Consider the following 72,089-nt stretch of genomic DNA (forward strand, 5'->3'; position numbering starts at 1 on the left):
TGTCATTTTTGTCAGTTACTATGAGTTTGATGCGCACTTCTGTCCTTATTTCTTGTCAAACTGTTCATCTCTACATAAGCAGCACCTAAATCATATACAATTCTTTTGCTATGATCTAATCTTCACCTCCGCTTTCTGCCACTCCTTCCAGTACGAGGATGCTTATGGTACGTCTCGTTAATCTGTATCTTGTCATGATAAATAAACTCCGTGGACTAGTTCACCCTTGCCTTCTAGAGTCTCTTCTACGCTATGGCATGAATTTTTCATCTGCTCTTGAGACAAACATGTTTTTTTTTATTTATTTTTCTCAGGACATACAGATACTTCCGTCCGTCTGCATACCCAATTGCTACAGTATATGTATTCTCCACAAAATAAACACAGCCTTTGTATGAATTTGTGTACCATACTGCCTTGATAACGTGATTTGACTTGAGCTGTTCATTTAGTTTTGTACTGGACTGAAGAATAAATCAGCTTTAGTGCGATCACAAGAAAAATCTTGAAATAAACAAGTGAGAAAAACGATAATGGACAGTATTCTGTAATGAGATGGTGACTTTTCTAACAAAATCTACTTATCTGAAGACTGCCATTCGATAGTTCTTATGACAAACACAAATTTATTGGTCGCTAATGTAGAACTAGAGAACTAGAGAAACTGAAATTAAATATCAGACGACAAAAAAATAATTGTAAGCTTCCTGTTTCTCACTTCATTTACGAGTGCATCTCCGGATGATTCGTGACAGTATCTCAAGTGCCTTCTTACTGCTACGCCTTCCCTTTTTGAATCCCACAGAAGGGTCTTTCCTTGCGTCCTGTATGGTCCCTTAATTCCACGTCACAGCATTGTAGTAGTTACTGTGGGTCACAAATTCGTGTGATAATTCTATGACAACAACTGTGATTAATTTAGCAAAGAAAACTATTGTAGGTAAATGTAATTCTAAGCAGTTCAATGACAAAAATCGAAAACCTCAAGATTCAGTCCGATTAAACTCGAGACTGCAATCCACCCACTCTCCCCTTGCTGGGACAATTTTATTGTAACAGACACACCGTTAAAATGAGTGCTAATATACTGCACTCCTTACCATTCACTAACACCACTGATCCAGACTGAATGAAATATAACTCTTTATTTGAATTACTTATCAGCTACATTGATGTAAGTAACCTTTACATTAATTACGAAATTAGATTAACAGAGAATGGAGCCAGAATATTAATCTGGCTGTTCACGCTTCGTATCGCCTTTCTTTGCATCGCCGCGGGTGGAGTGGTCGGTACGTAAAAGTCTGTGTAATTAATTTGCCTGCAGATAAGAGGCGCTCGATTAGCAGGGAGTCTGCATCGACGGCGTTTCTCCAGCGGTGACAGCCTCTGCGGCGATCGGCGATTACTTGCCCACCAGCGCGGCGCAGAATACACTTTGTAATCGGCCGGTGCATCGGCAGCGGAGTTGGCCAGGCGCCGCCACGTAACATATGGAACGTTAAATGAGCGCCGCGGCCCGGCCGGACCGGTTTGCAGCGTTCGATTCTATTACGAGGTGCTTAAACGGTGTTGCAACGGCCGCTGTCATTGCGCAAATGCGGTCGGTAATGTGTGTGACAAAGTGCGTCAGCCGGTGCAAAGCCGATTACCGGCCTTTTCGATCTTAGTACCTAGTGCGTCAGTAAGTGTCAAGCATAAGTCGCCATACGAGAAGACATTATTAGATCCAAAATGTGTACTGCTGGCGACATCATTGAACCACCAAAAGCTCTTGTATGGTAATGGATATCACAGACTACCAGTTTCGGTTAAGCGACCGTCTTCAAATCACGGATTAATAGTGCGTTGACCTCTTAGTTCCCTCGGCCCACACACGTGGACCTCCATTCACAATTTTTTTTTCCAGTAATTACACGTATTTTTCCTCTTATAGCCCGATTGACTACCAGTGTATGCCTCCTTAGTTTTAAAAACGGGGTGCAGTACCATGCAAAGAACGGTTTGTGTGTTAGTTTACAACTGGTCATATGCAGAAAAAGGTTACTTCTACAAATCAAAAACGTATGTAAATAATTGTATTGAGGATCTGAATTTTTTATCTAAACTTGCCTAACGCTCGCTAAATATTCTAGAGGTTGAGAATTTGTTCAGATGTTGTTCGTTACTATGAAATTATACATTTTCTGAAGGTCCCCGCACAGGACCTCGGGCCATAAAGCGTATCTGATAATTTTAATTTGGTCTTCGATAGTGGATTACTCAAATAACCGTTACTTCTAGAATCTATAACAGTGCATGAAATATTAACCGATGAACAATTACAAGCTCTTCTTCATGATAACAATGCGTCATTATTTGATTGTAAAGACGACGAATTCTAGTTTTTGACTGAAGATTATCCTACTGAGCTTGACGAAACTGACTGATAAACAATAAGGACGTTAAAATGTCGTTCCGGTACGTTCGAGAAGAAAACGTCATTGTGTGGCGAATTTCTGTGACAGGGAAGGTATACGATATAGAAAATGTTAATCAAAAGCCAAGAAAAGCTGTTTTGCAACCTATAACAGAAGTAATGTCTCACCATTTTGGGCAGGTACCACAATATGCTGAGGCAAGGAGTGCCTCAGAATGCAGAAAACCTGGCAACAATGGTAAGATAAGAAACATGTGCATCAGACATGAAATGTATTTATGTATTCTGAACGATAATTGTTTTGAAGCTTCTCGTAAAACGTATTTATTTACTGGGAGTAGCACATTATTATTTGCCAGAATTTATCATATGATTATTATTTTCTTGTATTAATGAAGCTGTTTTACAGAATCAGCAAAAATTAGTGTTGGAAACAAATATTTAAAAAAATATTAACGGTAAGAATCCTATTTTCTGTGTACATTAGCGTATACAGTTTAATGTTCCAAATTATATATGTAATCTTTCTATTACGCAGAGGAGAAAGAAAATACAAAACACAGACTAGTACATTTTCACGATAAGTGAAACTTTAGGTCTGCATATGTGGATCTCCATTTATGCCTTAGTGATTCAGCAAAAAAATATTTAATTTCCATTTGTGTCATGTTTGTTTATTAGTTTCCCGAAAAATATGAAAAGAAAAATTCCTGCGATTTTTTTATGTCAAGAGTGAAGAGGTTAAGAATGAGGAAGGTTCCTAAGCAACAAATACACAACTGCTTCGTCAGTCCATTTTATTTTAACCACACTACCTGGGCAACCAGAAGCGTAGCATTAACTCCCGCCACTACACAAAACCAGTCTATGATAGTATCTGGCCGAACAGCACAGTGAACACTATAATGGAGTGTCGATATCTGTACTTCGTAAGTGACGAAAACGTGTAAGATGTGGAATGCTGCATCAAAAAGCAATTCCTTTTTGTTTTATTCGCCAGGGAATCTTCCTTAAACTTCATGTAGTGTTGATCACTAAGTTGAAGATGGTGTCTTTACCAAAAACTCCCAGTGAATAAATATTCGTTACAGCAATACTGGTGCAGTCACGAAGCCGGTTCTTCAGAACATCGTTGGATAATATAATTGAAGTGTCGTTGGTACGCCGTATGTGCTGACATTCACTGATTACTATTCTTTTATTGCATTCCGTTTTCAATACAGTGTCGATACTCTGCTACTTGCCTCTGGGGAACGCACTGGAACTATATTTCGGCCAAAATAGTTTATGTGTTTTCCATGGTCTCGGCATTATTGCGGCGTCATATACGCAGAAAATTTTGTACTTGTGTTAACCGAGATTTTGCAAAGTCGACTAAGGAGAATGCCGGGATAACTCATTTTTGGAAAGGTCACATCTCATTTCCTTTCAACAGCTATCCCGTCCGAATTTCTGCTGTGCGACTGACCTCGTCGCCAGTGGAGCGCTAAATCGTAACCTCACTGTCTTGTTTTTCATTGTATCAGGTGGTTAATGAGATTATTCGTAAACATAGCTTTGTGGAATTTTGAAATGATTCGTAAACGAATATAAGTGTGTGAGAAGAGAAAATGCCTGCACTCGCTCGTTGAGGTATCGTTCGTATGGGTTCCTGGACACCTCGGTGTGACAGGAAATGAGGCTGCTGGCACTGCTAGTGCTGCTACGAAGGCAAATCTCTACGGCCCAGGTCTTTTAACAATTCCGCCCTGTCGATGTTCTCAGCGTTGCTATTCATAGGAACATGCTATCGCTTTGTCACACACTGGTCGTCACTCTCGCCCTCAGAGCGATTAATCTCTTCCCTACGACTTGGGCGATTGCCACGCGAGAAGATAATTTTATCTTTGTTGGACACTGTCTTTTCAGCCATCGTCATCTGTTATGCGGAGCGAATTCCAAGTCCTCTATGCATAGAAAATGGCTGTACCTTTTAAAATATATTCCTAAGATAGAGCGGTTCTAGGTGCTTCAGTCCGGAACCGCGCGACTGCTAGGGTCGCAGGTTCGAATCCTGCCTCGGGCATGGATATTCGTGGTGTCCTTAGGTTAGTTAGGTTTAAGTAGTTCTAGTTTCTAGCGGACCGATGACCTCAGATGTTAAGTCCCATAGTGCTCAGAGCCATTTGAACCATTCCTAAGATACTGATTTCGAACATTCTTGAAAATTTTCGTGGTATATTTACCCATTTCCGAGATGCAGTGTTTCGAATTTACCCAACTTGTACGCATAAAACATGGACGTTAAATCCTGTGTAAGACGAAAACATACTTTATAAAGTGACCTATCAAGGAGAAATACGCTCTGAAGTTTCTCCATTGTCATCAGAAGGATTCTGGGAACCCTGTGTTGTAGCACTGAAGCACGTGCAAAATTTTTGTGCATTTAAAGTTCAATATGAGGAGCAAAATTATATATTTTTGCATTATTTCAATTTCACATAAGTAAACTGTCAAAAAGTCATAAAGTACGAGTGACATGCCCTTCTGTGGTAGGGAAAAGAAGGGAATTAGCGAAAATGTGCTGCGCTAGGAGCTAATACACCCCAGTTCTAAACGACTCTGACTGATAAGTTGGGTACTAGCCGCCTAAATCCACCTTCCTGAGCACTTTTGGAATTTTCTCAGAAATTTTAGCATGCAAACATGTTCGACCATTTTTATGCTGAGAGAGAGAAGGAGATAGCGGAAGTAGGAAAGAGAGAGGAAAGTAATAAACACTGGAAGGTAGTAGACAGTGGTTATGGAATAGAAAGAGCGAGGGAGACAGTGCCAGTGTGAGAAAAGAGGGACACACTGGCAATGGAACATAGTTGCCAGTGACAAAATTGTGCTAGCAAAACAGGGTAGAAGACAGTGCCAGTGGGAGAGGAATAAAGAGAAGGAGAAAGTGGAAGTGCATGGCATCCAGTGATAATGAGAGACAGAATCTACGACAATTACAGACAAGGGCATTCAGTAAGAGAGTGAGTAGATACAACAGCAGTGGAAAGGTATGACGGATCGTAGCAGTAAGAGAGAGCAAGAGGGAGAAGGTGAAAGTGGGAGCGAGAGGTGAGTTGCATATTATGAAGAGCCTGAATATGTTTGCATGCCAAATTTTTTGGGGAAATTTTAAAGGTGCTGAGGAAGGTAGACGGAGGCAGCTGGGACCCCACTTTTCAAGTCGGAGTCTTCAGGACCATATTCGCCTGTCTTGTGGTTCCACAGGAGAGTTTTTCTGCTGGTGCTGCAACTTTGATTACAATTCATAGGGATAGCGATAAATTCAGAATTCATAGAACAATCAGACAAGGAGGAGGTACGTCACAAAAAATGTTCTCAGTAGTCACAAGTAAAGTTTTCAGATCCTTGCATTGTGAGGATTATAGTTTTGTGCGTGCTAATGGAAAACATTTAATCTTGAACTTGATGATGAAAAACAGCAATTAATAGAAAAAAACCTTAATAGAGCAATATTAAAGTAGGCATGAAGACCAACTGTTAGTCAAAAACAGCCAGAAGCAATTATATCGAAAAGGAATTAGTCTATATTAATAATGAATTCATAGAGTCTGGTTCAAATGGCTCTGAGCACTATGGGACTCAACTGCTGAGGTCATTAGTCCCCTAGAACTTAGAACTAGTTAAACCTAACTAACCTAAGGACATCACAAACATCCATGCCCGAGGCAGGATTCGAACCTGCGACCGTAGCGGTCTTGCGGTTCCAGACTGCAGCGCCTTTAACCGCACGGCCGGCTCATAGAGTCTGAACTGCTTATTTAAACAAAATAGAGTTTTCAAAACTAAACTTCTGATCTTCCTGTAAAGGAAACTTTAGCATGAGTGGGCCTTGTCTCTTTTTCCATCTGTGGACTTTTAATGCAAAATTCAATGAAAATGTGGAGGATCTTCGGTGACCAGTGGAGTGGTATGTGTTTGGAGTTTCTGGGAGAGACAGGAAACCAAGAACTGGATCAATAATAGGAATGCTAAATGTAATTTTGACGGTATTGAAAATTAACTGCAAATGATGAGGCATGTGGCTCGGAGAATGGATGGTAGATTGGCCAAGCAAATTGAGTAATTGGAAGAGATACCAAGCGACCGAGGCGGTGACCCAATAAATGGTTAGTAAACGATATCAGAAAACATGCAGGAGCAATGTTAATATGCGTATAGTTGAAGACCGTAAAGAATGGAAAGGACCAGAGATGGCCTTCTGTATGCCAATGGATGTCAGGTTCCCGATGATCGTGCTGATTAAATTGGATAAACAGTAGCTTGTTTAACTGAACTACAGGAAATGGAATAAATATCTTAGAAAATGCCATGGTCATCAATCCTCCATCTGGATTGTAGAGATAGAACAGGCTGCCTGCGGAACTGCTAGCGCACCAGAAATTTTCCAACCTTTTTTGGAGCTGCTGATTCAGAAATTTCTGAACACAGTCAGTCATCAGTACAATATATTACGAAATGGCGCTAAAAGAGAGCAACATCTAGTCCTCTGTTCTGAACACTGTAACAAGTGGCCTAAAGTGAAACCTAAAGTGCGAATTCTTTCAAGAAGTGGAGAACTTAGGCCACATATTGCGTAGTAAAGAACTTCAAACGATCCATCAAAACGTTGAATCCATAGCAAAAAATGGTTCAAATGGCTCTAAGCAAAATCCCGTACCGATTGCCAGAGCCCTTAATGATCCACGCAAGAAAGGTGCGAAATATGAATGATCACAGCAGTAGCAAGAAGCTTTTCAGAAGTTATAACGTTATTGGTTGTCAGCTCCCTGTCTGGTAACCTACGACCCATCAGAATTCCTTATCCTCTGCACTATCGCATCTCAACACCCCATCGAGGCCGTTCTTTCTCAAGGAAACGATAAGGGATATGAAAAACCCATTGCATATGTTTCTAAAGCGCTCACTTCTGTCCACTTCAGTTACAAGTCGGAAAAGAAGCAGTGGCTATCATTTCTGGCATCCAAATATTCCTTATGCTTCTTAACGGCACTAAGTTTCACCTCATAACGGACCGAATCAATTAATTTCCTTGTCGGTCCTAAGAACCATTTCCCAAAAAGAAACGGCACAACGACTACAACGCCGGGGCCTCTTCCGCACCAACAGTAATTATTAATTATTAAATGCAGTATCAGAATAACATACTAGCATCGATGCCGTATCCAGACTACATATGAGACCAGATCCCACATTTGATTCTCGAGAAACATTGTGCTTCCAAAACAGACGAATCCTTACAAACCACCCGCAAAACTTGTCTGTCACTGCCTCTGTAATTGCGAAGGATACAGCGTAGGCCAACACCATGAAACAAGTTATGAAATAAATCCACTAAGATTGGCTTGAGCGACCCCACTCCACTCCCTTCCTGAAATAGTATTTTTTTTAAAAAAAAGTATCCAGATAATGTAGGGATTACTGATGGCGACATCGGACGACAACGACTGTCGGCTGTTCATCCCGCCGCCACTGCGCCACCATGTCATAATCCTCCCGTTCTTCGATCACTGGGGATGATACGCGTGAAGGCGGTTGCAAGACGGCACGCCTACCTGCCCGGCATCACGCAGGACATCTAAGCGGACAGCCCGCGTCTGCGAAACCTGCGCCTCAACCCGGTCAGCCGGCACGCCTCCAAACGTTGCACGTCTGGCCAGTACTTCAGCACCCATTCGAGCGCATCTTTGTGGACTTCGTCTGTCCCTTTCTCAAAGAAGAGTGGCACATTGACACAGTCTCTTTTTCTAAGTCTACTTGTGTAGTTCTAATGTCAAATACCACATGAAGGGAGAAAATAAACTCCTTATTGAAAATGTTCGCCGTTTCGGACAATAGCCCTCTGTTTTCATTCAATATGTTTCGGGATTACTGCTCTTGAAACGGCACCGTTTCGCCCAACGTCTAATGGAGAAACGAGGATATCGTCCGCATCTTTAACGTGCAAATTGAGAAGATGCTGCTCTCTGCACCCAAAGCCTAGGACTTGATTGCTTCAGGACAACGCCGATTTAGTACCGCCCTCGAGCGGAACTGCTGGTGACCACCAACACTGTGCTCTCTAGGACCGCCTAAGGCCGAACCATTGCACCCCAGTATTCGCCGTGCACGGACGTTTGGCTGCACACCTTTAAAAGGGACACAGGATAGATACCAGGCATCATCAGAGGCGCTCACGGTATTAACTAACATCCAAAAAAGTAAAGTTGAGGTAATTACTAGCAAATTAGCACATTAATGTATTTTCATCTAAGTGTGTGAAGGTAAATTTTAATTGTTTCAAGAACATGTTTTTAAGAGGTAATTGCAGTCAATCCAGCTGTAATCCAAAACAAATATTTTTATGCAAAGTACACATGTTGTGCTGTGAGAAGATCTGCATGACTGGAAATGAGTAACACACGCAGTGCGCTGCGATCGCAATGTAGAAACTTTTGTTCTTCCAAGATGAATCGTTTAGACTGGCTTATGCTGCCATCATCTGATCTTATGAAACTTGTTACAAGAGTGTCATGTTACATTACACGCAATCAAAGCACAGAAGGCGTAAGATGTATATGTATTGAGCAGTGCCTTTTGTGCTTCGACTTCATGTAATGTAACATGGCGTTCTTATAACGAGTTCCGTAAGATCAGATGATGGCAGCATAAGCCTGTTGATATTGGTCACCTTCGAACAATAAAAGTTTCTCTACATCGATCGCGGCGTACAATGTATGTTATTTATTTCCACTAAATATTTGTGTGACAATAAAACAATTATAACTTACCTTAAATACAAACCAGTAGCTGGCAAACTCAGTAGTGTTATCTGGCATTGATTCCGTGCGCTGCACGCAAGTACATTGTTTGACATCAATAATTGTATGTAATAAATCAGTCACCATTTAGTTAGCTTCGTGAAGTAAGCGTAACAAACTGATCATGTAAAATACCTGACGAATACGTGGCTAATGCAAACTATCACTTCAAACATATTACTGTGCAGATATGGGCTCCCGTGGAATGTCGTTGGTAGTGAACACCTTCATAACCGATTTTATTACTTCCTACACAGCTGGTCTTCTATCGACTAAATTTTATTTATTTCGTACTATTATTCTTATTATCCTATGCATCAATTACAACATAAATTTAAATAGAAATACACATCTGTGCAACTAATTACACTATACAAACATCAAATGGTCCAGACTACACAGCCCGCATCTCGAGGTCGTGCGGTAGCGTTCTCGCTTCCCACGCCCGGGTTCCCGGGTTCGATTCCCGGCGGGGTCAGGGATTTTCTCTGCCTCGTGATGGCTGGGTGTTGTGTGTTGTCCTTAGGTTAGTTAGGTTTAAGTAGTTCTAAGTTCTAGGGGACTTATGACCACTGCAGTTGAGTCCCATAGTGCTCAGAGCCATTTTGAACCAGACTAAACACGAATGCCGGAAGACTCAGTCCAGTGAAACTCTTCGTCGGATGCATCATACAGACTCTTGATGCAACCAATCAAACGTCTGTTACGGTGCTCATTCACAATGTGGCTCATTTGTCTGAATATCACCACTCTCTCACGTACTGTTAGCGGATAGTGCGTATTATACTTTCACGTCTTCTCCAGTTCGGTATGCTTTTCCCACACCTCTTTCGGACGATGAAAGCTCAGAAATTTGACGGTTGGGTTGTCAAGAAGTTCGTGACGTGTCACGTTTCCATTCAGCGTCATGGTTGAATCCAACGGGGGACATTTGGTCTCGTTCTTCATACGCATGTATTCTGGATTCAGGAGTTTCCTAGGCAGCGAGAGTAAATCTTCGTGAATAGGGACTGATACATTTTTGGAAACTTGCTAGCAAATATAGAGAGCTGTCTTTCGAAAAAAATGAGCTCGCTAAATGTTCGATATTATAGGCAGGATTTGAAGGTGTACGTCTTGCTGTGGCAATGGTAATAATGATATAATGACGAGACAAAAATAATACTCAACACACTCAATAAAGGCACAAAACGTAGAAACAGTAACACACAGATACGGTAGAATGGAAACCTGTCAAGAGATTAAGTAGGATAGATCGTGGCCGGTCATTGTATCAGACACAGCGTTAAACCTGTAATTAGGTTACATCAGCGCAGAAAAACTGTAACACAAGGTAAAGAGGTAATTAACGCATATACAGCATAAAAACTCTAACAAAAATTAGGTAGTAGAGTAGTTATGCAAGAGAAGAATCGACTCGCGACCTCCGAGACGTGATTTATCTCGTGTAATAAATAAACTGCCAACTGGATGCGCCGCCCATGGACGTCGGTCATGAGAACACATTCCGACGCCACCTCCATGAGCAGCTATCCCCAATACTAATCGTTCCTCTCTCCTTTCTTTCTGTTCTTAAAAGTTAAGATTTTATGATTTCCAATTTGAAATTTCATGTATTACAATTTTAAGAAGTAGTCACAGCTGTATCTTATACAAAAAGGACAAAAAATTTCCACTCGGCCACACCTCCAGGTGGTGCTGCACGGCCAACGGTGCCCATGCCCTCAACTGCGTTGTCAAAATTCGTTGTGCTGTGGGGGCCATCGAAAGCGGCTAAGTGCTCTAAGTGGAGCGCTATGGCTCGCACAAAATTTACCAGATGGCGGGCCGTAGTTGTATAAATGCAGCCTAAAAGTAACAAAAATTCAGTCTTCCAGCCTTGTGACACAAATAGTTCTCATACAGACACAAATGAACGCCACTTTCTTCACATGAGCGCTGCAGAGCCGAACAGGTGAGGAATATTCTGCTGCAGTTGATAACCAATACAAGGAATGTTCCGGAAATAAGTGATATATTTGCGCCCCATGTACTGCCCCGCCAGGTTCGCTAGCGTTTGTACCTGCTTAACTGTGCTGAAAACGCATTTATGATATGCTGACGTTCTGTCTAATGCGACGCTAATATAATAACTTTCACCAGAAAGTTGTGCTCGAAGATGATAGAGTGAAACGCTCCACGGCGGGGACTGTACTTCGGAGTAGGAAGCGTTGGCGAAATCGTGCCGCTACGACGGCTGGCCCTGTAGAGTGCTGGCTGTATTTCAGCAGAGGCAGAGGAGGACACGTCGTGAGAGAAAGTCACGCACGCGGCTGGTGAAACAGTGTGCCACGAGGTTTCAGGTGCGGTGCCGCCAGACCAGCAATTAAGAGGGAGGGAGTGCCTCGAACGCAGGTGGAGAGGAAGGCGCGGGGCTCTTTTGCCAGATGATGGATTCGTGCGCAAACGAATAGTATCCCGGAAAGCACTCGAAATTTAGGATGGAGAAATTCTCTTGCGAAAGTCAGAGGTACTAAATAGGGACAGCGGAGTCACAACGACTTTTTGTGCACTATTAATAAGTCTTTCATTTCACGTAAGAGAAAGCGTGATTTGGTGTTCACTAACTTCAGACGTTGGATCATAGTTCACCAAACTCTGAAATAGTAGGTTCTCAGTCTAGTTCAGTTTATTTTATTAGGGTCCCTGGTATCAATGTTACTTCATCATTGAAAGGGACAGTACACCGTTTAAAGAAACCTGATTATAAAATATGTAAATGGAAAAATAATTAAGGAAACTAAAAAAGAGTTGTCAGAGTGTATACTTATAAATGACTGAAGGGTAGATGGCCCCGCTTAATACGTCACGAGTGCACTACTCAATGTAGGTGGATACTCCAGTAGCAGAGGACGTGTGAAGTGAACAAGGTACCTTTTCTTAGTTTAGAGAAACCCCATCCTTAATGAGTTACGAAATGCCTGCCGATATCGAAGATAGATCAGCTACATAGCTCTCACACGAGGGAAATGTTAATGCGCGAGAAAATTGGGCAACGACAGAATATATGCCAGTGGTTTGTTGGCGTATGGAATTCTATACTGTCTGGTGAGATTATTACAGATTCTGAATTTGAAACAGTCAGGGGAAAGGTAGCATCAAAAGGTTGGTCAAACATTTTAATCAGATGATTTTATAAGCGACCTGCTTCACCAGTTTTAGTTGCACAGCACCTCATAGTAAGTTTCCTCATCATGCAATTCTAACAGGAGACGTTAACTTCCCATCTACGAAATGGAAGAGTCACGCAATTAAAAAGGTGCCAAAGACAGGTATTGGTAAAAGGTAGTTCGGAATCTCTTGCCAGAAAATTACTTCGAGTTCTCCAGGGCATCTCGGCTTCACGAGGCTCGTTGTCTCCTTCATGTGCTTCCAGTCTTCTCCGGCACTTTTCTAACTATTGACAACTGAAGCCTCAATCTCTTTCTCTCCAGAGAAAGCCAGACTCTCTGGTTGTGTTAAGCTGTGAGGAGCAGTGTTTAAGACGCAGAATTCACATTCTGAAAGGGCGGCTTTCAGGTACACATTTTACGGTGACGCTTTACTGTTTCATTAGGCCAAACTTAATGTGTAGAGGTTGTCATTATTTTCATCATGGCAGCGACAACAACAACCGTCACGAAATTGTCTAGAATGAAAAACAGCCCACAGTTGCACTAAATTATGTTTATTTTAAACCTTGACCATGGTTTCTGCTGTAATAATATAGCATTCTTCAGAAGTCATACACATAAATGAAAATTGTCTTAGCCTGGTGGCTGCGTCAAGACCAATAAAATAACTTCAACAGAGATAAGCCTGTTTCGACCATAAGTAAAGCTACATATGGCACCGTATGTCCTCCGCCACAACAGGTTTATGTCTTCTGAAGTTATTTTATTGGTCTTGACGCAGCCGCTGGGCTAAGACATTTTTCATTTATTAGTGTGTATGACTTCTGAAGATGGCTATATTATTATAGCAGAAACTATGGTCAATGTTTAAAATAAACATAATTTAGTGCAACTGTGGGCTGTTTTTCATTGTAGAGGTTGAAGCAGAAAATGTTTTCGGACCCACGAAGTTGATGTGTAAAAGGTTGCTCTCTTTCTCCAGCTTTCAAAGACTTTGTTGCAGAATTGTTTATTCTGAACTGTGTTGACCTTATTCTAGTATCACATGTCGACATCGTATTAGTAAGTGAAATTCTCTAAGAAATATATAAAATTAAGAAAGCAAAATATTAAATTTTTAATGATGCAAAAAGTTGTGGGTCGTGTGTCTCTTTGTTGTCATATTAGAGAATTCAGTTCAAAAGTAAGCTACATACGTTAGGAAATTTTTCATCGTTGGCATGTCTCCTCTTCAGCCTTGTACAATCCGAGCCTTTATTTTAGCCTCTAATGGCTTCGACGTCGACTGGACTTCAAACCCTTGTCTTCCTTCGCGATGTGTCAAACGCACAATGTATATTCGATTACTATTGGTCGACATCTGAACACGTATGTGCGTGAAAAACGACTGAAAACGTATAATTTGATGCGTGTGATATCTTAGACGGTGTGCAAAAGCAGTGTTCTAGATGCACGATACGTCCCAAGATTACAGACGGCCGATGCATGTTGTAGTTGCCACCAGCCATCATAGAAGTCAGGGATGCCACAATAGCGCAATGAAGCAGCCAGCCGCCGCTCGAGCTCACCGAAGGCCGCTGCCGATTGTGTACTAATTGTCAAAAGTTGAGATGGCGTTAAGTGTTTGTCGGTTTCTAATGGTTTTCACATGATTTTCATGAGAGAAAGAGATAGATCACGTATAGGCCTCGGACAGTCCAGATGTAGGTCTTTGTCTGTATACAGACATTGTACGAGATGGATCGTCGCAAGCCGATCAGGTTTAGCAAGGCGTCGGTGGAAAAACGATCTGGCGTGACCAGATTATTTGTATACCACGCTTGCGCGTGCGGTAAGAAAAATTTTTGAGAAGAGACAACCGTGAATTTCCGTAGCTGCGAGGGTTTTGTACATCCCCCCCCCCCCCCCTCCCCCCTAAGCACATCTTGGATTATGCAGGTTCTTATGAGTGTTCGTAGTAGCAGTTAAGACACTGAGCTGGCGAAAAACTGGCTAGGGTAATCTTTTCCTGCATTTTAGTGATGTGGGCACTTGTAGTGAACTGTGGCCTATTTAGGTTATGAAAGGCACAGCCGGAGCAAAGTGTTGATACGATAATAGAAATTGATTTTTGTGGAGATATCGGAGGCATCCGATGTTTTGGTGCACTTACAGCTCGCTGAGCAGTAACAGAGTTGTTTGCTCGTCTGCTAGTGATGGATTAGGTTTTCTGAAAGTGCATCGAAAGAGGTAACGATTCGAGTGCGTTTTGGTGGAATTTTGGGTCTTAATATATATGGCGAATATCATTTGGCTCGTTACTTGTAATTAGCCCTAAAACAGTTAAATAGATCGTATCCTTAGCCGATGTTTGGTGCGCAACGTAGTAAATTGGAAACGTTCACGGACTGCGCCTAATTAAGACTTGCAAAGTGAAAAGCGACGAGTGGTCTATTTTCAAATTGAGAATTGCAGGCGGTCGCGCCGCGCCTCCGCCTGAAGAGGCAGAGCTTTACTTTGACCGTTAATTGTCACGGTCAAAGAGGCGGCGACATTTAGGTTTTTTGTTTTATTTTTGTTCGGTTTATTATTAACAGTTTGTGGCGTATTAGTTTCTTGCTGGAGCTCTATCACTTGCGCCGAGAAAATTGTATTGAAATACATTAAAAGGTTCAAATATGATGACACTACGTGACTGACACATAAAAGGAATATTGTGATCTAAATTATGGGTATTGTAGGTAGACGTAGAGGTTCCGAAATCAGTATATAGAATGTGATAGGCTGACGTAGACAAAGTCATCTAGAAAGAGAGCTGATGTTTATAGGATTTTCCCAAATCGGGCATTGTAGTTAGAATCAGAAGTAGAATTTTCTAAAAGATGAAAGTGCCCTTAAAGAATACCGTAACCTGCAAGAGCTACAGAAAACAGCGCTAAGAGTTTCACTCTGAACGTAAAAAAGCTGATGCTAGATGGTCGCAAATTCGGGTTTTGATGAAACTAAATACATAATTTGGAATCTGCTCGAAATTTTCGGCTAGTTAATGTAGAAGACAGAGGAGAAAATGATGGAAAGTAAACTAGATTGATAATTTGGGAGTTTCTTTTGAATAAATAAGTTGGAAATGAAGTTTAATAGTAGTTATACATTATCGTTGACATTCTCAGATCGTATTATCTTTGCTATATATTACGACCAACTGAAAAGCTATCTAGAGTTATAATTACGACGTAATATCTAAATGGGAAAGGGGTTAGAAAGCAATATATATATATATATATATATATATATATATATATATATATATATATGACGTGTAGCTATTACTCCGAAAAGAAAGAAGAAAGAGATTTGTTGATAGCTCGTAACTACTGCTATACTTAATTACAGACAACTAATATCTCGGTATCAGCAGTCAAAGATATTACTATCTGACGCGAGGAAATTTATATCGTGAACCATTGATAGTGATTTATTATACTACATCAGAAGAATTGTTAAAGGTACGGTTTTAGAGTTAATTTTCGCTTAAGCTAATCTGAAGTTAAGATATCTTACGAGTTAATTAGAAGTTTTCGGGACTAATATTCATTGAAAGTAGGATTTTTGTGTCAGTTGAGATTCCAGTACGAGATATTAAACTGTAATATGTCTTCCTGAGTGATGTAAGACTTTGAATGTCCAAAAGTCTACTTCTTGCTGTACACTGCACAGAAACGGAACTTAGCCTATTTGTGAAGTTAAGTAAAAATGTTTGTTGTCGTGTATTTTGGTGTCGTACCTTGTTCCACTTATACGACTTTGGATAATAATTAGGCTCAAAACACCACTGGAACTTTCTGAGACTAGTTTTGTGATACCAGTAAATAACAGCCGCTCCAATATAAACACTGCACGTTTAATCATTTCTAGTGTAGTGGACGCCAAGTGTAGTCGGATGTTAGCATAGCAGGAAGTCCAGTGCAACGTATGGTAACTTTAGTAGAGCGATTCGCTCTGCCTTAGCTATCCGAGAGTAAAGAGTACTCGCTCTAACACGCCGCAACAGTTCACGTTGTCCACTGGTACTGCGGGAACCAACGCAATGCGTTAGATGTGCTGTTTCGCAGCAGCGTTAAATATGGCTGAGTTAGCAGAGGAGGGCGTCACGGAGCGGCGTGGGAAGACTAGCGCGACGGCACGCCCCTCCCCGGAGAAAGCGGGACCACCTGCTAGCCGGAGCACAATGGCACTGCGCCGAACACAACGCGGCCAGCATCCACTGCAGCACTCCTCCCTCACAGGGGGCCCCTTTCTCCCACTGGCCGTTAACGCCGGTAGCGAGCAGCGTGGAAACCGTCCGTCTCACACGAGCCTCTGTTGCTGCGACTAGGTGGCCTTACGAGAGAAAAAAAAAGAGCATTCCCGTGTCGTAATTTGATTACCACGTAGTATTTGAACGGGAAAGGGGGTTAGAAAGCAAGAGGTATTCATATGTATCTGTTACGTGTAATTACTTCTCACAAAAGAAGGAAAGGGAGAGACTTGTTGATACCTCATAATTATTGCTATACTTGTGTAGGTTACAGTCATAACTCACGTGCTCCAAAATAATGAAAATTGAGATGCCGACATATTCTCATACAGCTTTATACATAGAACATAATTCACGAAACAGTTATTCACATTTGGCACAAGATCCTTGGGAAAACCTGTGTTAAACTTCACGGTTAGTTTCAAAAGTCTCATGATCCGCGGGATCTTGTGAGCTTTGTCCCGTACCACATCTTGACCAATCAGCGGTTAGCTCACTCGGCGCCATTTTCTTGTGTAGTAGTAGATAATATTTATTATGGGGAAAACTGGAGAGAAATTGAGAAATCCGTTACCACGAAATCAAACAGGAGTTTCTGATAAGCAATCATTTTGGAAATCATCTACCCGGTATCCTTTGATTTAGGATTCGACATATACAACTTTCGATTTGTTCTGTAAGAAGGGCGTCTGGAGGACGGAAAAGTGATATTTCTTTCAGGTTTGACTTCGTTCCATGGTTCATATTCAGTAGCGTGCAGAGATTTTAAATGCCATTTTAAAGTAGTAGTTGTAACTCCTCTTTTCGAATAGTTTTTCTCACAATTTGTGCACTTCGCATTATTTCAGTCCGCATCACTGAAGTAATTCTCCGTAAAAGGTTCCATACGTATGGCGCTCATACTTCTCTTTGGCTTCATTTGATTTCTTTTGAGGTACAGAAGTGTCTAACTACAAACTGTATCACGTACGAAATAGGGAAAAGCGCCTGAGAGACAGCGCGGGAAGACTGAATATGAAGACTGTCGGGAGGTCTAGCCACATCACCCCGAATACGTTTTTCTGTTACAGTAGGTGCAGCTTACCGACCTGGTTAATAACCTTTGCCTGATAAGTCTCATGGAGTTTCTGCTTCAGTCTTCTTTCTGTTGTCACTGATGGTGACGAACTGTTATCAAATGATGTACAAAACACTGTGGTGTTTTGTTTTCATGTCTCTTCACATTATTTCCTCACAGTGTAGTTGAATGATCAGCTTTGTATACTATAGGACATCTACACTCCCAGGTTCAAAAATGGCTCTGAGCACTATGGGACTCAACTTCTGAGGTCATTAGTCCCCTAGAACTTAGAACTAGTTAAACCTAACTAACCTAAGGACATCACAAACAGCCATGCCCGAGGCAGGATTCGAACCTGCGACCGTAGCGGTCTTGCGGTTCCAGACTGCAGCGCCTTTAACCGCACGACCACTTCGGCCGGCTACACTCCCGGGGAAAAAAATCAGTACACCCTTTGAGAGGTCTCCAATAGACTCAAGATTTACTGTTGCAAGAGTGCATATGGAGCACATGGAATGGTTCAATATACAGATGAATAGCACAAGCGGTTCTGAGGTTCCAGGTATCGACCTATACTGAAGCACTCATATTAGTACGTGATGTAGCCTCCACGGATGGCAATGCAGGCGTTGACGCTGCCATCCATTCGATTGTACAGATGCCGAATACTGTTCTGGGGTACGTTATTCCACGCCTGCTAGAGCTGTCCACGTAGTTCTGTAAGAGTTATTGGTTGAGGAGTCGCGCGAGTCACTTCTCGTCCCATCATATCCCACACGTCCTTCATTGGAGACAAGTCCGAAGATTGTGCTGGCCAGGGAAGTTACTGTACGTCTTGAGAGCGCTGTTTAACGTCCCCTCCAGAAACACCAAAGGTGAACCAGAGGTGTAGCTTATCGCCCCCCCAGACCATAAGACCGAGGCTGGCGCCAGTGTGTCTTGGAAGAAAGCACTCTACGAGACAGCACTCATCAGCTCTACGTCAGGTACGCAAACGGCCATCACCTTTCATCGCTAAAACCCATGGCGCGTCATTCCATCTTCCAAGTGATCCTCTGACGGCATCAGTCAAGCCGTGCAGGTCGAGGCTGTGGCGTGAGTGGAAGACGGACTAGGGATGCGCATGCCCGTAGTCCCACTGCTAAAGACAGTTTCGCAACAGGTCATGCTGACACGTCTGGGCTCACAAGCCCTCTTACCTGTGTTGTGGTAGCTGTACGATCTGCCACTGCTGCCCTTACAGTACGTCGATCCTGGAGGGCGTCTGTGCTGCATGAACGTCCAGAACCTCGTCCGTGGGTGTGAGAATGTTCAGGTGACCACTGAAACCAGCACCGTTGCACAAGTGACGCAGCACATCCAACTTGTGCGGCAGTGCTCCTAAGGGACCATCCAACCACTTGAAAGGCCACAATTTAACTTATTTTAAACTCGCTCAGATGGCTGTAGGAAGTGCCAATGTATTTCTGTGGCATGGTTGCCTTCTTGCTTCACACATGTACACCGCACTGAGCCTTCTGGCTGTGAGCATTCCCTATTGTAGGGTATACACAGATGGCGCTGTGATAGCTACACCACTACGCTAACTATTGGCGGATGTCGTTCAAACCATTATCAATACGACTTCTATCCCGCACGTGGCATATGCCTTCATCTGATCGAAATCGACGTCATCTTTCCAGATGTACATTTTTTCCCCGGATGCGTGTATCTTTGCACAGATCAGTAAGCAACCAAATTCGAAGAAGGTAAAGCATTTCACTCCCGCAAATAATCAACAAAATAACTGTTAATGTTAGAGATTTAATAGGAAATTTATTGGACTGACACATATCAACTATACACTTTAAATACCGTTTCCTGAATGACTGACGTAGTGACTGTACTGCTGAACTAGTAATTGGAGATTCACTAAAAATTGCATCATGTGTACACATCGAATACTTGTCTCTGACTGCCAAAGGTTATGTACGTGACGTCTGTTTGTAGACGATCGTATTACAGAAATTACAAACTGGTAAGTTATTCCGTTTCACGTATTGACATAAAAGGCAGGGAAATTAAAAGGGCCAACATTCAATAGATAGTGAAGTAAGTCTGCTTAATATTTCCAGAGTTACCAAGTAGTTTTACCGGAAGTGAAATTTTCTAATTGGAATAATTAATAAACTGATATGTAATTTAAGTAACAGTATAAATTTTTGGGCATAGAAAAGTCGAAGCTACAAAACTGTAGCATATATTTTACGAAATAATATCATTTTAACATAGGAACATTCTCGAACACGAAAATTTTAGGTACGTATAACTTCTGAACTATTAGGTTTTAGAGCAAGGTAAAACATTTGTTGAAAAATGGAGTAGGCTGTTAAATAAATTAGAACGTAAATGAAAAATTGGCAGCTTGGAATTTTGAAGTGCACATTGCCAACAGTATCGTAAGTCGTTGATTTTCTTTAGATAAAATGTTTGCATAAGAACTAAATATATCATTCTCATCAGCAATCGGTAAATTGCACAGTGAAAAATGAAAATTAATGAAACACTCCTTGAACAAGAAATGAGTTTCTTTCGTGTAACTGTCGTATATTTACCACTAATGAAAGCAAATCACAAAAGGAAAAAAAAGCAACGTTGGCGTCAGAAGCGGTATGAGAACAAGTAGGTTGCCTTGCTCTGGCACATGACTTCTTGGGAAATTTTTCCCACTGCGGTGGCTGTTTGCAGCTGAGGCAATACGAGAGACAGAAACGTCCTTCAGTGGCGTTGGGTATTCGGCTAGCAACATTGCTGCTGCTGTGTGTGGCGTTTTTATTTTTGATTGCTTTCGCTGAAACTATGAAACTTCGCTCTCTATTAAAACCTTCGTGCCGAAATGGCTGGTGATCGAGCTGGAGGTACATTTAAATCGGAAATTTGTATCTTTCAAAATCGGTAGCGAAGCTCCACTGCATCCCTAATTTCGAAGGAAATAACTTTTTCTTAGGGTTCCATATCTCGTTCTGTAAAAACGGAATCCTTATAGGATTCTCTTTTTTGTCAGTCTATCTATTTGCCTGTCTGTTCGACTGTTAAGAACCCTTTTTCTCAGGAATGAGTAGACGCACCATGGTCAATGTAGTCGAATTAAATCGGGTGATGCTGCGGGAATTAGATTAGGAAATGAAACGCTTAAAGTAGTAAAGGTGTTTTGCTATTTGGGGAGGAAAATAACAGATGGTGGTCGAAGTAGAGAGGATATAAAATGTAGACTGGCAATGGCAAGGAAAGCGTTTCTGAAGAAGAGAAATTTGTTAACATCGAGTATTGGTTTAAGTGTCAGGAAGTCATTTCTGAAAGTATTTGTATGGAGTGTAGACATGTAAGGAAGTTAAACGTGGACGATAAATAGTTTGGACAAGAAGAGAATAGAAGCTTTCTAAATGTGGTGCTACAGAAGGATGTTGAAGATTAGGTGGGTAGATCACATAACTAATGAGGAGGTATTGAACAGGATTGGGGAGAAGAGAAGTTTGTGGCACAACTTGACTTGAAGAAGGGATCGGTTGGTAGGACATGATCTGAGGCAACAAGGGATCACAAATTTAGCATTGGAGGGCAGCGTGGAGCGTAAAAATCGTATAGTGAGACCAAGACATGAATACGCTAAACAGATTCAGAAGGATGTAGGTTGCAGTAGGCACTGGGAGATGAAGAAGCTTGCACAGGATAGAGTAGCATCGAGAGCTGCATCAAACCAGTCTCTGGACTGAAGAACACAACAACAACATCAACAACAACCAAGGTCAAATTTTGGTCAAATATTATGGTCTATAGTCCCTTGGCAATGCGAAAATTTTAAGCTTATAAGTCATCTCAGTCGAAAGAAAAGGCCATTTGCGTCACGTATTTTGATACTCGAAATCTTACTTGTCAAAATCTATAGGATACTTCCCGGTGACCTGGAATCATACAATTTGACAAGAACCACCATTTACAACGCAAGTAAAAAAAAAATCAGATAATTGTTACAATGCAGTTATATCACACAAAAATATATTTTTTGCCGTTAGAAGATACATCGGATTCACCATCCCCAAAAGTATAATTGACGAACATTACTGCGTGAAAACGAAATATAGGGCCTAAGTTGTAGTCGTCCTTGAGTAAGTAAATTAAAAATATTTTGTTAAGTCTTCTTTATCCACATACACAAACTGAAGTCTCCTGCTGACTTCTTTTTGTGCGTTCGGGCTAGTCTGAGGAACTACTATAGATATTTTGACACGGTCTTGAAATTCCCAGAACCGATATCTTGTCAGTATCTATACCGAATACAGGCAAATATCGTTGAGGTTCTCGATTCCCCTAATTAAGTTCGGAAGAAACTCTCAGTGCGCGAGTCCTGCTCGCACTTGGCCAATTTTCCCCCTATTTTCCTCGCACGCTGCTGTTACGTGGTGTGGTGCTACGCAGCGCGGTAGGACCGTGCAGCACCTGCCCTGGCACAGGCGCGCCCAGTGTCGCGTAAGCACCGCCCTGTGAAAGTGTCAGCTCGGCTGGGCTCGTTTTGCCTGGCTTGGTCGCTGCTTTCTCCACCAGCACTAATTGCCCGCCGTGCGGCGGCTCTGTTGTACTCTGCGCGGCCCATTCGGCACACCCCCACCCACCACCCCTCATCCCGCACCACGCTCTGCGGCCCGGGGCTGTTTCCCCGACGCTGGAGGAACGTGGCGCCGCTACTCTCCCTACCGGACACTGACAGCTCTACGTACGCCCATCTTGTATGTCACAAGAACACGTAAAAACCGTGTAAACTTAGAAGTCGGACCTAGGTGCGCGGAGCAAAGATTCCTGGTTCTTCAGAGACAGTTCCACTGCAGCATGAGGCGTTAGAATAGTCTCGACCCGCGTTTCACACTTCTACATCTACATAAATACTCTGCAAGCCACCTGACGGTGTGTGGTGGAGGATACTTCTGGTGCCACTAACTGATCCTTCATTCCCTGTTCCATCTGCAATTGGCGCGTACTGGCTCCAATTTATCGTTTTCGCTGTGGTCAGTTTCCGATACGTCTGCGGTAGGAGGTAGTACGTTGTCCGACTCGTTGCGAAAAGTACTCATTCGAAATTTCAATAGGAAACCTGTCCGTGACGCAAAATGCCTCTCTTTCAGTGTATACCACTGGAGTTTTTTGAGCATCTCTGTAACGATCCCGCTCCGACTAAACGATCCCGTGACGAAACGCGCCACTGTCTGTTTGATCTTCTGTGTCTCTTCCACCATTCCTACCTGGTAAGAGTCCCAAACCGGTGAACAACACTAAAGAATTGGTCAAAAAGGCGCCTTTTAAACCACTTGTTTAGTGAATGAATTACATTTCCTGAAGACACTTCCAATTAATCTTAGTCTGACAGCTGCTTTTCCTACTATTTGCTTTATGCAGTGATTTCACTCTAGGTTGTTCCTAAATATTTTATGGTGGTTACTGTTTCCAGCGATTCCAGTTCTTGATTTGTAACGGTACGCACCGGTATGCCGTAAAGTTTCTCTGACGAAAAAAAAAAAAAAAATCTGAACCTCACGTTTTGAGATTTGGTACTATAGAACTTTATCTCTTACCAGTACAGTTGTTGTCTTCGCACTTTTAAAATGCACAAGAAAGTGTTAAATTAACGTTTTAAGAAGTCTAAATTTCAAAAACTCCCAACCCCGCCTCCCCGGAAGGTCGCAATAACAGACCTCTTTCTTTTTCTTTTTCTTTTGCTAATCAGGCTCTGAAGATTAATTTGTCATAAGTAATGTAGTTGTGTAGTAGTCGACCTCTTTTCTTATATATGCACAATGTTACATTTACTTGCATTCAGGGTCAACTGCTATTCATCAGTTCTCTATAGATTCCTCAGCAAATCGTTAGTATCTTCAGGTGTTGCTACCTTCTTCTACCCAACCGTATCATCTGCGAACAGTATAAAACATGTCAGCAAAAATGTAACTGTTTGTGTTATAAGCTTCGATACATTTGTATACTTAGAAACAAACAAGAAACAAATATGTATGCATAATATAAGGTTAACACAAAATCGTTTGTGTTACTTTTTCTGGATAATTTGTTCATCGATCGTCATTAATCGAAAATAACCGGCTCAATATTTGTTATCTTAAGAGAGTACAGATGTTATTATAAATATTTTACTGAACTGGCGGCATTTCCAGTCTACATAATTTTTGGCAGTCCTTTCAAGTCCTTTTTAGGCATGTTATGATTCTTATTCTCCCTTTTTGTCATTGCAGTATTGCAAGATGGCAGGCGCTCTGGCCTCTTCATACACTTTGTAAGGACCATCAAACCAGCCTGTCTTACATTTAAAAAATCTGAATTTGTATACACGCAAATTAATATCATTTCGCTACCGTATTACACTGTCATGCAAAGTAGGTAATCGACCGTTATGCATAGGCATGTACATGATCGGCAGTAAGATGCATGCATATCGTAATTCTTTTATTTCACGTAGGAGATGAGTGGGAACTTTTCGGCTGTGAGGAGCTGAACCGCTCACAGTAGCAGGAGGTGGGGGGATATCTTGCAGTGGCCGAGCGATTCTAGGCGCTTCAGTCCGGAACCGCCCTGCTGCTACGGTCGCAGGTTCGAATCCTGCCTTGGGCATGGATATGTGTGATGTCCTTAGGTTAGTTAGGTTTAAGTAGTTCAAAGTCCAGGGAACTGATGAGTTCAGATGGTAAGTCTCATAGTGCTTAGAGCCATTTGAACCATTTGATATCTTGTCAACGAGAATTGTGGACGCAGTCCCAACCCATGGCTGGCGGCTTTCTTTTTTGACGTCGGGTCACAATGACTAGAGTGACGAAAGTTCGTTATTTTTACAGTGGTTGGGGGCAGTTTTCTTGCGAAAGCCTCGTGTTTTGGGCAGGAACATGCTAGCTCGGCGCCACAGCTGGAATATTGTGTGAGATTTTTCGGAGAAGTGGTTGCCGAGCTCCACAGGATAGCCGACAGAATGTCGCCACACGTCACAGCTCAATTATCATATTCCGTTAGCGCCCGTAGTCAGGAAGCTTCTGGCACAAAAGTCCTGGCGGAGGCTGTGATAGGCTACCCGACTGTTACACCAGCTCACCTTTTCAGTCGCCATCAGGAATTGGCGGGAAGAAGTAGTATTGGAACTTAGGTTGATGGAGTACGGTAGTCTGAGTCAGGCGAATTAATTGTAGGTCCATAATTGGCGAAAGCTTTGTTTATCGACGACGCCTGGCCGAGTTCTGGCACAGCGGAGCGGTCGTTCTATGGGCGCGGGGTGGAAGATAATTCGGGATTTGGTTCATGGCTGCCAAAGGATCCAGTCAGGTACTTTTCCGCCCTTGCTGCAGAATAACTTCATTCGCGGTTTCACTCTTCATGCCACCCATACAAACAGTTGTTGTCGTGCTAGCGCTTCGATCGGTCACCAAGACGGATCCCATCTCCATTCAGTGGAGCCGATTACGAGTAGCAGCCGCCATTAGCACGCCACTTTGCGCTGTTCTGTCGGTAATATTAGGTCTACAACTCTGCTTCCGCCGTTTTCCAATACACGGCAGTAGCGGCAGGTGGGGTTTAGGTTGTTGGTCACAGGTGTAATACAATAAGCTTAGGCATCTGTAAACATAATGCCATAAAAATATTAGTGGATTTTTGATTGCATCATAAGGTTATTCTCGATAAGTACGTCAACTTACGTACCCATTTCTCGCCATTTGCGGGAAGTTTTAATTTCCTACTTTAACATGAAGAAATCTGCGGCTGTGGCTCTTAAAATGCTGGGTAAGACCAATGGTGAGGGAACTATTAATGGAAGAACGTGCAGAGAATGTTTTCAACGCCTTAAGAACGGTGATTTCGACGTCGAAGACCGGCGTGGTGGTGGAAGACAGAACATTTTTGTAGCTACTGATACACACGAAGATAGTCACAGGACATCATTATCGAAAGCAATTGATGCGTTCGAGCCCAGCACTGAAACACAAACGGCCACAATACAGCGACAGAAACATAAAAGTAATTTTGCAGCAGGTCAGTGCTCGAGCCCATGTAGCAAAACCCATCAAAATATACATGGAAACGTTGAAATGAGAAATCCTATCGTCCCCGCCGTGTTCTCCATACGTTGTTCTCTCTGACTACCACCTTATTCGATCAGTGGCATACATTGTGGCTGACCAGTACTTCCGATCATATGAAAAGTGCAGAATTGAATCGGTTCATGGGTCCCCACAAAAAACGCCCAGTTCTTCCGCCACGGGATTCGTTTCCTATCCGAAAGATGGGAGAATGTAGTGGCCAGCGATAGGCAGTGCTATGAATCATAATTTTTTTGTAAGATTTTCACAATAAACCCTCGAACTTCGAGAAAAAACGGCAGAAGCAAAGTTGTAGACCTAGTACATAGAGCCTGTAAGGTTTGAACTGATTTTTCAGTCATCCAGAATGCGAATTCAAGCTTCTCAGCGATGAGAGATGGCATCTGTATAAACACTTTGCCTACTTAGATGATATCTCACGACTGCGTCCGATTACCCCTTGTTTATCGGTATTATACATTTCACTCGTTCTCTTTGCACTCCCTTCTTGTAGTAGAGAAGTACACCAGATTCTACGCAGCGTCGTTTGTTCTAGATTCTTGCCAGCATCTTTATGAAGGAAGGATTATTTGTATTTTTGGTTTATTTTAATATGTTCCTTGTACAAATTCATGATCAGTTTTGTGTTCCATATAAATAAAATAAATGGCGTGGAAAATTTTTAGGACAGTGCTTATCTGTCAAACAGAAACTCACCAGATTCCTTTCCCGTCATTATTTCTGGATGGGAACTTTGATCAATTAATTTAATGAAAAAAAAACATAAAAGGTTAGCCACCCGCATAGAATTTATATCAGAGCCATTGTAAGATTGTGTTACACGCCTTGTGCAGATTCAATGCAAACCACCCTAAATCGCGTATCAGTTAAGGTCTCACGATGGCAGACACGCGGCTAGATTGCAATACCAGTTTGGGCATATTTGCGTAAGTGTGAAGTGCCAATTGTAAAGGGACGGCGCTTTTCAGACTTTCGCAGCAATCCTACACATGATTTTTTCCTTGATGCAAAAAAGCAAAACTTAAAGCGTTTCAGAGTTGAATGGAAAAAATATGTAGTTACACACATTAAAAAGAGTTTTGCATCACCCCGGTTCCCAGAACTCTTGAAGACAGACGTTGACTGTGGATACTGTATCACATACACAGTCCCTTTGACTGTTCAGAAATGTCACTAAACCCCGCCCAAAGATGTAAACAACCATGCATGAGCAGTGCCTATTAGACGGAGGGGGTCCCAAAGCCGATCAGTTCCAGTCATTCCACCAGGAAGGAGGTACGGCTCGTGTTGTTTGTAGTTCAACTATGCCCAGACGGTCAGTACCGTGGTTCAATCACGTCCGCATTGTTACTTTGTGCCAGGAAGGGCTCTCAGCAAGGGAAGTGTCCAGGCGTCTCGGAGTGAACCAAAGCGACGTTGTTCGGACATGGAGGAGATACGGAGAGACAGGAAGAGAGACAGGAATTGTCGATGTGCCTCGCTCAGGCTGCCCAAGGGCTACTACTGCAGTGGATGACCGCTACCTACGGACTATGGCTCGGACGAACCCTGACAGCAACATCAACATGTTGAACAATGCTTTTCGTGCAGCCATAGGACGTTGTGTTCGACTCAAAATGCGATCAATAGGCTGCATGATGCGCAACTTCACTCCCAAAGTCCATGGCGAGGTCCTTGTTTGCAACCATGATACCATGCAGCGCGGTACAGATCGGTACAGATCGGCCCAACAACATGCCGAATGGACCGCTCAGGATAGGCATCACGTTCTCTTCACCAATGGGTGTCGCATATGCCTTCCACCAGAAAATCGTCGGAGACGTATTTGGAGGCAACCATGTCTGGCCGAACGCCTTAGACACACTGTCCAGCGAGTGCAGCAAGGTGGAGGTTTCCAGTTGTTTTGTAGTGGCACTGTGTGGGGCCGTACGTCGCTGGTGGCCATGGAAGACGCCGTAACGGTTGTACGATAAGTGAATACTATCCTCCGACCAATACTGCAACCAAATCGGCAGCATATTGGCGAGGCATCCGTCTTCATGGACGACAATTTGCGCCCCCATCGTGCACATCTTCTGAACGACTTCCTTCAGGATAACGACATAGCTCGACTAGAGTGGCCAGAGTGTTGTCCAGACATGAACCCTATCGCACATGCCTGAGATAGATTGAAAAGAGCTGTTTATGGATGCTCGCCGTTGAGGTTTGGGACAAGCTGGACCAACAGTGCCTTGATGAACTTTTGGATAGTATGCCACGAAGAATTCAGTGGGCGGAACCGAGGTGATGCTAAACTTTTTTTGATGAGTGTATTATGACATGATACATGTTTAAATGAATATCTTCACATATAATGGTGGGCTATTTCTTGCAAACTGGGACGATTTGGCGACAAAAATTTAGTGTTCTAGGTATTGTATCTATGGAAGATATTAGAATTCTCACTGAATACCTGACGTGTATACGCGACAAACCACGGTGGTGAGAAACGCTGGTATATATCAGTAGTCGCTAAGCTTAAGAAGTTTCTGAGTTACCGAACTGTTTTTGAATCCTACTGTGAATTAACAAAAGGAACTGGGACAGAAATAATAACTTTTTACAAAATCTAATATTTTTATTGCCTATAAACTTACATTTCTGGTTAATATAAAATTAATTTTAATTAAACTGTGTATGAGAAAAAAATTAAAATTGAAAGAATAGCAGTCTTTTTTGTCATCAAGAAGTTTTTTAGTGTAAGAAGACTGGGTAGTGGCTGCTATTCGAATACAGTTGCGCAGATGTTCATCAGTCAGTCAGTCAGTGAGTCAGTGAGCCACACGCCATACGGATGCAAAAAAAGACATGAATATACAAAAAGCTCACACTGAAAAATCACAACAATCTTGAACCGACGAGAGACCACATCGCTCAAAACCGGAAACTACATCAAGAGATAAACACCACGACACAGTATATCAGGCAAAGTTACAAAGCCTTGAAATAACAAATAAAAGAGACTACGATGATATCGAATGAATTTGTGCCTAAGTCGACTGGAAAAGAAAGGAGTCTTTCAAACTACACTAAGACTGGTAAAAAGACTGTATCACCCATTGGGCGACACTATATGCTACCCCGCGATTGAACAATCAAACAGAATGAGTCTCCGAACCCAAAAATCTACCAACAGATAAACTAGAAATCTGTAATCTTCTACGCAAAACATGTGGACGAAGAGCTGAAGACCTTGACAATGTCTACAACGACCTGGTAACGCCGCATGGACGCGTGTACCTCTATTACACACAGAGCGGGACGAATTCTTTGTTTTTACCAAGTTCCCATAGAGAAAGTCTTGCAGCTAATCTGTATGGGTACGTTGCTCGTCGATGGACGCAGAGTTTGGCAGGCTGGTGTACGAGGTAGGCGCGGACGTATTTGTCTACAAGAACCGTGCACACGAGGTGGAAAAATTCCAGACTGTCCGAGGCAGTACATGCAAGCCGCAGGTAAAAACAAGGCCAATGCTGCAATCTTTCTAGTAGACACTAACATTACCGTAACGCAAATAACGTAGCTATGCAGAGAACATCTGATTACAGTCGAAACAACTTCAGGCATGGAAGCATGGATCATCTCTTCTGTCTACGCTCAGTACTCGTTTGATATAGAGCCTTTTGCTAAAGTAATAAAAGAAAATGCGCTATTTACTAATGGCAGATGACTACATATCTCAACTGACATAAATGCTAGGTCAACCCTCTGGCAGTCTGACAGAATGGACGCCAGAGGACAAACAACAGTCAACGTTATAAACGAATGTAATCTTTTTGCTTTAAGCAAACCAGGCCAACTGCCAGTTTACCACGGAAATAGTGGAGCAGGCAGCAACGTACACATTTCTCTGGCAAGCAGCGGATCATTAATACAGGTAGCGAACTGGTAGGTGCTCGATACGAGAATAGTCAGTGTTCATAACACAATAATTATATTCATTAAGGAAAAAACAGATAGACGCAGACACATGAGAAAATCCAAGGCTGTTGCGACACTAAGGAAACTGGCGAAAACTATGGCATGTAATTCAAGAGTTTCCTCTATGTATCACCCAAGGAAGCATAGATTACAGAGCTGACGTTCTTGCAGACGTCTTCCCGAGAGCACAAGCTACAGCAACACCTACAGCACGCGTCGCACCCAAACAGAGGGCACCATGGTCAGCACTATTAACGAGACTAAGAAAAGACACTCGTGATTAACGACGATATTATCAAAAATCAAAGACAGCGAAGAAAAGAGAAACTGGACTTCAACAACACTGCGACACTAAAATACGACTCAAAGATGGACCACATAAGACCAGGAAAGACCACTGGGACACATACACTGATCAGCCAGAACATAATGACCACCGACCTACTATCGATATGAACCCGGTCCAGGCATTAGCAGCCTAACCTGGTGAAGGAATAACTGCTTGTCAGACACACTCACGGTGCATGTAGTATCAGTGGCTGTGTTCTCCATGTGTAGAATAGGGAAGGCGCGCGATATATTTGATATTGTTGTGACCCGGAGGCTCGACACGAGCATTTCGGAAACCGCACGACTTGTCGGGTGTTCGAGAAGTGCCGTGGTGAATGTCTCCAACAATGGCGAAAGCCGGATGAAACCACGTGTAGACGTCATAAGGTTGGGCGGGCAGCCCTCATTACAGATGTTGGACGTCGTAGGCTGGGCAGACTGGTAAAACAGGACAGACGGCAAACTGTGTCGGAACTAACATCAGACTTTAATGCTGGGCGGAGTACGAGTGTATCTGAACACACAGTGCACCGAATACTCCCAATGAAGGGCCACTGTAGCTTACGACCCATGCGTGTGCCAATATTAACACCACCACATCGGCAACTACTACTGAAATGTGCACTCGACCATCGGCACTGGACGTTGGTGCAGTGGCAGAGAGTTGGCCTGATGCATCCCGATACCTTCTTCAACATGCCGACGGGAGGGCGTGGATCCCTCGTCTTCCAGAGAAACAGCTCCTTGGTACCTGTACAGCGGGACGGAGACAAGCTGGCAGGGGCTCCATTGTGTTCTGCGAAAGATTCACGAGAGCATCCATAGGCCCAGTGGAGCTAATGCAAGGCACCATGACGGACAAAGAGTAGAGAACAAAAAAGGCTCCGGGCCCTGATGGCATTCATCTAGAAACCATCAAATAAGCTGCTCCACTTACCATACCATACCTGGCAGACTTACTGAACGATGCTTTACTAGAAAGGCGAATACCGAAAATATGGAAGACGGCAAATTCTATTAAAATCAAGAAAGAGGAGGACAAAGACCCGACTGACCGTAAGACATACAGACCAATATGCCTCATAAACATTCTGGCAAAGGTACAGGAGAGTTTGCTGTGAGACAGACTTCGGTCACATCGGCAGCACTTGGACCTTAGCCCACATTAGTTTGGTTCTTGACGAAATAAATACATCAACGACGCTGTATACAGGCCAATAGAAATGGCACAAACAATATGTTTCAAATAAATAATAGCAGTCCTAACTGACATAGCTGATGCTTTCGACAGTCTTTGTTGGCCGGCGTTGTTTGCAAGACTTAGAGAAGTGAGTATTTGGCTGGCTCTATACAACAGCCTTAGAGAGTACTGAAAAAAATTGGATGGTGCAATGGAAGACTGGTCACCAAAAGATTCCTCTCCAGAATCAAGAACTTCGGAGCAATATTGGATGGAAAACGAAATCAGAGAAAACTTGAGCAGAAAGACTTTTAAATGAGGACATGTGTGTATCACACCTAGATCTCAGTAATAACACAAGCCCATTAATATTCGGCCGAACGTGGAATGTTATACACAAACTTTTGTAACACACAAGCAAACAAATTCGTTCAAAGCACAGAAAAAATTCCAAAATCTAATAATTACACAATACTTAGCAACACGACCAATAATGAATCAGACTTCTCCCTTAGAGGTCTATACAAGAACAAAAAAATGTATCAAATATTAACTTCACAAATGGTGAGAAAATTTACTAAGTGAAGGTATTAATTACAATATACAACAAGAACCAAATGTCGAAATAATGAAAAACCTCATAGCAACTGCTAAATGGGCTATTGACAATGCTAAAGTCTGTATTAGTCAACAGAACGAAATATGCACACAGACATTACATATATCAGAAAGAATAATAAAAAAAACACACACACATATAAGAAAATAGCAAAGAAAGAGCACGCCATCCTTACTAACACCAACCATAATCTGATTACACACAGTGCAATAACAATCAAATCAAAAGTAATAGCCTAGTGATAACGGACAACATTGATTATATTAACAAAGTACAGGACTTTAAAAAAACACTTTACAAAACTGATTAGATACCTCGAAAAACAAATACGCAGCAGAAACTAAAGCAGCAATAAAAAGCTGTGGCGACTCACTGTTAATTGATTTTGAAAAAAGAGCATGTATAAACATGAATCCAAAAACACCCGAACCACATGGACAACCGAAGATAAATAAAAATGGAGTAGCGATATATCCTGTAGTAATCTCTGGGAGATGAAGAAGCTTGCACAGGATAGAGTAGCATGGAGAGCTGCATCAAACCAGTCTCAGGACTGAAGACCACAACAACAACAATCTCTATGCATAGCCCCACATACCAGATTAGTAAAAAGCTAAACTACTGGATCAAAAAACACTACACCTATAACGAACAATTCACAATAAAACTGCTAAAGTATGTCCTGTCGTGTTGGGCGTCCAGTTATTGATAAAATGTTTATCAGCTCCTTTCTTATTTCGAAATTTTCGAAAGCCATTCTTGCAAAAAACTGAGCAGTATCAACAATATCGGTCGATTTGTCAAGTTGTGAGGGAAAAGAGCTGCAGCGATCATAGTCAGTTTAAAGTTGTGAATTAACTTCAGAAACCAGATCCTCAACTCCACTCATTACTGAATTTGGAGAAAGCTCTACAGATTTAGTAGTAGATATTATCTCAGTTTTATTTTTGAAACTATCAGATAATAAATCTGTAGCTTCTAAAAATGCAGTTTTGATTAATTCACCGTTTTCGTAAGACTGCTGCGTTATTCTTGTCTAATGGTAATAAAAAGGTTAACTGTTGAGCATTAAGTTTAGATTTTAACTGTCTTACCTTTTCATTCCTTAGAGCAGAATCCCATGGGAAATACTTTACAATCCGTAAGTGAACGTTTTGGAAGTGACATTCGACGTTCTCATTCTTCCCAAGTGATACGCAGACATATCACAGTAAACATTCACATTAGCTGGGTAAAGAAGTAATCGGTTTCCCATTCTGAGTGAAACTGCTAAATTTTTTGCTTCAACAGGCCATCATTAGAACAAACCTAGCTTAATAACAGTGCGTAAGTCAAACTATCCACGTTAGTGACTCATACACACATGAAAAACATAACATGCACAACCTCACGCCTATACAGTCAACTATGAGGCCGACAATGTAGGGTTCTTGACTGTTAATAGCAGTTGCGCTGGAGAAAGAGGCAGTTGTTCTGAGACCGGTCTGACCTCAGTTAGCCAACCTGAGCGTTAGCGTGCTCTGCCGAATACAATCCTGCGAGTACCAGTAGCGCGGGATTGATGGTTCAGCGATCGCTATCTTGACCAGTGTTCCGCAATCTTTTATCACTCACGGTGCATCCAGACGGGCCTGGACTCAACACTTTAACTTCTCTCCGCCTGAATTTGAAGTTAAATTAATATTACTGAATAGCATCTAGTTACTTGAATAGAACTTTTTCGGCGAGAGATGCCGCTTTCCCAGTATTTCTTACACAACTATCTCCCACACTTCCAGGTAAAAATTTCGTTACTATGTTCAATCCTTAATTCTTCAAAACAAAATGATTAGAAGTTACCGTTCATAATCATACTCTGTCTGAATCTCGTCGTCAAAGTTAGAACCTGGACTAAAACCTCTGTGGCTCTGCAGAATTCCGGCGATCGTCGACACCGAAAATTCTTAAAATAATCAGAGGCACAATCGTACTCCAATCCCAGCCACAACTGGACTCGCATTCGGGAGGACGACGGTTAAACCCCGCGTCCGACCATCCTGATTTAGGTTTTCCGTGATTTCCCTAAATCGCTCCAGGCAAATGCTGGGATGATCCCTTTGAAAGGGCACTGCCGACTTCCTTCCCCGTCCTTCCCTAATCGGATGAGATCGATGACCTCGCTGTCTGGCCTCCCCGCCCCCCAAACAATCCAATCCAATCCCAGTCACAGACTAGGGAGAAGTTAAAAAAATAAAACAATAAATAAAAAGATTTGAACGTACCTTTTCCATTCATGGAATTATAATTTTCCATAAACCATTTTCCTAGCTACTTTCCAGTATACATCATCCTCTTCTATAAGATGAAATGTTATCGTAATTCATCAAATTACGTGCGGTATTCAAAATGGCAGCTTACAACAATTGGTCCAAATGGCCCTGAGCACTAAGGGACTTAAGTTCTGAGGTCATCAGTCCCCTAGAACTTAGAACTACTTAAACCTAACTAACCTAAGGACATCACACAGATCCATGCCCGAGGCAGGATTCGAACCTGCGACCGTAACGATCTCGCGGTTCCAGACTGTAGCGCCTAGAACCGCTCGGCCACTCCGGCCGGCTACAACAATTCTACTGTGATCCTACTCTCCGCAATTTTCAATCAGGAGTAAGTAAGTTCCTTGTACACGTAATGTTCCTCATTACATGCACAGAGTTTTTATGTCACGAGTCAGAAATAAACTGTTTTTCGCAGTCGTAAAGAATCTTTGAGCTATATAAATCACTTGTTCGGTTATGATTTATTACGTTGTTCTGTGAACACTTATTATTATTTTCATTATTTTTCAACGACGTATTAACTTTAATTCATTGCAGAAAATAGATATTGCTAATACGAATATTAAAAGATTAAACAGAATTCCAAATTGGCACACGGCAATGCACTTTCGAATGTTGTAAACTTTCTATATTTGAAAAGTAATTTTGTTGATCAAGAAGGACCACTGTCTCACGACTTCAGATAAACACATCAAAACATTAACTCCCCGCTACAGGGCCCACCCACAACTTACAGTCCCAACCCGACAACGGCTTGCAGTCATCTCAATTTGGCGAGCTCCAAACCGCTCGACATAATTACTTAACGTTCATGCCGTTCAGTAAAATTAGCCTCCAGAACGGAACATAAGTGCTTTTGTTGAGCGATTCCTCGCTCCGTAAGGTACTGTGTGACATTCAGGATTTAACCCACGTTACCGATAGACTGTTATATGGTCAAAGACTGTACTCCCCCACTTCTTATACCCCTACGGCCAAATAGTGGTGATCGAACTTTCTTCACGAACAGGATTCCAACCGTGTGCTTCAGTTCGTAACTTCGTCTGGGCGGGCGGGTCAAAATAAAGTATACAACTTGCGCAAGTTCCATGACGACTGCTGTTAATAATGAGTACCGCGCGAAAGTGACATATACAGTGCTCTCACGATAAAAGCAGGACATGTGTCCCAACAGTTCCGGATGTTGAATAGCGGCCCTGCTTTCCTCAAACGCACACGTATTTTTGGAGTCTTCGGTTAGGGCGTTGTATGGAGCTGCTAACAGGCCAGGTTTCAGATATACATGGGCAGATAATATCGAGTATGACAATATATCAGGCAGCTCACACAAATTAGGTCGACCGCTCGGTCATTAGGGAGTCAAGCGACCAGCTTCCATCTAATTAAGTGCTTTAATTACCTCTCTGTTCGGGGGTATTTGAAAGAACGGTGTAATAAATTGGAACTGGAAACCAGCTACCGCCTTAGCGCCTAAAAGCACCCAAGTAATAACTTGTATTCATGAGCTTTTAATTATTGCTAACACTTTTCTTAATACCACCACCCGTACGGGAAGTTTTGGGAGAAGTAAGGAACTTCTCATTTTTATGGCATCGGTCTTACAGTAGCAGGAGGTAAGATTTCAAAAGGCTATTTGATATAAATTAATGTTCGTGATTCTAGCCAGTGCTTCAACTTTGTTTAATTTGGGTGTCTCTTTTGGAACTGAAAACACGTTACTCTGTTTTGGAGAACGATACTTAGATCTCTTGATCTAACATACTACTCTGAATGAAACCTTTTACCTCAGAGCGAAGAGTTAGTTGGCTGGAAGTAATGTTTGCTAAATTAGTGTGTAGATCTACAGCTGCACATATTAAGTATTATAACAAAACGTACTGGCAGACCAAAATTCTGACTTAATATTTTCAACGATCTAATAGATGTAACTGGTTCTCTTCACGCCCATATGAGACATACAAAAAACACAAATGAATCCACCTCCAGCGATTCGTATGTGATTCAGCTTACATGATGTTGACATCAGCCAATGGTAACAGCATCGCAGCCTTTCATTATATGTGCCATAGCGTATTGCACTATCATCTTCTCCTTTTTCATTCGTCATGTAAACAAATCATTCGATATGCCGACTCATTCTCGTGACAATCGTCCTACGACTTCGGTTTTGACGGAGTCTGTGAGTATTTTAATTCATCTCTTTATTTTTGTTGTTACTAATATTTATACTTATGGTACGTTGAAGGACATACTTGGTGGCTTAGCTTTTCCATTCTGCATTGTCTCCCACGCTCATCGCAGATTACTGCTATTTCTTTCTGCAATCATACAATAAATGAATTCTTCTTCCTCCGTGTCATAAAGATCATTTCTTTTTCCCTTTGGTGGCGTCGTACAGTCGACATTTTCTTCCCAAGACCGATTGTGACTAATTGGCTTTCTTCTTGAGAATTATAGGCAGTCTGTACCCAACTGAGCTTATTTTGTTAAGAATCAAAGACTCATAGTCAATCTGTACATAACTGAGGACTTTTTTTGGTCTATGTCATGTTGCCTTACCTCTTTTTCATTCTCATTCGGAGTTTTATTTCCGAACTTTCGTAGCATTTCCCTTCACTTTTTCTGAATATCGAAGTTTCTGTCCATACGAGGCTAAGCTCCAAATCTAGCATTTTCGTGGCTGGAGATCCATCTACGGCCAGTCAGACAGTAACGTATCTTACGTGATGACTTCAGCAGATCTAATTTGTTGAATTCTACGGAAATTTCGTAGTATCAAAATAGCTAACGAGTGTAGAACATTTTCTTGACCTTGCATTTATATTACGATGTCCAAGCGCCTTTCACTGTTAAATACGTTCATTAATATTGATTTGTCTTAGGCCTCTAAAAGAATGTTTTCATCCATCCTCACGTCTGTTAACCACATTCATAAACTGCTCTTCCTGTCTCTGCAGCAACACTTGTTCATCAGCACACTTGCATCTTTATAACTCCCCCTTCGATTGCAAAAATACTCTCCTGATACTAATGCTACTATGGTCAATCAGTCTCCACACAGCTCTCTACCGGACTAGTCAACATCAGTTTCTGTGAGGACTGCCAGCGTCTTCTTTCAGCTGATATCGTCGAATGCTGTCAGTCACTGAACCAACCACAGTTCTTCCCTGACCCATGGCATTCTTTCGGAGAAGAAGGTATCGTCGTTTCGATCTAATTTTTAGTTTTACTTCCTTTTCGAAAACCAAATGAATACCTTCGTAAAGCTGATCCAAATTGGCCTTCTACTCATGTAATAAGCATTTTACAATAATTATCTCCATGCAAGAAATTAAATTTATTTGTCTTTGATCACTACAGTTCCTGGCATCTGCATCAGCAGATCAGTCTTGATCGATGTCGTATTTTTGCCACTATTTAGTTTCTTTATACCCTGTCAACGAGGCGAATCAATTTCCTCACCCTTTTGTTTCCCCTTTTCTTCAGTGGATCTACTCGTACAGTAGATGCCTTCTATATAATCCTTTCAGTCAACCAGATTTTCTGTATTTCTTCCTAAACAGACATTCAGTCTTTTTTTCATTGCAGCTTCGTGACAGTGTAGATTATGTAACGCACTTCTCTGGTTACACCAAATTCCCTTCTTAGTTCATTACCCAGAGTCAGTGTTCATTGGATGTCTTCCTGTTGTTACAATGTCGGGCACGACATCCTTTATACTCTTCTTCGACTGATGCCCAGTATTGCCGTATTCGTTGCATCTAATTCAAAGGTTTCATTCAAGTGATTTCGAGACGAAGCTGACGCAAACAATATCGCAAACCAAGAAGGAGATTTGCTACGTTAACGAAAGTCGCTAGGCGTGTTTATACATTTGAAAGATGATGTCTATTCAAATTCCATCCACTTAAAGAAAGACGATAGGCGTGTTTCTACATTTGAAAGATGATGTCTATTCAAATTTCTCCCCAGTCACTGCGAGGATGCAAATCAGGTTTGCTTTAAATGTATGCTGTAAGGATCTTGAGCGTTAGTCGCCTTTCAGACTGGCATCGTGCGTTGATGTTAGTTAAGAATGCCTTTAAAGCAACAAATACGCCGTTGTCAACATCAAACTGAGTTTGAACTGGCGCTGCGAGATGCTGATGTTCCTTCTGCGGTATTGCAGAAAGACTTGCAGGAATGTAGCCACTGCAGAAGATTGTTGGCAGCGTTCATCTAGAGAATGTACTGTCACAAGAAGACCGAGCTCCGGACGACCACGTGGCACAGATCAGAGGGAAGACCATCGTGTTCGGCGTATGACTGGCGCATCGTTCTGCATCTTCGACCTTTATTCTCACTCTGTAGTGTCTTCACTTCTTTCTTAGTGTCATAATTATATCTGCAAGACAGACGAACAGTAACATTCTTATACAACCCTTTTAAGGTAAATTTGTTTTTATGGACTTTTCATAACTTTATGTGTAGGTAATACATTACTTGTACGTTTTCGTGAGACATCCCCAAGCTAAGGATCTCGAACAGCTTATTCCAGCTAGTATTCTTCAAAGCGTTCCTCCAGGGCAATAAATACAATACTACATGTTCTTTATTGTGTATCACAGTGTTCTACATCTAGATCCATTCTTCCAAACCGCCTCACGGTACATTTCACCCTCATGACTGCTTGAAAAGAATGACTGTCGGTAAACCTAGCTCTAATTTCTCGTATTTTCTTTTTATTGTCGTTTCACGAGACGTATGTGGGAAGAAATCCAATAAGTGCTCCTGACTGATGAGAAATACTCAAGAACAGGTAAACAAATATTTTCTTGGAGGAATTACATCCTGGAACACCTTACTTTTATAGTTTGTTTTATGTAGTCATTCCACTTTAGGTGGTACCGGATGGTTACACCTAAGCATTTTAAAGTAACTGCTGTTCCCATAGATTTGTCACCACTTATGTAATCGTAACGGATTCCTTCGCCTATTAGTAAGTAATCCGTAACATTTATTTGCGTTCAGGGCCAACTGGCAACCGATGATCGAGCCTCCACAGATTGTCCTGAAATTCGTTACAGTGTTCTGGAGATACAATCTTCTTATAGACAAACGCATCACCTGCAAACAACCTCATGGAGCTTCCTACATTATCCACCAGATCATTTATACATACTGTAACAGTAAACGGTACTAACACACTTACTTTGTGTACTTCTGTAATTACCTTCACATCTGTCGATTTTAGGACAGGTTCTTTGATACCTGTCCGAAACCATATTGATCTTCACTCCGTATCTCAGCAGCATTTTTCTTCGCGGTATTCGCGGTATCTTAGACAGCGACTTACTAGCGTGAGATACTCTGCCGATCGTTCGCTATTTCTGAGATTCCTCAATTCGTACGTATGTAAGTACTTTCATCTTAATGCTTTACTAGAAATCATGTAACCAGTCACCTGTTTTAGAGGTGCTAGAAACTATATTCAGATACGTCACAACCCCATCAACTTTATTAAAACCGGGGATATATAATAACAAAATATCTGAGCTCCAGTCAAAGCGCCCGCACGACATTTCAACTTCAAAGTTGAGACATTTATTGCCTGCCTCTTATGCATCCATCTTTTCGACGATAATAAACGGACATTTTCTATCATGATTGATAATGTTACTAACTTTACTTCTAATTGTCTTTTCACTTACTTTCCAGGTTTTGTTACGAATGTACACTCTGAGACAGAGAAGAGACGCACCTCGAAGAAATTATTCGAATGGGACGGAAATCGCCAGATGTCATGCATATGCACGGAAAAACAAATGATTACAATTTCAGAAAAAATGGATAGAGTTTCACAAATTGACCAAGGCAATAACACGATGGTACATTTCTTCCCCTTATGCGAACTGTTGTTCGGCTTGTCATTGATTGATAGACTTTTCGGATGATCGCCCGAGGGATATCGTGATAGAGCGTCAAAATCCCGAGCTGATGGGAGGACCCTGCCAGTAATGCTCCAAACGTAAGTTTGGGAGGGATTCGGCGGTCTTGCTGCATAAGGGCAGGTTTGACAAGCATTAAGGCAAGCAGTAGAAACTCTCGCCGTGTGCGGACCGGTATTATCTTGCTGAAATCTAAGCCCAGGATGGCATGCCATGAAAGGCAACAAAACGGAGCGTAGATTATCGTCGACATGCCGCTGTACTATAAACTTGCGGCGGGTAACAACCAAAGGGGGTCCTAAACGAAAAGAAGTGACACCCCACAACATCACATCTGGATGTCGTGGCCGCATGGAGGGCGACAATGAGGTTGGTATGCCACTTCTGTCCGGGGCATCACCAGTCACGCCTTCGGCCTGGAATCTCACTGACTTGAGTTGAATTGTCTTCAGTGATAAGTCCTGCTTCCAGATGAGCCCGACGATCAGTGAAGACATGTCTCGAGACTCCCCGGGCAGTGGTTGCATACTAAAGTGGTAGGATACTAACCTGACTGTCGCCCGCCGTACAACCCAACAGCTAAGAGTGATCCTGTGGTGTGCCATTTCTTTTCATAGCAAGACCTCTTTGGTTGCCGTCCGTGGCACCTTCACAGCACAGCAATACGTCGACGATATTCTACTCCCCGTTTTGTTGCCCTTCGTGGTAAGTCATCCTGGGTTTACATTTCAGCAAGATTATTCCCGCTCGCACACGGCTATAGTTTCTACTGCCTGTCTTCGTATTTGCCAAAAACTACCCTGGCAAACAAGATCGCCAAATCTCTCTCCAGTCGATAACGTTTGGAGCATTACCGGAAGGGCCCTCCAAGCAGCTCGGGATTTCGACACTCTAACACGCGGCGATGAAAGCGTTTCTGAAGAAGAGAAATTTGTTAACATCGAGTATAGATTTAAGTGTCAGGAATTAGGTTCTGAAAGTATATGTATGGAGTGTAGCCATGTATGGAAGTGAAACGTGGACGATAAATAGTTTAGACAAGAAGAGATTCGAAGCTTTCGAAATGTGGCGCTACAGAAGAATGCTGAAGGTTAGATGGGCAGATCACATAACTAATGAGGAGGTATTGAACAGAATTGGGGAGAAGAAAAATTTGTGGCACAACTTGACCAGAAGAAGGGATCGGTTGGTAGGACATGTTCTGAGGCATCAAGGGATCACCAATACAGTATTGGAGGGCAGCCTGGAGGGTAAAAATCGTAGAGGGAGACCAAGGGATGAATACACGAAAGAGATTCGGAAGGATGTAGGTTGCAGTAGGTATTGGGAGATGAAGAAGCTTGCACAGGACAGAGTAGTATGGAGAGCTGCATCAAACCAGTCTCTGGACTGAAGACCACAACAACAACAAAAACACGCGAATCGGACAGAAGCTGGCGCTGTATCCCTTAAGAGGTCATCTAACAACGCTCTTAATTAGTGCCAACCCAAATAACTGCTTTATGTGGGCCAGAGATGGACCAATGCGTTATTGACTTGCTCAGTTTTTGAAGCTCTATTGAATAAATCCTGCAATATTTCTGAAACTGTTATCATTTGTTTTTCTGTACATGTACATCACATCTTCTGAATTACATTCTGTTGTGGCGTAACAAGCAAGCTACGCCACACTGAGAAGGGAGCCGAAAGGCACGCATACACACACACCGACTGGCGTCAAGTCTGGAACAGGATACGTTATGACTGCTATCAAGAAAATACGTAGCTTTGGAATATACTTAACTTTATTCTTTGTTGGTTTACAACGTTCTTCTTTAGACATTTATACGATAACTCTCAACTAGGTAAGGCTAATGGCGCCTTGCTAGGTCGTAGCCAGGGACTTAGCAGAAGGCTATTCTAACTGTCTCTCGGCAAATGAGAGGAAGGCTTCGTCCGTATTGTCGCTAGCAATGTCGTCCGTACAACTGGAGCGAGTGCTCGTCCCGTATCTCGAGACCTGCCTTGTGGTGGCGCTAGGTCTGCGATCACACAGTGGCGACACGCGGGTCCGACATGTACTAAATGGACCGCGGCCGATTTAAGCTACCACCTAGCAAGTGTGGTGTCTGGCGGTGACACCACATTCCTCCCCCGCAAATCGGCGAACGGTCGTGCGATAAGGCTTCCGCCCGCCGTGGGGAGCACCCCATGTTGACGTATGCGATGAGGTGGGGAGCCTAACAACAGGCTAGGCTGTGCCACCCGCACCCGGCCATTCGGTCCGAAGGGAGCTAGGAAACGCCTGAAAACCTAGTCCAGGGTGCACGTCAACATGCGGTGTATGCGCCCGTAAAGAGACAGGAGGGGCCGAAGGGTCGACCTCCATGGCGTCGCGGTATCCGACGCGCGATGACGTCATGGGGTCCGATGCGGGTAAGAGTTCCTCGGCGGAGGACAGCTGGTCACGGGAAGCGATCAGCGGCGCGTGACCCAGGGAGGCGCTTGGCGGCTGCAGCGAAGCGTCCACTGCGGGCGGCGCCGGCTGGAGAACAGGCCATAGGGCAAAATGGAAGGCATCGTCGGTAACACCTGGGGATGAGGCGAGCCAGTAGATGGGTCCCCAGGGCGCTGACCGGACGGCACCGTCGCTGAAAGCACACGGGGAGCGGCAGAACCCGTGCGACGACAGAGGCGCAGCTGATTGAGATGCCGACGCACCTCACCAGAGGCCCCCAAAACCAAATACATCGCGCGGCCGAGGCAGCGAATAATGCGCCCTGCGAGCCAACGCCGTGAACCGCGATAGTTGCGATAGAATACAACGTCGCCTGGAGCAAAAGCAGGAGTCTGCCGCTGCACAGGAACCTGATGCGGCGGATGCAGCAAAGACATCAAGGTTCGATGAGGACGACCGTGGAGCAACTCAGCCGGCGAGCGACCATCTCGGGGCTGAGAGCGATACGATGACAAAAAGAGCAACAACGCGTCCTCCCGAGAATGCGACTCTTTCAACTTCAACATCTGTGACTTGAAAGTCCGGACCAATCGTTCAGCGGCACCGTTTGACTGAGGCGAAAACGGCGCGGATGTCGTATGTTGAATACCATTGGCCCGGCAGAATGACTGAAATTCTGCGGACATGAATTGTGGGCCATTGTCGGAAACAATAGTCTGCGGAAGACCTTCAATGCAAAAGATAGCAGACAACGCTTGGATGGTGGCGGAGGACGTCGTGGAAGACATCCGGACAACAAAAGGAAAATTACTGAAGGCATCTACGAGAACCAACCATCGAGCATTCCAGAACGGACCAGCAAAATCAATGTGCAAGCGTTGCCAAGGGGAAGTGGCTTTTGGCCATGCAAAGACTTTCCGCGGCAGTGCGGATTGTTGTTCGGCACACGCCATGCAAGAAGAACACCTATTCGTAATCGCAGCATCGATTCCGAACCAAGTACAGTGCTGACGAGCAAGTTGTTTCGTTCGCACTATACCCCAATGTCCTTGGTGAAGAAGCCGTAAAACAGAGGACTGTAACGAACGTGGGACCACGACTCTGGACTGATCATTATCAGAACGCAACAACAAAACACCACGTCGAACAAAAAGTCTCTCCTTGTGAGCAAAAAATCGGCGAATCAACGGATCCTCGATCCGAGACTTTGACAAAGGCCATTGCGTAGCAACAAAACGCAAGACGGTAGCAAGGACAGGGTCAGCAGCGGTGGCTGTAGCTACACGACGAAAATCAATCGGAAACGATTCGACCACTTCATCGGTTTCCGAATCAATGAACATGCAAGCAAGTTCGGAAGAATCGAATGCCCTATCCTCAGCAACAGGCAAACAGGACAACGCATCGGCGTTTCCGTGTTTAGCAGTGGACCGATACAAGATATCGTAGCGGTACTGCGAGAGGAAAATAGACCAGCGAATGAATTTCTGTGCTGTACGTGGAGGTACAGCCTTGTTCGGATGAAAAAGCGACGTCCAAGGTTTGTGGTCTGTGATGATGGTAAAGTGACGACCATACAAGAAATCATGGAACTTAGTAACACCAAACACGAGAGCCAAAGCTTCTTTCTCTATCTGGGAATAATTTCTTTGCGCAGACGAGAGCAATTTGGACGCAAAGGCAATAGGGCGATCATGCGAGCCAACTTTGTGCGCAAGCACAGCACCGATCCCGAAATCCAATGCATCTACCATCAACAAAACGGGTTTCTGGGGATCGAATGGCGTAAGGCAAGTATGAGAAAGCAACGCCGATTTCAACTGGCGAAAGGCGCGTTCGCATTCCGTCGTCTAGACGAACGGAACACCTGTACGGCGTAAGCAATGAAGCGGAGCTGAAATGGAAGAGGCATTGCGCACATTCACTCACACCTTGTGATTCCAAATCGTTGAATGTTCTGGCGACCTCATCACGCAATGCGTGAGGAACATTGCGCGCCCTGAAAAATGTCGGTTGCGCATTTACTTTCAGGTCCAAATGTGCTGCATAGTTTTTAGCACAACCTAAGCCCGGTGCAAAAATGTCTGCAAAGTCTTCACATACACTAGAAACACTGTCCGAAGGCACAGTCTAATTCACTGATAGGACCTGATTTACGATAGACATGTTGTTGTTGTTGTTGTGGTCTTCAGTCCTGAGACTGGTTTGATGCAGCTCTCCATGCTACTCTATCCTGTGCAAGCTTTTTCATCTCCCAGTACCTATTGCAAACTACATCCTTCTGAATCTGCTTAGTGTATTCATCTCTTGGTCTCCATCTACGATTTTTACCCTCCACGCTGCCCTCCAATACTAAATTGGTGATCCCTTGATGCCTCAGAACATGTCCTACCAACCGATCCCTTCTTCTGGTCAAGTTGTGCCAAAAACTTCTCTTCTCCCCAATCCTATTCAATACTTCCTCATTAGTTATGTGATCTACCCATCTAATCTTCAGCATTCTTCTGTAGCACCACATTTCGAAAGCTTCTATTCTCTTCTTGTCTAAACTATTTATCGTCCATGTTTCACTTCCATACATGGCTACACTCCATACGAATATTTTCAGAAATGACTTCCTGACACTTAAATCAATACTGGATGTTAACAAATTTCTCTTCTTCAGAAACGCTTTCCTTGCCATTGCCAGCCTACATTTTATATCCTCTCTACTTCGACCATCATCAGTTATTTTGCTCCCCAAATAGCAAAACTCCTTTACTACTTTAAGTGCCTCATTTCCTAATGTAATTCCCTCAGCATCACCTGACTTAATTAGACTACATTCCATTATCCTTGTTTTGCTTTTGTTGATGTTCATCTTATATCCTCCTTTCAAGACACTGTCCATTCCATACCTTTTTGCAACTACATTAACTGTTTCTTTGAAATAGGCATCTAAAGCAGACAAAATTTCTTCGTCGGACAGAGTTGCTATGTCACGTCGGGGAAACAATTTCACTATCACACGGTAGGTGGACACACCGACACAAGAAAGCAAAAACGGCTGCCGCTCATTACCTTGAATTCTGTAGGCGGCTAGATGAAATCCAAACTGTCGGGACCATTCAGTCCAAGACTCTTGCGCCTGATCGTAGTGCCTAAAAGGCGGTGCAACTGCGAGTTGTGGCTGCGGTAGCGGTGAAGCGGCGGTTGCCGCATCGGTTTGAATGGCACGTTGACCCTGGACGAGCTGCCCATGGCATACATCCCATCCTCGTCGCCAATCTGTTGTGGCGTAACAAGCTAGCTACGCCACACTGAGAAGGGAGCCGAAAGGCACGCGTACACACACACCGACTGGCGTCAAGTCTGGAACAGGATACGTTATGACTGCTATCAAGAAAATACGTAGCTTTGGAATATACTTAACTTTATTCTTTGTTGGTTTACAACGTTCTTCTTTAGACATTTATACGATAACTCTCAACTAGGTAAGACTAATGGCGCCTTGCTAGGTCGTAGCTATGGACTTAGCAGAAGGCTATTCTAACTGTCTCTCGGCAAATAAGAGGAAGGCTTCGTCCGTATTGTCGCTAGCAATGTCGTCCGTACAACTGGGGCGAGTGCTCATCCCGTATCTCGAGACCTAGGTCTGCGATCACACAGTGGCGACCGCGAGTCCGACATGTACTAGATGGACCGCGGCCGATTTAAGCTACCACCTAGCAAGTGTGGTGTCTGGCGGTGACACCACACATTCCATTCAGATAATTTCTTCGTTGTGTGTCGTTCTTTTTTTTTGCCTCAGAGTGTATTTTTCCGAAAGAACAGTGAAGCATCCGGAGGGTGAACAAAAAAATGATATTTCACAGGCTGAGGCGCTACGTGATGCTGTTTCAATGATTACAAAATCGCGTCATATTTACAAGCAGCTTGGCATTATGAGCCCAGTTATCAATATGACGTTGCACTCACTCTGTCGTGGAACACGCACTTATTCGTTTGGGATGGATGTCATTAATTGTTGTGTCTTCTCACGAGGCAAGGTGGCTCTCAGTTTCATCTGCTGGTCGTTGATATGCAGTATAGTAGGACTGTGACTGAGCTGACGTCGCAGCTGGTCCTACAGAAGTTATATCGAGGGCATATCTAGAAATCTGTACCTAAGTATCACACAGACAGTTCACACAAGACACTTGTCATGTGCGGACTAACATTGTCCTTTTGAATAATGGCACCACGATACTGTCGCATGAGAGGAAACACATGAAGACGTGGAATGTCCGTGACGTACTACAGTGCAATCACCTCAGTCAACACAAGTCCGCCGCGCGGAGTGGCCGCGCGGTTTGAGGCATCATGCCATGGTCTGCGCGGCCCCTCCCTCCGGAGGTTCGAGTCATCCGTCGGGCATGGGTGTGTGTGTTGTTCTTACCATAGGTTAGTTTATGTTAGTTTAAGTAGTGTGTAAGTCTGGGTACCTATGACCTAAGCAGTTCAGTCCCTTGGAAATTCATACACATTTTTGAATAGCAGTCCGATCCTAAGTCGTATCCAATAGCTCCCCACACCATGGCGAAGGGAGTAAGACCGCCGTGCCTGTATGCAATACGAGAACATTGGAACTTCCCCCAAGCCGCTGCAATACTCGCTTGCAATGGAGCAGAATTACGATCCATCGCTGAACACAGTGCGACACCAGGAGTCCACCGTTCCCAGTCAGAGCACGACTGCAAACGCTGTCGTTTGTGCTGCAGGGAGTCCATTACTTGTCCTCGGATGAAAGGCGCAGATGTAAAAGTGTTTCGAGGTACTTCGTGCACAAAACAGCGATATACCCTTGCGTTGGTCAGATGTTGTCGACTACAACCTTGACAACCAGTATGCCTACCTTTACATTCCAGTGCAGTCAGATGTCGGACCACAGTCCCATCTGAATGTACCACATATCTGCATACTGCGCGATCCTACCAGCCGGCAAAATGGAAACGCACAACGAGACCGCTTTCAAACTTTGTCCGGTGCTGATAACTGTGTCTCACACATTTATGCGTCACCTCCGTGTCCTTCATACTGATCACTGAGCATCTGATACTGTTCACGTCCCTTGTATAACCTGACAGGTATGGTGACAACACTAAATACAAATAACAATAATGCACTCTGGTGGTCGTTTTATATATGAAAGAAAACTCCAACTGTAATCTTTTATATACCCACAAATGGAATGTATGTGTGCGAAGTTAAATTTCCATGCGACCATGTCGTTTGGATGTTACAGATTTCTTTTTTATTTTTTTAGTAACTTTTATCCTTTCTGACTTGTGCTTTGCGCATCTTGTTGGTAGTTTTTTCTTTAGTACTGTATTTAAACTTTTAATATTTACTAAACTACTATTTTTTGAAGAGTCAGTAACGAATCCTACATTTTACGGCTGCGGTTTATTTGTGTAAATGATAATGGGCTGAAAAGAGAGTTTTAAGTTACTTGAGTTTGATTACAAGCTGAGTTACAGACGGATGAAGAAAAGAGGCAGCCGTTTCCGGCTTCTCCATCCGTTGTCAAAAACTCTTCTGAAGCAATTTACAGAAACAGTGGACACGTTAAATTAATGTAGAGTAACGGAAATAGCACCTAACAGCACCTAGACTCATTGCATCGATGAAAACTTGGTTTTACTAAGTACATTCTATTCATGTTGTCTCCTCTTAACTGAAAGTTTTTGCGTTAATATGTCATTGATATTCACATCACACTGGACTGCACTGGCAGTTATACTCCGTTTACACATTATTTTCAAGTACATCTGAGTAATGTAATGGTATTTTACGGTCGCTACCAATTAATTACAAAGAGTCCACCCCTGGTAGCTGAATGGTGAGCGCGACGGAATGTCATACCTAACGGCCCGGGTTCAATTCCCGGCTGGATCGGAGATTTTCTCCACTCACGGACTGGGTGTTGTGTTGTCCTTATCATCATCATTTCATCCACATCGACACGCAAGTCGCCGAAGTGGCGTCAATTCGAAAGACTTGCACCAGGCGAATGGTCTACCCGACGGGAGGCCCCAGCCACACGGCGTTTCCATTTACGAAGAATATCGGTACAGTTTCATGCTTTGTGGAATTTCCTCGTGGAGCTTGTCTGTTACTCCGAAATCTTTGCGATTACTTCTAGTGGCTTTTAGTTTATCTGTTCGTCAACACAGTGTCATAAAGCATTCCGTATTAGGACGAAATCTTGGTGTAGGATCACCTGCCTTTTATCACTGGGTTTGTAGCTGCTTTCTGATAAACATTCGCTCTAGATGAGCTCTTGTTATGAAAGCTTCAGGTATCGCTTTCATGATTTTCCTTTTTTGACAAACGTCTGCTCAATATTTTATGCTGTCCATGTAGTTCGGCCTGCCGGTGTGGCTGAGCGGTTCTAGAGGCTTCAGTCTGGAACAGCGCGACCGCTACGGTCGCAGGTTTGAATCCTCCCTCGGGCATGGATGTGTGTGATGTCCTTAGGTTAGTTAGGTTTAAGTAGTTCTAAGTTCTAGGCGACTGATGACCTCAGATGTTTTGTCCCATAGTGCTCAGAGCCATTTGAGCCATTTTGTCCACGTAGTTCTATGACAGAACAAGGTAGTCATTCATCTACACAAATTGGCTTCAACAAGATAAGACTAAACTTGTACATGTGTCAGTATCAGCGGATAGACATTGTTCATTTATTTATTTTTTCTCGTTTATCCACAGTCTTTGGGATTCGACATAGAAACCTGTTTCGGAAGAACGTCTGTGGAGGAAAGAAGTTTCCGTTTATTACGTTGTGTTAGTTAGTCTATTAATACACAGAGTGCACATTAATAAAACCGACAAACTGCAAGGAAGTATTCCTGACTGGAAATGGATGAAAGAAGATCTCATGAACATGTGTCCGAAAATGTATCGTTGCAACGGTAGATGGTGCTGACCAATGACATTTCCTTTGACCACGTGCCGTGTGTTCATTGTGTGTTGCAGGCTGTGTGATTGAAGCAGCGCACTGTAATCACCAGAATAGTCTGTTATTCATGTTGGGTACAAGCCGAGATGATCTTTGTGTACGGTCAAGCAGATGGAAGAGGTGAGGAGGCAGCACGTCTGTACCAAAAAAGTACCCTCACAGACGCCAACAACGTCACACAACATTTCAAGCTAGTTTTGTGAGTTTGTACGATTATGGGTCCTTCAGTCAGACGAACGCGCATGGAGGCGGCGGACTGTGCGTACACCAGATTTGGAGGACCGGATTCTACAGGTATTTAGACGAACTCTAGTACAAGCCCCAGTGGCTTGAAATATTGTGTGAAAGGATTGGCGTGTGTGAGGGTACTTGTTTTGGTATAGCCGTGCTACCTCTCGGCCGTTTTCATCTGATTGGGCGTACACAAACACCATCTCGGCTTGTACCCAACATGAATACCAGACTATTCTGCTGCTTACAATACACTACGTCGATCACACAGCCTGCAACACACAATGAACACACGGCACGTGGTCAGGGGAAGCGTCATTGGTCAGCGCCATCTATCGTGACAACGACGCATTTACGGACAATTGTTCATAGACCGCCTTTCATCCATTTCCAGTCGGGAATAGGTCCCCGTAGTTTGTCGGTTTCGTTAATGTTCAGCTTGTACTGCTGTAACTTCGGTACACATTTGAAATGATCCGAGAGACGATTCACCCGGAAACTTTAGCACCATTCCTCTAACACAGGAAAGCCACGTTGTCGAGAACGTAGCCGGCAGCGTGCTCGTAATGGAGGCCTGCCAGAGATGATCCTTGTCAGCGGCTGCGGAGCGCCGTATTTCACATCTCTGACGGCGGCGCTCGTCGCGCCGTGTTCCGCCGTGAATAACGCGAAGCTGCCCCAGTAATGACGGTCCAGCTAGAAATTACACGCGTTCGCGACACGAACGCTGTTATTCTCGCCTGAATTACGGCGGTAATATCAGATCAGCCGCAATCAGATCCCGGGCGATGCACATTTATGGCAGAGACTACAATGGCCGAAGATGTGGCACATTCACTGGCGCTCATAAACTTTGTGTAATAACTGAGACGTTTATGACACTCTTATCGTGGGGTGAGGATATTAAAAATGAAGAAGTGTTGAGATCACGATCAAAGAATTTATGCCACTTGGAGTAATTTACATTTTCCTGCAGTGAGAATTTGCATCACTTAGTTCCCTTTTACGTCTCCAGGGGAGACTAATTGAAGTGTAGCTTTTTGCGCAATTCCACTTAAGCATTCCAGTGAAATAATGTTTCATTTTTATTTCCACTTATAGTACTGAAATAATTGTGAGGTAGTAAAATTTAAGTAGTGAACTAATAACTCGTTTGAAATGTTATTGGATCAGCGCCTCAGAGATTTAGTTTTTTTGGCCTCTCAAAATATACCAAATCTACATTCATTATGAACGGAAAATTTTAAAACTTGACAAAGCTGAATGAATTGCCTACTTTGTACAATTTCCGAACGAAGTTACGGTTTCCTAAAAGGCGTACGTGAACTGAGGTTCAGATGGTTCAAATGGCTCTGAGCACTATGGGACTTAACTTCTGAGGTCATCAGTCCCCTAGAACTTAGAGTTACTTAAACCTTACTAACCTAAGGACATCACACACATCCAAGCCCGAGGCAGGATTCGAACCTACGACCGTAGCGGTCGCGTGGTTCCAGACTGTAGCGCCTAGAACCGCTCGGCCACACTGGCTGGCCTGAACTGAGGTGACAATAAATTCAAAATACTTTGTATGGCGTTTTTTGTTTATCCTGCAAGCACTACGAAATTATTATGAACTTGTTTTTTCTGTGTCCACTGCTCAGTCGTGTGATGATATTCCCGTCGCATGGTACCGTTCTTGAGGAAAAGGCTACGTACTGTCACAGCATTCTTTCCACTACTTTCATCTCATTTCTGTAAATAGTCGTAACTGCACAGAAGTCATTACACTCGCAAGCAAGTATAGTCTCCTTGTCGACAGAGCTACATAAGTGACACACTACCCATAGGTTGGTGGAAGGTACTGGCAAACTGCCTCCGCTAAGACCTTATCCAGAAAACAACGCACGGGCGCTCATGTTTCCTCCCTACTCAGTGTAGAGTTTAGCTCTCTCGCTGAACAGGAGCCTTTACCCTGAGCAGTCCGTGTGTTAAGTTGTTGGGAGGGACACTACGCAGTCCTCAGTTACGGAACTGTAGGTACACTCTATTTCAAGACGTTTCGATATCTGATGAAAAATCAGCGTACATATCGTTGACCGTTTAAGTCAGTAGCTCCAATATACATTATTAAAATTTGTAGACATACACTGTTCAGTTAAGTTTCCTACTTAAATAGTAGCTCAGCAAATAGTGTCTCTGTATTAGACACTGTTTCTAATGTCCAGTAGCGTTTTATCTCCGTACATATTACGCACTGCTCCAGCCCTTGGAGTTCTTATAAAGTACGCGCGATAGGAGACATCGAACCAGTTCAGATAAGTCCTGCTGGGATTGTAATCAACGCCACCTAGAAACGAAGCCTCCATTCACACACTAAATATATCTGTAACGCCACAGATACGTGGCTGAGCCTAACTAAAACACGTCTTTGTAATCGCTGCGATAATTACATTAGAGATAGCTGTGATACACGAATCAGAGTGCACTTAGCATCCATTAAAACGTCTCGCAAGTGTTGTACGTCAATTTGTTGGGGAAATTATGATAATAGTCCTAAAATTAGTGTTTCTGCATTTCCGTCTGATGAAAATTTAAGACGAAAATGTATCTTTACAGTTCACAGGAAAGAATGGGTTCCCAATAAACATTCCGTTGTAAGTATCTATACATTTATCTTGCTTAATTTTTCGTAATTATTTATAACAACGTAAAGCAGCAAAACCGAAAATTCTAACCATTAACAACAACAAAGGATCATATAATCTTTCTCTGTGGACTAGGCCTACTCTTAAGTCAGTTTTATTCTCTTCTTTTTCATCAAATGTTTAACAGATGAATGCTTCTCTTTATATACGTAAGTTGCATTTCAATATAGACGGCATTTTAAACAGTAGCAGCATGTATGACCAAAGAAAAGGAACGCTGCTTGCGGCACCTTTGGATCGTAGACGTCTGAAGAGGTGGGGCAGAATTTGTTCAATAGTTAGCAGATAATACTTTTAATCAACTAAAAATATCGAAATTGAAGTATCCTTTAATTTTATTTCGATTCTGGTAGTGATCAAGTACCGGTTTATGACGCCAGTAAGAAAATTAAAGTAAATAATTCCCAGACTAATTTCGTACTTACCTTTTTATTTCTGGAAGCTGTGCCATCAAATTAGCTAGGATGGCGTACGTAGGGTATTTGTCTTCGGATCAGGTATCTTCTCGCGAAGACCCAGATAGTATCGGGATCGTTTAGAAAGTAGCGCATTTGGATAGTCATTCAACAGAGTATTGCATTGCATGAGAAAACGATTCAGACTATCCCATTCCGTAGTTTATAATAATTTAAAACTAAATTATGCATTTGCAAAAAGCACATAGACTACGTCATGATAAATAATCTAAACAGTGTGTGCTTTGTGTTGCTGAAGGATGATCCGTATCCAAGGGTTCGGTGTTATTTTGTTGCTGGTACATTTTGTTTATTATGTTATGGGTATATTTTAGCCTAAGTTCTTTTGTATATTATTGCTATCATTGTGAGATAGACCTACGGTACTTCTGTGCGGCAGCATATTGCTTTGATGTGTTCTGTCATTTGATTCCTGAAATTAGTATTCTTCAAATTTAAATCCTGCGCCAGGGCTTAATATTGCTATGAGTTTCAGTGTTGTAATACACACATCACGAAAAGTTTGGAATCACCCCGGTTCCTAGAACTCCTGAAGAAAGACGTTGACTGTGGATATTGTATCACAGTCTCTTTGACTGTTCAGAGATGTCACTAAACCCGCCCATAGATGTAAACAATCATGCATGAGCAGCGCCTATTAGACGGAGGGGGTCCGACAGCCGATCAATTCCAGTCATTCCACCAGGAAGAAGGTACACGGCTTTCGTTGCCTGTAGTTCAACCGTGCCTAGACGGTTAATACCGCCTTTCGATCTCGTCCGCTTTGTTACTTTGTGCCAGGAAGGGCGCTCTGCAAGGGAAGTGTTCAGACATCTCGGAGTGAACCAAAGCGATGTTCTGATATGGAGGAGAAACAGAGAGACAGCAACTGTCGATGACATGCCTCGCTCAGGCCGCCCAAGGGCTACTACTGCAGTTGATGACCGCTACCTACGGATTATGGCTCGGAGGAAACCTGACAGCAACGCCACCATGTTGCGTAATTCTTTTCGTGCAGCCACAGGACGTCGTGCTACGACTCAAACTATGCGCAATAGGCTGCTTAATGCGCAACTTCACTCCCGACGTCCATGGCGAGGTCCGTCTTTGCAACCACGACACCATGCAGTGCGGTACAGATGGGCCGAACAACATGCCGAATGGACCGTTCAGGATTGGCGTCATGTTCTCTTTACCGATGAGTGTCACATATTCCTTCAACCAGATAATCGCCGGAGACGTGTTTGGAGGTAACCCGGTCCAGCGAGTGCAGCAAGGTGGAGGTTTCTTACTGTTTTGGGGTGGCATTCTGTGGGGCCGACGTACACCACTAGTGGTCATGGAAGGCTGTATGATACGTGAGTGCTATCCTCCAACTGTTAGTGCAACCATATTGGCAGCATACTGGCGAGGCATTCATCCACATGGACGACAGTTCGCGCCCCCATCGTGCATACTTTGTGAATGACTTCCTTCAGGATAACGACATCGCTCGACTAGAGTGACCAGCATGTTCTCCACACATGAACGCTATCATTGAAAAGGGCTGTTTATGGGCGACGTGACCCACCAACCACTCTGAGGTATGTACGCCGAATCGCCGTTGTGAAGTTGGACAATCTGGATCAACAGTTCCTTGATGACCTTGTGGATAGTATGCCTTGACTAACACAGGCATGCATCAATACAAGAGGACATGCTACTGGGTATTAGAGGTACCGGTGTGTACAGCAATATGGACCACCACCTCTGAAGGTATCACTGTATGGTTCTACAACATGTGTGGCTTTCATGAGCAATAAAAAGGGCGTAAATGATGTTTATGTTGATTCCTGTTCCAATTTTCCGTACAGCTTTCGGAGCTCTCGGAACCGAGGTGATGCAAAACTTTTTTTAGTGTGCGTACATTGTTTAATAAAGTAAATACTAATCATAAGCCCACTTTTGCCCACTCCCTAGCCAAACCAGACTTCACCCAAATTCTGTGCCACAACAGTGATCCAGGATCTAATCTCTGTGATCCCGTATCCATTACAATCATAACTGACGATGTCGTTGGGTCAACAGGGAACACGTGTAGGAGTGGTGTACAGCGTAGCCCTATGTTTAACTAGGTGTGCTGTTCTGCGATGTGGCGTGGACTTCCGACACCTTGTCGGCTACTCGTGGTTTCACTACTTTTTATAGAAGCTCTCGACAATAACACGCAAACAGCCAACCAGCTTCTCTGTTTCCGAGATGCTGATTCCCAGTTGGTGGACCATAAGCATCTGTGCTTTGTATGAGTCGTTTTGTCAGTGGATTCCCGGCCATCCTGATTTAGGTTTTCCGTGATTTCCCTAGATCACTTCAGGCCAATGCCGGGATGGTTCCTTTGAAAGGGCACGGCCGATTTCCTTCCCCATCCTTCCCTAACCCGAGCTTGTTCTCCGTCTCTAATGACCTCGTTGTCGACGGGACGTTAAACACTAATCCGCTCCTCCTCCTCCGTCAGTGGATTCCCCCATTTGGGACCCGTTTCGGTGCTAGAATAATTTCTCATTCTTTTGCGCTCCGCTTGCGGCCTGTACCGTCGGTAGAATAACTCCCATTAGTCTCTGCTCCACTATCATACTTTCCTAAGCGCCTCTCGTGCTCGCAGCGCCATCAGGTGTCAGTCTATATCGTCGTAGCCAGTAGTCATAATGTTTTACCTCATCAACGTGTAGCAAGATAATGTGCCTAAGGCCTTCCTTCATCCCATAGTCACACGGCTGTTTCGATAGGTTGCTACCGGGAAACCTTCGTCATATGAATTCTACTGGGTGCTTATAATCAAAGTGCAGCTACTCACGGAGGTAAAGTGTGGGCTGTAATTATCGTATGGCAGCGAAACTTGGTAGATATGCTAATGAGTTCATGCGGAGCAGATTTACGGTGGAAAAATTTAATTCCAATTTTGGCCGCCACATGCAAATCTGGCGCTGTATAGCATGTCGTTGACATCTCCACGTTTCACAAATTATGCAAGTGGCAGTTAATAAAACAATCAGCATTATGCCTTTCTCACATGTTTCCTCTTCTCTCCCATATCACCTTCCTACTCCATTATATATGGAAACACTGCTATGCATCCTTCTCGCATTCCCAGCGCCAGATTTTCACCTGGTGTCCAAAACTGGAACTAATTTTTTCTAGCGTAAATCGGTTCCGCATTAATGCATTAGAATATCTACCAAGTTTCGCTTCGGTACAATAATTAGAGCCACACTGAACCTCTGTGAGTAGCTGTACTTTAATTATAACCACCTGGGACGATGATTCAGTTAATGCTCTCAATACATCAAGAGATTATTTGTCGTATTTACAGCGGAACCAGAGCGCAGGCTTGGTTTCAGGGTGCGCAGAGCCTGTATTTAGCAACATGTACTCACATATTTTAAGGTAATATTTCACATCCATATAAGATGTGAAGGTAACATCTAATAAATTTTATTTCTTTAATTTCAAAACTAGCTTGTCTCTTGGGAAAACTAAGTCTATCGAAAGAATCAAAGAACGTTTTGGGCCCCAGTCTAATTAAGCCACGTATAGCATTTAAATTAATTGACGAGTTGGTTCTTGCCCGTTTTCCCTCTAAGTGGGAAGAGTTACGCAACCACAGCTTCAGGTTTTCACAATCGCTAGAACTGCCGTCAATCAGACTCTAGCCGCCTGCTGTTGCAAGAACTGGGCTCTGACTTGTAGAGTCATTCTCGAAATTTATTATATATCTCACGAGAAAATGTTAAATAGATCCTATTATAAACGTGAAAAATAAATAAGGGTAGAGCGGACGCAGAAAGGAAGATTAGTGTTTAACGTCCAGTCTGAATCGGGGGTCATTAAAGACGGCGCACAGGCTCGGAATGTTTCAAGGATGGTGAAGGAATTCGGCCGTGACCTTTCAAAGGAGCCATCTCACTATTTACCTGGAGCGATTGAGGGAAATCACGGGAAACATAAATCCGATGGCCGGACGTGGATTTGAACTGTCGCCCTCCAGAGTGCGAGTCCCGTGTGCTAACCACTGCGCCACTTCGCTCGGTAGACAGAACGAAATTTCGCGACACCTTCCTCAGGAATGCGATGCAAACATCTACATCTACATCTACATGGTTGCTCTGCAATTCACACTTAAGTTCCTGGCAGGGGGTTCATCCAACCGTTTTCATGCTACTTCTCTACCATTCCACTCTCGAATGGCGCGTGCGAAAAAGGTACACCTAAATCTTTCCGTTCGAGTTCTGATTTCTCTTATTTTACTATGATGATCATTTCTCCCTACGTAGGTGGGTGTCAACAAAATATTTTCGCATTCGGAAGAGAAAGTTGGTGATTGAAATTTCTGTAATTAGATCTCGCCGCAAAGAAAACCGCCTTTGTTTCAGTGACTACCACCCCATCTCGCGTATCATATCAGTGACATTCTCACTCCTACTGCGCGATAACACGAAACGGGCTGCCTTTCTTTGCACTTTTTCGATGTCCTCCGTCAATCCTACCTGGTAAGGATCCCGTGCCGCGCAGCAATATTGCAGCAGAGGACGGACAAGTGTTATGTAGGCTGTCTCTTTAGTGGGTTTGTCGTGTCTTCTAAGTGTTTTCCCAACGAAGCGCAGTCTTTGTTTCACCTTCCCCACAATATTATCTATGTGGTCTTTCCAATTTAAGTTGCTCGTAATTATAATTCCTAGGTATTTAGTCGCATTCACAGAACTTAGATTTGTGCGATTTATCGTATACCTAAAATTTATCGGATATCTTTTAGTACCCATGTGGATGACCTCTCACTTTTTTTTGTTTTCGCACCATACAGAAATTCTCTCTAGATCATTTTGTAATTGGAATTGACCCTCTGATGATTTTACTAGACGGTAAATTACAGCATCATCTGCAAACAATTTAAGGGGGCTGCTCACATTATCACCTAGATCATTTATGTAAATCAGGAACAGCAGAGGGCCTATAACACTACCTTGTGGAACGCCAGATATCACTTTGTTCTACTCGATGATTTACCGTGTATCACTACGAACTGTGACCTCTCTGAGAGGAAATCACGAATCCAGTCACACAACTGAGACGATTCTCCATATGCCCGCAATTTTATTAAGAGTCGCTTGTGAGGAACGGTATCAAAAGCCTTCTGGAAATCTAGGAATGTGGAATCGATCTGAGATCCCTTGTCGACAGCACTCATTACTTCATGGGAATAAAGAGCTAGCTGTGTTGCACAAGAACGATATTTTCTGAATCAGTGTTGATTATGTATCAATAAGTCATATTCTTCAAGGTGATTCATAATATTCGAGTAAAGTATATGCTCCAAAATCTTACTGCAGTATATGCTCCAAAATCCTACTGCAAAATGAAACGAACTCTTAACGGCGGTTGTAAGGAAGCTGAATGGCCGACCTCGGTGTATTGAGAGAATCTAAGGGAAGTGCAGCTCATCAGTGAAGGAGACCGCATACAGAATACTAGTGCGACCCATTCTTGAGTACTGCCCGAGCATTTTGGTTGCCCACCAGGTCGGAATACAGGAAGACATCGAAACAAGCCACTAGATTTGTTACCGGTAGATTCGATCAACACGTTAGTATCCCTGGACGGAAGACAACCATCTTTTCGCGAAACACTACTGAGAAAATTTAGAGAACCTGCGTTGGAAGCTGCTGATTGCAGGACATTCTACACTGTGGGGACGCTGTAGTGACATCAGCAATGTACGGCGTTGGCTGAAGACGTCTGGTATCGAAGAAACGGACATTGCAGGTAAGTCGCGCAGCGGTCGGCCGACAGCATCTCTCCCAGAAGCCAATCGACGACGCGATGATGATGTGATTCGAGGAGACAGACGCGTTGGAGCTCAGACTTAACAGCGAAATATTTTTGGTAAGGACCTCGGAAAGAAGGTAAAAGAAATTAGGGCTCTCACGAAGACGTATAGAAACTCTTTCCCCCTCGCGCTACTTGCGAATGGAACATGAAAGAAAACAATTAGTAATGGTACAAGTTTTCCCCGCTATGCACCATGAGCTGGCTTGCATAGTATGTATGTAGCTGTAGAACATAGCACATCGTAAACGTCGCATCACAGCGCTAGAGAAAGCCTGATCTACGTTATGCTCAGCGGTGGAAACTGGAAACATGCGACATGAGGTGGTAGAGAATGGCTACAGTGACTTATCTGAACGGATTAAACTTTAAAGCATACACGGAAATTTTATGGAAATGCATTTAAAATGGCACAAAAATGTACTGTAAGGGGACACTGACTGAAATTTTAGTACATGGAACGTGATACAACATCGCAATAACAACGCTAAGTTAGGTACAGTATCACTAATTCTCATTAAAATGAGTTCTGGTTCTCTTTCTGTTCCACATAGTGGCTTACGTAATTTGGTGCGAGGATATACCAACAAATAATTTTAGGCAATTTTTTAAAAGTGGTTCAGTAAAGACTCACTGTCAGTAATGTTGTGGTGCAAGCCCGTAGCGGTGTAAAATAGGCCAGAGTAGATCAGGACATCTAAATAAAACTCTTGAGCCAATTTCAACTAAGTAAAATGTGATACAATAAAGCAAAGTCAGGATTCGAGAATATACACTTATTTTTAATGTGAATCATCTGTTCCACATGATCACATGATCGTAAGACTACCTTTATTTTGAATTCAGGTCTGTAGACGGTTGATTTTCTCCCGAAAAACTGGCATGGCTGCTGCAGGCCGACAGTAGTGACACAATGAGTGAGCAGCATTCTGCGGCTGTTTGCTGTTGACGCTGAGGTGAAGTGGATGGTTTCGTCGTTGAACGTCTGTAGGAGGATAAACGTTGACGTACGTAAAATTTATGGGTGGTGTGATGAATGGAAACTTGCTCTAAGTGTAGAAAAATGTAAGTTAATGCAGATGAATAGGAAAAATAATATCATATGTTCGGATATAGCGTTAGTAGTGTGCTGCATGACGCAGTCATGTTGGCGTAACGCTGCAAAGTGATATGAAATAGAAAAGAGCAAGTAATAAAGGGAGTAGGGACGGCAAATGCTCGACTTCGGTCTCTTGGAAGTATTTCAGGAAATTGTAGTTTGTCTGTAAAGGAGATGGCGTATAGAACACCATTCTGGAGTACCACTAGAGTGTTTGGGATCACGACAGGAGAGATTAAAGAAGGATATCGAAGCAACTGAGAGATGGGCTGCTGAATTAGTTGCCAACATACGAGTATTACAGAATTTCTTCGAGAACTCAAATGGGAGTCCTTGGACGGAGGACAACGTTCTTTTCGAGGAACACTACTGAGGAAATTTAGAGAACCGGTATTTGATGGTGAAGGTAAAAAGATTCTAGTGCTGCCAACGTACATTTCGCGTAAGTGCCACAAAGATAAGAGAGATTCGGGCTCGTACGAAGGAATATAGATAGTCTTTTTCCGTCGCCCTGTTTGCGAGTGGAACAGAAAACGGCTAGTAGTGGTACAACCTATCTTCCACCATGTACCACTCAATGGTTCGTGGAGGACTTAAGTAAACAGGGTGTTTTCGTAAGAGCGTGCAAAAATGTGACAGGAAATAGAGAATGCTTCACTGAACAATTAGAGGTAAGGAACCTGGAGTCGGAGAAACCAGCTAAAGGAGATAAGAAAGTAAACTTGTATACCGCTTTGTCTGGCATTACTGTTTTCCAGCTTATTTACAACTAAGATGCGTACAAGTTTACACGTACTGTGCTGTTTCTTTGCATGTACATTCTTTATTGCCTGCAAGGAAACAAGGAGGACGAGCATGATTACTAGAACGTATTTCTGATCGCTGGATTGGAAGGGGAGGTTATATTTCATGGCTTGTGAAGTCAGCTGACCTGAATACCCTTGATTATATCCTATGGGGAATCTGAAGTCACTTGGTATGCGACCCCATTGGATACGGAGACAGATTTAACAGAACTGTAACTGCTTGTCATGTGATTAGAAACACACCAGCGATATTTGTAGGGTGCTTCAGAAACTTGTTCGGCGATGTCATGTTTGCACTGAGTTTGATGACTGTCAGTTTCAGCACATTGTCTACGATACATGCCAGTGAGGGTATTTGCAGTTAGCTGTAACTAATGCACATTAAAAAGTACACAGTAACGTGATTCTATGCCTACTATCTTCTTAAGATCGCGTCTCCGACCCCAGATTTCCTACCTCAAATTGTTCATTCGAGCATCCTCTACGTCCTTTAAAATTTTTTCACTCTCTCACAGAAAGACCCTCTATATGCATATAGATGTGTTACATGTGCTCTGTGGATAAATCGCCTCTGTCATAGCGAACAGTCTTCTTATCGTGAACATTACAGTGGGGTGACAAAACTCATGGCATAGCGACACACTAATATACAGATGGCAAGGTGCAAAAGGGCAGTGTGTTGGAGGAGGAATCATTTTACTCTGGTGGTTGATGCTTCCGATGTGGTTATGGCCTCACGACGGGAGACTTTGAATACGAAGTGATAGTTGAAGCTAGATGCAAGGGACATTCCATTTCGGAAATCGTTAAGGAATTCGGTATTCCGTGACCCACAGTGTCAACAGTGGCGAGAATACCACATTCAGTCATTACCTCTCACTACGGACAACGCAATGGCGGGTGGTCTTCACTTAACGACGAAGAGCAGTGCTAACAGACGTGCAATATTGCGACAAGTAATGGCAGAAATCTCTGTGGGGCGTACAACGAACTTATCAGTTACGGCAGTGCGGTGAAATTTGGCGTTACTGGGCTATGGCAGTAGACGACCAGCGCGAGTACCTTTGCTAACAGCACGACATCGCCCACACCGGTGCTCGTGGCTCATGGCGATATGGGTTGAATTCTAGACGACTGGGACACCGTGGCCTGATTACATGAGACTCGTTTTGAGTTGGTAATAGCTGATGGTATGGTTCGGGTGTGTCGCAGGCCCCACGAAGCCGTGGACCCAAGTTGTCAACAAGGCACTGTGCAAGCTGGTGGTGGCTCCATAATGGTAAGGGCTGTGTCTGGATGAAATGGACTGGACCCTCTATAAAGTCGGCTACTTGGCGACAATTTGCAACCATTCACGGACATCATGTTTCCAAACATCACTGGAACTTTTATGGATAGTAATGAGCCATGTTACCGGACCACAATTGTTCGCAATTTGCTTGAAGAATACTCCGGACAGTTAGAGTGAATGGTTTGGCCACGCAGACCGCCCGACATGCATCTATCGAACATTCATGGGGCATAATCAAGAGGTCACTCCGCGCACAACATCCTGCACCGGCAACACTTCCGCAACTATGGACGGCTATAGACGCAGTATGGCTCAATACTTCTGCAGGGTCTTCCAAAGTCTTGATGAGTCCATGCCAGTCGAGTTGCTGCAGTACCCCGGCAAAAGCAGGTCCAACACGATATTAAAAGGTGTCCGATGACTTATGGCGCCTCCGTGTAAGTACGCCGCACTATTGTACTACTCGCCTGGTACCTCACTTCGTGTTTATACATTCTGGGTAGGATTGCATCCCCGTAACAAGGACGCGTTCGTGAAAACGAACTGCGCCAGGAAAAGAATGGCGGCGTCTGCCGAGGACAGTCACCGTTGAGAGCAGAAATGGAGTGAAAGCCCCTTGTGCGACATTCGTCCTGGCAGTGCCCCGTGCCGGAGTACAAAGCACTGGCGAAAGCGTCGCTCGAGAAAGTAGTGTGGCGCGGCGCGGCGCGGCGCGGCGCGGCGTAGGAGGCGGCAGCCTCACGTTATCGCACCGTCCATCACCTGGCGGCCGTCCCACGGCAAACGTGATGGAGCTGCGTGTCTGCTCTTCACAAAGTGTGGGAGATACCGACAAGGGTCAGACGCGTGTCGTCTGTCTGTGCGGAAGGATGCTCTAGGCAAACAGAAAAGCGTACAGCGGCATTTCACTGAAAATAGACCGTTCAAAAAAAATACAAAGGTCATAAGTGTTTCACCTCTTCTTCTAGATGGAGCGACAGGTCTGACAAGTCACTAATAGAAGTAGAATGTGTTAGAAAGATGACCATCATGACCTAACACCTACAAAGTGACAATACAGCAATAACATGCCTGTGGACTATGCTGATTAAATCGTCATATGAGTTTAATTTCATATATTACGTAGAGAAAATAGAAATTGCTACAAGTGAAGGATGTTGTGAGAACAGACAGTTGTTAAATATTATTTATTTAACCTGATCTGATTAGGGCCATCAGGCCCTCTCATAAAGCGGACCAGGGTTTCGCATACCATAGTTGGCTAAGAAATAACAATTTTAATATGGAAATTAGTATTAATTTGCCAGCCGCGGTAGCCGAACGGCTCTAGGCACTTCAGTCCGGAACCGCGCAACTGCTACGGCCTCGGGCATGGATGTGTGTGGTGTCCTTAAGCTAGTTAGGTTTAAGTAGTTCTAAGTCTAGGGAACTGATGACCTTAGATGTTAAGTCCCATAGTGCTCAGAGCCATCTGAACCATTTGAAGTATTAAATTGATCTGAGTGTCTACAGACAAAATGTGAGTAAATAATACTTAGACGAATAACTTTAATACTGCTACTGCCACTAATAGTGGTAATAATAATGATAATAATAAGAGTGGCAGGCATAAAAAGTATTTACAAGGGTACAAAATAGATGTTTTATGATATAATGTGTTCTTGGTAAAGGGAATTTAAGGATATGGCATCAGCTTAGAATACTGGGGAACGAGGAAGATTTAGTTGGAAAGAAAGATGGACAACGAGTGCGTACAGGGACAATGGTAATCATTATTGTTGCTTTAGTAACATGCCATTAATTGTCTTCTGAAGCTGCAGATGTTATTAAATTCTTTAATATAGTGCGGGAGATTGTTCCATGATAAGGTTTATGCCACTGAGAAAGACTTGGAGAAAGTGGCTGAACGATGGAGTGGGATACAATTTTTCTGGCGGGAACGAGTTTTCCTGCCATGGCGTTCAGAGACGAGCGTTAATATCGAGGAGAGATATCAGGGACAGTGTTCGTTGATAAGAGAGGAGAAAAGACTGTGGATATGGAAACCTCTACACTTGTCTGCACCGAGCCAGGATAGCTGTGCATATCGTGGCGTAATATGATCAAAGAGTAGAACATCACAGATATAACAAACATAGGCCTTCCTAACCAATACCAGACGTAGTGAGCTTTCCTGAGAAAGGCCTTGCAGGATGACATCGCCGTAATCAATAATTTGGAAATACTTATACAAGTGTTTCTACAAGTTTCTTTTTCAGATCAAGAGGGAAGAGATTTTTATATTTGTCTAACGTTACTGCAGTTTTTCGCATGGGTAAAACAACAGATCATACGCAGACGACGTGAACGATCAGGCTGTCGCAAACCTTCGGATTTTGAAAAAGATGAATTCAATGACGCTAGACAAATGGAGCATCATCTCAACAGATCGCACAGAGGGCGGTGTAGCGCAGTGACTGCAAAACGAGCTGCTGCGAGATGGACTCTAATTAATGTTTGAAAGGTCTCTGTTGGATTCCTTTCATGTTAATTTCTTAAATATGGTCATTTACAGCATAAATTCCTCTTCTAAATTTACTGTGGTGTTTCTGTCTATCTGGGAGGAGACTGAGCAGTGGAACGTGTTAGTTTTACACATAAACAAGAACGATCTGTCACACTACTACACTTTAAAACACAGTTTATATGTAATTCATGTCACACAGTCTCATACGGAACCTACATCCGCTTTCTTTTATATACTGTGTATGATAAGATACTGTCATCCCCTTCCCTTCTTTGTGAGAGGATGAATGAGCAAATGTATTTCTAGTTGCATGGTTGATGGTAGCAGACAAGCCTGTCTGCTAGAGAACAGTAGGACCAACGTCAGAACAGGTAGTTACGCTTTCTAAAAGCAGAGAGGTTTCTATTCTTAGTATGGTCCTGTCCGTCCCTTGTCATGTTGGTATAGGAAGCTGCCTCTCTGGTCACTTCCGTTTGTATCCGTTAAGCAACCTCGGTAGGAGCCCAGGCAGTCTGTCCGTGGCGAGCGTCTGAAGTGGTAAGATCTCCGGCTAAGCGGGTGTCTGCTAAGTCCATAGGACAATGGATTTCTTAAGTTCAGACTAAAAATTTAATCACCTTTAATTCAGGTTTGGATCTAAAATATCTAATGTTATCTTAAATTGCAACGCAGTGTATTTCGAGTGTGAAGTTCAGAATATCTTCCAGTAGTTGCTTTGTCACTACTTGGTGAGGAAAGTGGAACCACGTGTTGATCAGTAACTCTAAGTTCACCAGTCTTAAATGCGAATGTGCGTGAGATTATAACGTCTCGTCTTGACAATATTTTTCAATATAGCAACTTTTCTTTATGTTCAACACCCGTAGGGTGTACTTTGTGAGACCAGTACCACGTGCTTATACAGTTGTTTGACCCATCAGGTTAATAGTAAGACGATAGTAACCAGTTCGAGGTTTTTCTTTTGTAAATTGCTTTTCGATCTAATTTATTTTAATTATCAAAATTATTATGGAGTTACACTCTTTGTGTAAACCAAGTTGACCACGTGAAGCATGTGGTGTAATCATCAAAGTAGCCCTCAGCTATTCTTTTCAGGAAGATTTCACAGAGAGTTAGTATGAATTTAGTATACCAGTGTGAGGTAATTACATGACAGACAGGATTGCGCTAAGAACGTAACTTCTTTGGATGAAATTTGAATCGGTTGGTTGTGGTTAATTTCCTCTTGCATATGTTTCAACATTCTTCGTGTGTTATTTTATGAATGCAGTGTTGTATGCAGTCTCCCATACTTGGGTCCATATTTGATGTGTTCCGTAAGATTACAAACTCACATTTTTACAATCCTAAATAAGGCACCAGTTTACTTATGAATCAAGTTTAATATGCTGAAATTTCAATGATCAATGTTAAAATAAATTTCCAAATACAAACTGATTTATTTCTTTTTATTTAAATTCTCTTATATATATATATATATATATATATATATATATATATATATATATATATATATCACCGGTTGTCGTATGACTATTAAAAGATTATAATTAATGTTAGTCTGGTTGGGAATTTGTTAAGCTAGACTGGATACCTGGTGAAACAGTTGCTCAGTAATGCAACTTCCCTAGACAGCTCACAGCTTTTAACCCGCTTTTATTATCTATCAGCACCGCTATCAGAATAAATTAATGCAACAACATTACACATAACAACATTACATGTTGTTGTAGGTAGGAACAGCAGGCACTGGTGCGTTCCAAAGGAGTACACTACGATAATGTGGTAGTATTGATCAACTGTCTCTGACTGAGTGTGTCGGATGACAACAGCTGGTATCGGGGTAGAGGTCACAGGCTGAAAATCAACATGAAACGTCAGAAACAGATCATTGAAGCTCGGTTGACATCTCGAGATGGTATATGACGTTCATCGCTGATTCCGTATCACAGACAGCAGAGACTTACGTCGTGAAGAGTCAGAATCAACTGGGACACAGACTGGTACTGGCGTTCTGTACAGTTCGCGATGAATATCGCTACTCTCAGTGGTGGTTAGAACGAAGCCAACAATTCGTCTATATGGACAAACTTGGGACAAGCAGCGATTCTCAAGACCCATGCGTTTCCAACTCCTGGAATCGTGTTACGGGGAGCTATTACATATGACGATAGGACTTACACTATGTGATCAAAAGTATCCGGATACACCCAAAAACATACGTTTTTCATATTAGGTGCATTGTGCTGCCACCTACTGCCAGGTACTCCATATCAGTGACCTCGTGCGAGAGCAGAATGGGGCGTTCCGTGGAACTCACGGATTTCGAACGTTGTCGCGTGATTGGGTGTCACTTGTATCATATGTCTGTACGCGAGATTTCCACACTCCTAAACATCCCTAGATCCACTGTTTTCGATTTGGACAGTGAAGTGGAAACGTGAAGGGACAAAACAAAAGCGGACAGGCCGATCTCGTCTGTTGACTGACAGAGACCGCCAACAATTGAAGAGGATAGTAATGTGTAATAGACAGACATCTATCCAGACCATCACACAGGAATTCCAGACAGCTTCAGGATCCACTGCAAGTACTATGATAGTTAGGCGGGAGGTGAGAAAACTTGGATTTTAAGGTCGAGCTGCTGCTCATAAGCCCCACATCACGCCGATAAATGCCAAACGACGCCCTGCTTGGTGTAAGGAGCATAAACATTGGACGATTGAACGGTGGGAAAACGTTGTGTGGAGTGACGAATCACGGTACACAGTGTGGCGATCCGATGGGAGGGTGTGGGTATGGCGAATGCCGATGAACGTCATCTGCCAGCGTGTGTAGTGCCACAGTAAAATTCGGAGGCCGTGATGTTATGGTGTGGTCGTGTTTTTCATGGAGGTGTCTTGCACCCCTTGTTATTTTGCGTGGCACTGTTATTTTGCGTGGCACTATCATAACACAGGACTACATTGATGTTTTAAGCACCTTCTTGCTTCCCACTACTGAAGAGCAATTCGGGGATGGTGATTGCATCTTTCAACACGATAGAGCACCTGTTCATCATGTACGGCCTATGGCGGAGTAGATACACGACAATAAGGTCTCTGTAATGGACTGGCCTGCACAGAGTTCTGACCCTGTATCCTATGGAACACCTTTGGAATGTTTTGGAGCACCGACTTCGTGCCAGGCCTCACCAACCGCCATCGATACCTCTCCTTAGTGTAGCACTCAATGAAGAATGGGCTGCCGTTCCCCAAGAAACTTTCCAGCACCTGATTCAACATATGCCTGAGAGAGTGGATGCTGTCATCAACGCTAAGGGTGGGCCAACACCATATTGAATTCCAGCATTGCCGATGGAGGGCGTCACGAACTTGTAAGTCATTTTTAGCCAGGTGTCTGGATACATCACATAGCGTATTGGGTAGCTGTTGAAAGGAGGGTGAATGTTCGCCTCTAAGTGGTAAGAACGGTAAATACTGCTGTTATACAATTCATGAGCAGGATACATAACGAGCTATTCCAGAAAGATAAAGTATGATTCTCATTCCGCAATTGAGACCACAAACACTTTGAGAAATGTATCCATGGCTCATATGCCCAGTCCCCTAATTTGTCACTCATGGTGCATGTCTCAGATATGATGGGAAATTGGAAATTTGTGGTAAGGTCTTATGGGACGAAACTGCTGAGGTCATCGGTCCCTAAGCTTACACAGTGTTAAACTTAAACTAACTGACGCTAAGGACGACACACACTCATGGACGAGGGAGGACTCGCACCTCCGACGGGAGCAGCCGCGAGGGCCGTGACAAGACGGCTAGACCGCGCGGCTACCCCGCGCGGCCTATATGATGGGAAGCAGTATATTTTTCATACTGTTACGACACAAAATAGTAAAGGAGTGCAAAATAGAAAATTTTGTTAAACTCATTCACAGTGGCACATGCAAAATCAAGTCATTCCAGAGACAGACGTGGAAGCAGGAAGCGAGCCAGTATATTGGAAAGTTGGAATGTTGTAAGATCTTATGGGACCAAACTGCTGAGGTCGTCGGTCCCTAAGCTTACACACTACTTAATCTAACTCAAACTTACTTACGCTAAGGACAACACACACACACACACCCATTCCCGAGCCGGCCGGTGTGGCCGAGCGGTTCTAGGCGCTTCAGTATGAAACCGCGCGACCGCTACGGTTGCAGGTTCGAATCCTGCCTCGGGCATGGGTGTGTGTGATGTCCTTAGGTTAGTTGGGTTTAAATAGTTCTAAGTTCTAGGGGACTGATGACCTCAGATGTTAAGTCCCATAGTGCTCAGAGCCATTTGAACCATTTGAACCCATGCCCGAGGGAGGACTCGAACCTCCAATGGGGAAAGCCTTGCGAACCGTGACAAGCCGCCTAAGACAGCTCGGCTACCCCGCGCAGCAGCCAGTATGTCGAAATGAGGCAGGTCGACGGCACGTTACACCATCTGCCGACATAGGATATGGATTCAGCAGAAGGAAACTGCAACAGAAAACCAGAGACAAACATATTCGTTAGCTCGTAAGACAGGTTGCGAGGAACTCTACTTCAGAAGATCACATAGCGAGGAACTGACACGCCAGTTGACAGTCTGTTACGTGAATATAGGAAAACAAAAGGCCACATACGGTCGTTACGAACAGAGCCTTACATCGCAGCTAACTCCATTTAAATACCCAAGCTCTCCAGCTCTCACTAGAAGTTGCTAATCGATTATAGATGGTTTTCATAGTAACAACACTGGATTCCGTGATTACGATACTTTAGTGAATCTATATCTTAGATGCTCAAGCACAGTCAGCGAGTCAGCTGAAGATGTACTGCAGATGATGGCTTTTAAACGTACGGACTTCATGCTGCTCGCTGCCTACCATGTACTGGTGGAGAAACTGAGTGTCTTCCGACGACACCATATCGCAGTGTGATGCCAATACCGGAGTTCAAGGCGGAAACCAGCAACAGGGCCTTCTTAGGGTCCACAATTCTGTTCAACACTCACGCTTGTCCAGATGTTGATACCTACCAGGAATAGATAGGAGATCAACAAACCACACGACTGCCGACACCAGGTACATCGCAGGTGGGTCATCATAGAATTCTGAGTTGGACCCTACTCCAGTAGCCAGTGCGGGTACCAGTTTGCGCTTCGCAACGACCGCGTCTGCTCGTCGGCAATCCACCATGGCCCCAAGAACGCTGACACCTTCTCCTGTGCGTGCAACAGCTGAACTGACTCAACAAAAATCAGCTAGAATCCAAGACACAACTGAATGAGCAACACCCGAGGCTGGCCCGGAAGAACTACGACTTTTAAATATTAAGAATAAAAGGCGGATCTGTAATAATGTTTTACTGGCGTCGAAGACGCTTCACAGGTTCCCAGTAACTATTCTGACTTCACAGAGAGGTGTCTCCTTTCGGTCCACTTCCAGCCAGCGATCCTGACGAAGTGACACAATACTGGTTTCAGGCATGACAAGAAATTCCTCAACATGATAATTAAAGGCTTTTGTCTTCTCTTTCACAACGAATACAAATACCACAACGGAAATTCCAGGATCGCTCCTTTGGAAAGACATTGCCGTTTTCCTTCTCTGTCGTTCCGTAAGACGAGCTTGCGGTTCGCTTCTGGTGAGCCTGCCGTCCTAATATTCTTTCCCACACTCTCACTTGTTATCAAATTCGCCTACCCGCAGTGTTAAAAGTTAAATTGTCACCAGCATTATCACCATCGTAGCAGCCATTTCAGTTTCAATGTTGGTTATAGACCTTCTCAGGAGTTTACGATGAAGCACTGTATTCAGCTATGCATATCATACGTAGGTCTCGGCTACGAGAGAGAGTGATCTTGTGAGTGTGAGTTGCGTTTACGTGAATGTTTGTGTATGTATGTTGTCTACTGCAGAACAAGGCTTCTTGGCCGAAAGCTTCTTGTGTGGTAGTCTTTTTGTTGTGCCTGTCTGCGGCTCAGCATCTCCACTATTTGTGAGTAACAATCTGTGCTTTTCATTATACTATGAAAAAATAAGTCGTACATGATGTGACCTTGTAGGTTTCCCCGGCGTTCAGTTCTCAGCGGGACTCAGCAGCAGCGGCGACGTTTTCCTGAAGATGGCGAACAGATGGATCGCCAAAATATTGAATCGAGTTGATTTTAGGATCCTGCAGAGAACCCGAAGAGACTTTCAAGAAGTCGTAAAATCAAATGGCGATAATATTATCGAAATTATTATTACATGATGTGGTGTAAAAATACGAAAAGGATATTAGCTATATGTATTCTTCAATAGGCCCCGTTTCATGTCTCAAACTCAAATAATTTTAAAGACAGAAAGAAATTAATAACATTTGGAGAAAAAAATGATATTTTCAGAAATGAAACGAGGCTCACTGATGTTTACACACAGGTTTTGAAACATGTTTCGGTAAAGACTAATAAACGGAAAACGCTGTGCTTCGCAGATCGCAGTTTTAAAAACAAAATTTTCTTCGCAAACAAGGAAAGAGGGCAACAGGCGCTTCCAACGTCAAAAGGATGGTAGTTTCCACTCCATGCCCAGCATTCGCTCTGTTACTTACCTGGTGTGGCGGTACTTTACATAACGTGATAAAAATGATATTGAATAGCTTCGCAAATGTACCAAAACTAACGCCGTAACGAAACATAAATATTATCTCATAAAAATAACAAAGACTCTGTAATCAACAAATATCATCTGCGAATGTAATTGCAATCTCTGCTTTTTTTGCGGAAAGATCGCTCGCTCTTCCCTTTTGTTTCTCCGTAGTGTAAGAAGCCATTTTGTGACGAGGCTAAGTTTCATGTAACATATAGCCTAAATATAATCAAATGTTACTTAAAAGTGTTGCTACTATTTATCTGTACCAGCTCCTATATACACGAAGTGGTAAATTTAAATTCTTTATGCAAATTTTATAGGGGAACATTGGTGCAGAGGTCAGCGTCATTGTTGTAAATGATAATGGCCCAGGGTCCTAATAAATGTCTTAATATTCGCTGATTTTCACAAGCAATAATAAATGTAAACGTAGAAGATTTCTCTTGATTAGCAGTTCTTCCTTAGAAACAGTAAAAGCAATGAAGATTTTCAATATTGAGGCTTTTTTGAGCAAACTGAGTTCAGCAATCTTATACGATCCCCCTTAGCGAAATCGCGAGAAATTTCCTTAGTCCTGCGTTCACACAAAATTAAAAAGTTGTTTTGACAACACGTCAGATTATATATATGCATATATGGTGTCCTTTAATATAAAAATATCGTCTCGGGAAAACAAACTGCGAGAAGAACCACAACTTTTGAGTCACAGACGTAAATAAATTTCCAGTTGCGAAGCAGGCACAATAACATTAACTCCAACTTTTCATAACATGCAAAACATTTATATAAAGAGCCACCACACTGGGTAAGCCAAAGTACCAGAAAGGCGAGGCAAGGGAATACGACCTGCAGTAGGAACATGACTAGAAAAGCACTGCGATTTTC

Source organism: Schistocerca piceifrons, chromosome 1 (genome assembly GCF_021461385.2).
Source record: "Schistocerca piceifrons isolate TAMUIC-IGC-003096 chromosome 1, iqSchPice1.1, whole genome shotgun sequence".
NCBI classification, from domain to species: Eukaryota; Metazoa; Arthropoda; class Insecta; order Orthoptera; family Acrididae; genus Schistocerca; species Schistocerca piceifrons.